This window comes from Cenococcum geophilum (genome assembly GCF_001692895.1).
Source record: "Cenococcum geophilum 1.58 unplaced genomic scaffold K441scaffold_32, whole genome shotgun sequence".
NCBI classification, from domain to species: Eukaryota; Fungi; Ascomycota; class Dothideomycetes; order Gloniales; family Gloniaceae; genus Cenococcum; species Cenococcum geophilum.
The window spans coordinates 46,876-110,642 of NW_027137590.1; the positions used below are offsets into that span (position 1 = coordinate 46,876).

The 63,767-nt window shown below is 44.1% G+C and overlaps 22 protein-coding genes across 22 annotated transcripts; 10 read left to right on the top strand and 12 right to left on the bottom strand.

Moving 5' to 3' along the window:
- Positions 1-5,704: 5,704 nt before the first annotated feature.
- Positions 5,705-8,376, top strand: K441DRAFT_639828 (uncharacterized protein). Its single transcript, XM_067646591.1, has 2 exons — positions 5,705-6,080; positions 6,133-8,376. The coding sequence occupies exons 1-2, from the start codon at positions 6,011-6,013 to the stop codon at positions 8,025-8,027; spliced, it is 1,965 nt and encodes a 654-aa protein (XP_067501814.1). The 5' UTR covers positions 5,705-6,010; the 3' UTR covers positions 8,028-8,376.
- A 555-nt stretch (positions 8,377-8,931) lies between these two features.
- K441DRAFT_688300 (Profilin/allergen) lies at positions 8,932-9,646 on the bottom strand (the record flags this gene model as incomplete). The annotated part of the gene is made up of 4 exons (XM_067652172.1): positions 8,932-9,066; positions 9,154-9,297; positions 9,425-9,509; positions 9,630-9,646. 4 exons carry the CDS (start codon positions 9,644-9,646, stop codon positions 8,932-8,934), a joined length of 381 nt encoding a protein of 126 aa, XP_067501815.1.
- A 1,177-nt stretch (positions 9,647-10,823) lies between these two features.
- On the top strand, positions 10,824-12,319 carry K441DRAFT_179063 (RNA-binding domain-containing protein). Its single transcript, XM_067640360.1, has 4 exons — positions 10,824-10,870; positions 10,924-11,105; positions 11,246-11,351; positions 11,409-12,319. The coding sequence occupies exons 2-4, from the start codon at positions 10,977-10,979 to the stop codon at positions 11,963-11,965; spliced, it is 792 nt and encodes a 263-aa protein (XP_067501816.1). The 5' UTR covers positions 10,824-10,870; positions 10,924-10,976; the 3' UTR covers positions 11,966-12,319.
- Positions 12,320-12,446: 127 nt separating this feature from the next.
- Positions 12,447-14,261, bottom strand: K441DRAFT_662922 (kinase-like protein). Its single transcript, XM_067649114.1, has 5 exons — positions 13,684-14,261; positions 13,486-13,633; positions 13,415-13,435; positions 13,114-13,362; positions 12,447-13,064 (listed from the first exon to the last, which is right to left on the bottom strand). Exons 1-5 carry the CDS (start codon positions 14,205-14,207, stop codon positions 12,627-12,629), a joined length of 1,380 nt encoding a protein of 459 aa, XP_067501817.1. The 5' UTR covers positions 14,208-14,261; the 3' UTR covers positions 12,447-12,626.
- A 314-nt stretch (positions 14,262-14,575) lies between these two features.
- Positions 14,576-16,189, bottom strand: K441DRAFT_662923 (uncharacterized protein). Its single transcript, XM_067649115.1, has one exon. The coding sequence runs from the start codon at positions 16,047-16,049 to the stop codon at positions 15,048-15,050; it is 1,002 nt and encodes a 333-aa protein (XP_067501818.1). The 5' UTR covers positions 16,050-16,189; the 3' UTR covers positions 14,576-15,047.
- Positions 16,190-16,474: 285 nt separating this feature from the next.
- Positions 16,475-18,329, top strand: K441DRAFT_639842 (DUF185-domain-containing protein). Its single transcript, XM_067646592.1, has 4 exons — positions 16,475-16,698; positions 16,751-17,017; positions 17,073-17,277; positions 17,324-18,329. The coding sequence occupies exons 1-4, from the start codon at positions 16,543-16,545 to the stop codon at positions 18,241-18,243; spliced, it is 1,548 nt and encodes a 515-aa protein (XP_067501819.1). The 5' UTR covers positions 16,475-16,542; the 3' UTR covers positions 18,244-18,329.
- Positions 18,330-18,726: 397 nt separating this feature from the next.
- On the bottom strand, positions 18,727-21,598 carry K441DRAFT_614507 (uncharacterized protein). The gene is made up of 2 exons (XM_067645683.1): positions 21,170-21,598; positions 18,727-21,115 (listed from the first exon to the last, which is right to left on the bottom strand). The coding sequence occupies exons 1-2, from the start codon at positions 21,508-21,510 to the stop codon at positions 19,159-19,161; spliced, it is 2,298 nt and encodes a 765-aa protein (XP_067501820.1). The 5' UTR covers positions 21,511-21,598; the 3' UTR covers positions 18,727-19,158.
- Positions 21,599-21,696: 98 nt separating this feature from the next.
- On the top strand, positions 21,697-24,400 carry K441DRAFT_614511 (autophagy related lipase Atg15). The gene is made up of 6 exons (XM_067645684.1): positions 21,697-22,008; positions 22,067-22,435; positions 22,488-22,602; positions 22,656-23,536; positions 23,588-24,310; positions 24,389-24,400. Exons 1-5 carry the CDS (start codon positions 21,790-21,792, stop codon positions 23,906-23,908), a joined length of 1,905 nt encoding a protein of 634 aa, XP_067501821.1. The 5' UTR covers positions 21,697-21,789; the 3' UTR covers positions 23,909-24,310; positions 24,389-24,400.
- K441DRAFT_570542 (uncharacterized protein) lies at positions 24,263-25,821 on the bottom strand (the record flags this gene model as incomplete). Its single annotated transcript, XM_067643924.1, has 9 exons — positions 24,263-24,310; positions 24,389-24,534; positions 24,629-24,793; positions 24,881-25,063; positions 25,113-25,198; positions 25,259-25,280; positions 25,331-25,473; positions 25,614-25,703; positions 25,751-25,821. The coding sequence occupies 9 exons, from the start codon at positions 25,819-25,821 to the stop codon at positions 24,263-24,265; spliced, it is 954 nt and encodes a 317-aa protein (XP_067501822.1).
- K441DRAFT_614516 (glutamyl-tRNA amidotransferase) lies at positions 25,751-27,708 on the top strand (the record flags this gene model as incomplete). The annotated part of the gene is made up of 4 exons (XM_067645685.1): positions 25,751-26,159; positions 26,235-26,541; positions 26,593-26,768; positions 26,834-27,708. Exons 1-4 carry the CDS (start codon positions 26,024-26,026, stop codon positions 27,706-27,708), a joined length of 1,494 nt encoding a protein of 497 aa, XP_067501823.1. The 5' UTR covers positions 25,751-26,023.
- Positions 27,709-27,969: 261 nt separating this feature from the next.
- Positions 27,970-30,427, bottom strand: K441DRAFT_678887 (DUF590-domain-containing protein; the record flags this gene model as incomplete). Its single annotated transcript, XM_067651201.1, has 6 exons — positions 27,970-28,611; positions 28,667-29,248; positions 29,295-29,726; positions 29,780-30,080; positions 30,135-30,291; positions 30,343-30,427. The coding sequence occupies 6 exons, from the start codon at positions 30,425-30,427 to the stop codon at positions 27,970-27,972; spliced, it is 2,199 nt and encodes a 732-aa protein (XP_067501824.1).
- Positions 30,428-30,652: 225 nt separating this feature from the next.
- Positions 30,653-31,607, bottom strand: K441DRAFT_726643 (uncharacterized protein; the record flags this gene model as incomplete). Its single annotated transcript, XM_067654148.1, has 3 exons — positions 30,653-30,990; positions 31,040-31,322; positions 31,411-31,607. The coding sequence occupies 3 exons, from the start codon at positions 31,605-31,607 to the stop codon at positions 30,913-30,915; spliced, it is 558 nt and encodes a 185-aa protein (XP_067501825.1). The 3' UTR covers positions 30,653-30,912.
- Positions 31,608-32,884: 1,277 nt separating this feature from the next.
- On the bottom strand, positions 32,885-35,883 carry K441DRAFT_697780 (uncharacterized protein; the record flags this gene model as incomplete). The annotated part of the gene is made up of 4 exons (XM_067653008.1): positions 34,322-35,883; positions 33,545-34,250; positions 33,227-33,498; positions 32,885-33,197 (listed from the first exon to the last, which is right to left on the bottom strand). The coding sequence occupies exons 1-4, from the start codon at positions 35,665-35,667 to the stop codon at positions 32,885-32,887; spliced, it is 2,637 nt and encodes an 878-aa protein (XP_067501826.1). The 5' UTR covers positions 35,668-35,883.
- A 402-nt stretch (positions 35,884-36,285) lies between these two features.
- K441DRAFT_662933 (uncharacterized protein) lies at positions 36,286-36,645 on the top strand. The gene has a single exon (XM_067649116.1). It carries the CDS (start codon positions 36,410-36,412, stop codon positions 36,638-36,640), a length of 231 nt encoding a protein of 76 aa, XP_067501827.1. The 5' UTR covers positions 36,286-36,409; the 3' UTR covers positions 36,641-36,645.
- Positions 36,646-36,765: 120 nt separating this feature from the next.
- On the bottom strand, positions 36,766-38,077 carry K441DRAFT_639864 (uncharacterized protein). The gene is made up of 2 exons (XM_067646593.1): positions 37,804-38,077; positions 36,766-37,752 (listed from the first exon to the last, which is right to left on the bottom strand). Exons 1-2 carry the CDS (start codon positions 37,876-37,878, stop codon positions 37,042-37,044), a joined length of 786 nt encoding a protein of 261 aa, XP_067501828.1. The 5' UTR covers positions 37,879-38,077; the 3' UTR covers positions 36,766-37,041.
- K441DRAFT_179514 (3-deoxy-7-phosphoheptulonate synthase) lies at positions 37,986-39,779 on the top strand. The gene is made up of 4 exons (XM_067640361.1): positions 37,986-38,128; positions 38,195-38,437; positions 38,493-39,272; positions 39,330-39,779. Exons 2-4 carry the CDS (start codon positions 38,392-38,394, stop codon positions 39,608-39,610), a joined length of 1,107 nt encoding a protein of 368 aa, XP_067501829.1. The 5' UTR covers positions 37,986-38,128; positions 38,195-38,391; the 3' UTR covers positions 39,611-39,779.
- On the bottom strand, positions 39,428-40,422 carry K441DRAFT_662936 (Got1-like protein). The gene is made up of 3 exons (XM_067649117.1): positions 40,373-40,422; positions 40,281-40,296; positions 39,428-40,211 (listed from the first exon to the last, which is right to left on the bottom strand). The coding sequence occupies exons 2-3, from the start codon at positions 40,287-40,289 to the stop codon at positions 39,915-39,917; spliced, it is 306 nt and encodes a 101-aa protein (XP_067501830.1). The 5' UTR covers positions 40,290-40,296; positions 40,373-40,422; the 3' UTR covers positions 39,428-39,914.
- Positions 40,423-40,952: 530 nt separating this feature from the next.
- On the bottom strand, positions 40,953-42,132 carry K441DRAFT_639872 (uncharacterized protein). The gene has a single exon (XM_067646594.1). It carries the CDS (start codon positions 41,919-41,921, stop codon positions 41,349-41,351), a length of 573 nt encoding a protein of 190 aa, XP_067501831.1. The 5' UTR covers positions 41,922-42,132; the 3' UTR covers positions 40,953-41,348.
- On the top strand, positions 42,060-42,741 carry K441DRAFT_179535 (DASH complex subunit dad4). The gene is made up of 4 exons (XM_067640362.1): positions 42,060-42,200; positions 42,261-42,317; positions 42,374-42,418; positions 42,474-42,741. The coding sequence occupies exons 1-4, from the start codon at positions 42,198-42,200 to the stop codon at positions 42,561-42,563; spliced, it is 195 nt and encodes a 64-aa protein (XP_067501832.1). The 5' UTR covers positions 42,060-42,197; the 3' UTR covers positions 42,564-42,741.
- A 177-nt stretch (positions 42,742-42,918) lies between these two features.
- K441DRAFT_570255 (actin-like ATPase domain-containing protein) lies at positions 42,919-45,342 on the top strand (the record flags this gene model as incomplete). The annotated part of the gene is made up of 4 exons (XM_067643908.1): positions 42,919-43,090; positions 43,165-43,485; positions 43,544-44,481; positions 44,533-45,342. 4 exons carry the CDS (start codon positions 42,919-42,921, stop codon positions 45,340-45,342), a joined length of 2,241 nt encoding a protein of 746 aa, XP_067501833.1.
- A 1,136-nt stretch (positions 45,343-46,478) lies between these two features.
- On the bottom strand, positions 46,479-47,886 carry K441DRAFT_639881 (uncharacterized protein). The gene has a single exon (XM_067646596.1). The coding sequence runs from the start codon at positions 47,667-47,669 to the stop codon at positions 46,608-46,610; it is 1,062 nt and encodes a 353-aa protein (XP_067501834.1). The 5' UTR covers positions 47,670-47,886; the 3' UTR covers positions 46,479-46,607.
- Positions 47,887-49,542: 1,656 nt separating this feature from the next.
- On the top strand, positions 49,543-50,288 carry K441DRAFT_179635 (uncharacterized protein). Its single transcript, XM_067640363.1, has 2 exons — positions 49,543-49,912; positions 49,965-50,288. The coding sequence occupies exons 1-2, from the start codon at positions 49,701-49,703 to the stop codon at positions 50,098-50,100; spliced, it is 348 nt and encodes a 115-aa protein (XP_067501835.1). The 5' UTR covers positions 49,543-49,700; the 3' UTR covers positions 50,101-50,288.
- Positions 50,289-63,767: the final 13,479 nt, after the last annotated feature.

Here is a 63,767-nt window from a genome sequence, read left to right on the forward strand (position 1 = left end):
GGGTTAAGGTGCTCTAGTTATAGTAGCGTCTAAGTCCGTAATAAGATCTTTGCGGCCATCTGGTCATTTAGGTCCTATTTACGTCTTATAAGAGTATCCGCACGGTTAGTGGCGCCTAGCCTATATATAATTAGGAAGTTAAATTAAGATAGGATATCCGCCTAGCGCGCCTGCCGGGCTATAAGGGCTTTTGTTATTATAAAATATTCTAAGGCCTTATGATCTAAAACCACTTAAATAGGTTTAGGGGTCCCTTCTAGCTGTGCTCGCCAGTGCTAAAAGCTATAGATAATAGCCAATATTTCTTTATCATAAATTGGGTAGTTTAGCTCAGCATCTACTATAGTCTTTAAATAGTAAGCAATAGGGTACTATTCTCTGTTTATCTGCTTTTAGGAGTAAACGCCAGCTATAACACTATCTAAGGTATTGGTTTCTAGCATTAAGGGCCGTTTTGGGTTAAAGTGGGCGAGTAAGGGAGCAGAGATTAGTCGTTTCTTAAGCTCGTTAAAGGCCTGCCTATATACGGTGTTAAAGTAAAAGGGCCGGTCCTTATAGGTAAGTAGGCTTAGTGGCCGAGTAATTCTACTGTAGTTCTTAATAAAGCGTCGGTAGAAGTTACAGAACCCTAAAAATAACTGCACCCCCTTTACGGTCCTTGGGGGTACCTATTAGTTAATTATAGCCGTCTTTTCTAGGTCTACCTTAATCCCGTTTATACTAATAATAAACCCTAGATACTTTATACGCTTAACACTAAATTCTAACTTCTTAATATTGGCTTAAAGGCCAGCTTCCCGAAGCCGTTATAGGACTTTACAGATATGCTCTTTATATTCCAGTTTATTTTTAGAGTAGATTATAATATTATCCAGGTATGCTATATAGAAGTTATTGAGGTAGTTAAATAGTACGTTATTTATGTATCGTTAGTATATGGCCGGTCCGTTAGTCAGCCCAAAAGGCAGTACTTTACATTTGTACGTTCTGTAACGGGTCTAAAATATAGTAAGGTCTTTTAATTTAGGGTCCATCTTAATCTGGTAAAAAGCCTAGCGGATATTAAGCTTTATAAAGATCTTAGCTCTACTTATTTGGGCCAAAGTCTCATTAAGTAAAGGCAGTAGGTAGCGGTCTTTAAGGGTCAAATTATTAAGCTTATAGTAGTCAATATAGAAACAAAGTCCTCTATTTAACTTTTTGGCAAAGAGAATAGGTAAGTTAAAAGGGGCTTAACTAGGCTTAATAAAGCCCTTATCCAGGTTATTAATAAGATACTACTTTATGGCCTATAATTCGGCAGTAGATTGCTGTCAGAGGGGGCTATAGCTAAGGGTAACTACCTTGTCCGGCTCAATTTTAATCTTATAGTCGTACGGTCGGTAAGGCGGGAGTACATTAGACGCTGCTTTAGAGAAGGTGTCTTTAAATTTCTAGTATTAACGGGGTAGTTTCTGTTCTACTAGCTCCTTATCTATAAGCTCGCCTTTCTCTTAGGCTAGGGCTTCTTTCTCTTTAATTATTTAATCAATTTCGTATAAGCTAGTTGTAAAGGTAATAGTATTAGGCTAAACTAGGTTTCGGTAGAATCCTATAGCGCCAATATAGCAGATATTAACTAGCGGGAGGTCTATAGGTTTCTTTACAGATGTTTATTGGGCCGTATTTTACGGTATAGGGTTTATAGTCTTCCTTAGCTCACGTTCCATTTTCCGCAAGTTATCCTTCTAGTCTATTAGTTCGGTATATCGTCTAAAGTCCCTAGCCTTTCTTTATGGCTACGTAGGGCCTAAGTTCTCCATTAGGGACTTAGCTAGGCCACTACTGACTTCCTAAGTCTCTAGTGCGGGTGGTATAACATAGGCAGTCTAGGGGCGGCGTAGTATATAGATCCGTTGCGGATCAAGCTGTATATCCTTCTTAAAAGCCTAGTCCCTACGCATCGCATCGGCCTGGTAAACGGTGTTTATCTACGGCTATATAAGGTTTTCCATTATAATACTAATCTCTTTTATAAAGGAAGGCGTTAGGGGCATAATTTCGGGCCAGATAAGCTGCCTATTCTATATGTTAAGCTATAAGCCTAAATAGGCTAGCTATTTTCTCCCTAAGATTATATTATGGCTTCTAAGGTCTGTAATAAGGAAGGGGACATTATACTGCCTTCGTCCGTTAACGCGGAGGTAGATCCGCAAGATAGTTATAATAGGTAGTCCTATCCGTCCATTATAACCGCAAATAGGGACTAGTTTAGGCAGTTCTTTAAGGGGTACATTTAAAAAGTCAGCTAGTTTTATAGCGTACTTTATATTAATTAAGGTAAAAGCATTTACTCCTAAGTTAGCTAAAGTAAAGGTTAAAACTTAATATCTATTACAAAATAAAGTATAAGGGATAGTGTAGCTTCTTCTACTAACTAGCTAACCTAGATCGATATGTAACATATTAATCCCTTTTAACCCTAAAGAGGAGTCTTCCTCTAGGGTTCCTCTTTTTCCGGCTCTGTACTATCCTCCTAAATTAATAAAACCTTATTTATCTTTACCTTTATCGGGCAGTTCCTTATAGGGTGGCCTATTTAACTATATAAGAAGCAAGCTCCTTAATCGCTAAGGGCCTATATATGGGGGTCGCTGTATATAGGCTGGGTGTACACCAGGCCTATAGTAGGGGTAGCTACGCGGCTAGCTGCTAGGTTAACTATAGGAGTTGCTAATCGTGCCGGGGTACTACGGGCCGTACTTACAGTACTTATGGCCTGGTTTGTAAGATTTCTAGTTTTTAGCCGGTTAGCGCGTGCCTTAATTTAACGGAGGCCTTAGTTAATAGCTAGGCAATAGTCTATAAGTTCTTTTAACGTTTATACCATAGTATAAGCTAGCAATACGGCCCGCTGTAGGTCTAGAGTAAGCTTATTAAAGAGGTCTGGTAGTAGGTCTTCCTAGGGAATTTAGGCCTATCCGGCCAGGTATAGAAAGTGGGTTTAAAAGGCTAAAAAGGTCTCCGTTGTTTTTATATTTAGGCTTTTATAGCTAAGGCGGGCGTTCTATACTTTAAAAGGGTCTTTATAAATAGAAGATAAGTATTTAATTATTTCTTCTTTAGAGATAAAGGGGTCTGCTAAGTCTTTAGTGTATCGCGGGCGTAAATACATCTAGGCGTCTCCGCTAGTATAGCCGAAAACATAAGCCATTCTAGCTTAGGCGTTAGGGAAGTGGTCTATATTAACTTTAAGCTTATCCCACAATTAAAGCTTCTAATTGTTAAATGTAGGGTCGGTTCCATCTATAAGTAGCGGGGGATCTACAACCTTTGCCGACCGCCTTAGTGCTATATAGGCCTCGGTGGGTCCATTAAGGCACTAGGATAGGGCCTAAAGGACTATAGCAAGTCTTTAGTTGTCTAATAATAACTCATTATTAGATATAGGGGTATCTCTAGCTTCGAGCAGCTCTCGCAGTCGTTTAATTTCGGCATTAGCAGCCGCAAGCTCCGCCTAGGGGGTTAAAACGTTAATTATTTCTTCGTCTGAAGTATTTAAGGGTCCTACAGCTACTTTACCTGCTGCTATAGTTCGTGGCATGGTAGTAGGGGTATTAGGTAATTCTGGGTAATTTCTTTAGGGGTTCTAGTCTATGTGTGTCTTATAGGTTCTTTCCTTAGGGTTCTATCCTTTTCTTTTAGGTCCTGTCCTTATGGTCCTATTAATGTCCTTAGGGTCCTGTTCTGTGTTCTTGTAGATATATTTAAGTTCCTTCTTAGGAAGAAAGAGTAGAGTAAGCTTTAGATAATGTTAGCGACTTAGTTAATCGAGACATAAGCACGGCAAAAGGGTCGCGCAAGCCTATATAATTGGATTGTCCATAAACGAGAATCTAAAGCTAGAGAAAAGGAAAGGAAAGGATAAGTAGCAACGCGAGGAGTTATATACAATCCCTAGTCACGTAAGAGTCACGTAAGCCCTGCGTCTACTATAACGTCTACTATAGCTACCGCTTTCTGCTAGTGCCATAATAGATAGGATATATCTTTAAGGTTAAAGATAAAGAAGAGGGGGATAGTATTATAGACCTTATATTAGCAGTAGTACGACTATTAAAAAAAGATATAAATAGGTTAATTAAGATAATATAGGAGGCACTAAAACCGATTAAGCTATAGGATAAGGGGTAACTAAGTTACGTAGCTAGTTATATTATAAGTTTAAAATATAAAAATATAGGAATATAGAAATATAGGATATATTAACGTATTAACGTACTAATATACTTAGTATATTTCTTAGGCGTAATATTGTATATTTAAAGGACCATAGTCCCTACTTAGATAGTTCTCTTCTTTATAGTAAATCTTAGAATATAATTAGAGTTAATCTATTAAGCAACTACTCTACTAGTTATTATTATATTATTAACTTCTTATTTACCTACACACCTAGCCTATTAATAAGTTTACCGTAGTTCCTACTACAAGGCTTTATTATACTAAAACTTATATTATATTAACTGTGGATAAAAAAAAGGTTTGCTAGAAAAAGGCTAAAAAGCCTTAATAGCGTCGCTATTAAGCTTATTATTAAGGTAGTCTATATCGTTGTTAAAATACCTATTAGGGCATCCGTTAAGGTATCTATTAGAAGGTAAAAGAGGGCTAAAAGGGGTACTAGATAAAGAACTTTGTAAGTTATTAGATAGGGGTATATAGATTTCACTAGCAGCATTTATTACTTCTTAATTAGATAAAGGAAGTAAATAGCGTTTAATTAGATCTAGTTATAAGTATTTTAGAGTTAATTTAGGGTATAAAATACAGCGTTATAATAGAAGAGTTATTGCCTAAGAAGAAACATTAATTTCGCATATAAAGGGCGCCTATAAGCTCTTAGACCCTTAGGGAGAAATTCCTTTTAGTGTAATATAATTAGTTTAGGAGTTTGCAGGACTTTATAGGACTAGGGTAAGGTAATCTAATTGGCTTAGGACTTCGCAGGACTGCACAAGCGTAGCGCTAGCCCTTAGCGCCACGCCGTGGCGCAATTTCTCCCCGGGGGTCTGATTTATGAGATAAGGTTAAAGAGGCTGGGGTTGTTAGTGTTACGTGCTCAGCGACTCAGCGGGCGCTCGGCCGAGCCGTGAACACCACTGTAGTAGATAAGAAGAGTATTAAAGAAACTATATTTAAGTTACTATAAAAAGGCTATACTATATAAAAAAGATATTTATTATTGAAATACTAAAAAATTAGTATATAAACTTTAATTACTGTTAGGTGACGGAATATATTATTCCGCTCGTGGTGGCCAAGTGGTGCGGGGCTTCCTATCTCGCATTTACATATTAAATTTAAATATAAATAGTTAAAATCTTAAGATTTTTAGTATGGGAATATGAATATGCGAACTTTCGTGTTAGTGCATATGGCCCACGGTGGCGCAATCATGTTCACCGCAGTGTGGTGCCAACTAATCGTGCGTGAGAGCTGAGAGACCAGTTACCGCAGCAGGTCTGTGTAAAGGCACAAACACTGTGGCTGAGGAGGTAGCCTTGATAGTGGTAATGCGGGCTGTGCACCGCATTCTTACCGGCGCGTGCGACACTCTTCTCAAGATGTATCACCAACACAAAGAATTATAATCTGAATATGCTACCGGAACACCCAATCAATCAAGCCGAGTCGAGAAAGCCATTGTGCGGATACCTTCAATGCCGCTGCAACACCCAGTTGGCCTTAGCACCCATGTTGGGCAGCCTCAGGCCTGCATGGCGATCCAAACAGTATGAGGCTGAGTTCTGCCTCGCCACGGCGTCTCCTGTGACATGGCTGTAAGCGTAGCTCCCCTCAAGGCTTTCTGTCAGCCTTCCGCGTTCCTGCTCGAACGCTTTACGCTGCAGACCTTGACCAAACATATATAACTCTTGCGCTCAGCTCTAGGGCTTTCTCTCTTTCTATTTTATTGAGTTTTTGCTTCTTCTACTTGTCATTTCCTTAGTTACGGCCTAGCCTTGTAACTATGGCGGAGTTAGGCTTGCTGTTAAGTGTTGCATCATTGACTTTCCAGGTCTTCTCAGGATGTGTCCAAGGTATATTTACCTTCCTTTCTTATTCCTGTGGCAGCGCGTAACGAGACATTAGGCTATCAATTGATAACGGATGCCAAGAACATGCCGCCTGAGTTTCAATACCTCAGAGTCCGATTAAAGACAGAACAATACCGTCTACTCGATTGGGCGCATGTAGTCCAGCTTGACGAGCAAGATGATCATTTGCTTATCAGTAATGCAAGCAAAGGCCTTCTCTTGGACGTGCTGGACCAGCAAAATAAGCTGCTTCAACAGTTTGGGAGAGTTGATGAGAAGTACAAAAGACTTCGACGTCCTCTTCTTACAGACATCGAAGAGCCCAATGGCGTCCTTCCAGACCCTCCGGCATATTCACCAGCGGAGCCGATTTCTCCTGGGATCAGCAGAGTCGATTCCGAATTCCAAAGTCGCTTCCCACAGTCAGAAGCACTCTTGAGGAAGTCGCTAGACTGGGCCAAAAAGACTCGAACATTTCCAAAACGGCTGGCTTGGGCAAGTTGGGATAAAACCAAAGTCGAGACTCTTATCTTAAAACTATCGGCTTTCAATGATTTCATGCGTGAGATGCTTAATGCTAGTCAACTCCAGACGCTTGCCAGTAAGCAAACGCGAACAGAGTTCCAGATTATGCAGCTTAACGGCAGGATTGAGCAGCTGGTGCAAATTTTTGAGTCTGCACTCACGTTAAAGAGCTCCAGGAGTCGCATACCAACAGACCCTCTGCGGGCCTTCCTTCAGGCCCGCGGATTCGCTGATAAGGAAGAAGAGGTTGGAGCTGAGAAGCCTAGCATGCACAATCTTGCTGCACTAGCGCAGATTAAGGCTCTTAATTCAGCTATTGATTCCGACGAGCTGACGGACGAGTTTACCAAAGATCTTGCTCTGGGCCACACTGCATCTGAGATCAAATCAGTAGAGTTGAATAAGAACGACATCACCGTAATCGACAAGGAGACAGAAGATACTAGTGAAAGCCAGCGTGTAGAAGCTTACTACCAACCGCCATCACAGCGCAAACAACAGGTCTGGATCGAATGGAAGTCCTATGATCCGCTAACGTTCAACTCGGGGCCGGACGACAAAGTACATGAACGTGTCAAAGCACTCGCTGCTCTTCTGAAAGAGAATAACCGCACAGACCAATTCCGCGCCCCTCACTGCATAGGATACTTCCGCGACATCGACCCAGTGGGCGAAGACCGCTGCCGTTTTGGACTCGTCTTTGAGAAGCCCTCTGGCGTACACCCATCCACGAGGCCGATCTCTCTTCTTGAGCTTCTCCGCGACCCCTCCCAGAAAGCTGAGATCCCTTCGTTGACGGACCGCATCACGCTCGCATGCCGCATTTCTGAATGCATTGAGCGCCTGCATGCAGTGAACTGGTTACACAAGGGGCTACGCAGTAGCAACATCTTGTTTTTTAGTGATACGGGTGCACGCGACCTTGATTTTGGCTCGCCTTATATTTCCGGCTTTGACTACTCTCGGCCCGCCCAGAATGAGGACATGACAGAGAAGCCTCCTGAGAATGCAGCATCAGACCTGTATCGGCATCCGCGTGTCCAGGGCACTGGGAATCGTGAGACGGCATCTGCAGGTGGTTTTAAGAAGAGCTACGACCTGTACAGCCTTGGCGTGGTCCTGCTTGAAATAGCCTATTGGAAACCCATTGACCAAGTGCTTGGAATTCCAAATTTGCACGAAGCGCGGCCAAGCACAACGATTAAAGTTCGCAGTCGCCTGTTAGATGAAAAGGAAGGTTACTTGAAACATGTGCGAAGTCACTTAGGTAACACGGTGCAAGGGGTTGTGAAGGCTTGCTTGGAAGGCCCACCAGCATTTGGGCTAGTAGAGGGTGCAGACGAAAGACGGGAAGAAATTGGGGCGGAACTCCAGAGGCAATTTTATGAGAAGGTGGTTAAGCAGTTGGGAGATATGAGAGTCTGATCGGTGTTGCTTGGAAAACTGGATGGAATACCTGCGAGTTAGGAAAGCAGCGTATCCAGGAAATTGCCCTGTTATGGTACGATAGTTGGAAGTTTATGGCTTAGTTGGTTTGTTGGCCTGATTGGTTTGCCTAATTTATCACTTATGCAAATGGCGTCTTTCTTAGTGTATATGATTACTCGTTTGTTTTGGTGTGTAAATGATGAAAGGTTCCAAATTCTCTCCTCAATAAGTAAATTTCGTTGCGTCGAACACACTAGAACTCCTTTTGTAAGGAAAAAGAGTGTAAACCTTAGCAGGCTAGTGTCATAATTTCAAGTAGAAGGAAGAGAATCATGCCAGTGAAATTATTTGCACCTATTTGCACGGGAATGTCTTAAAAGCAAGCTACTAGCGCCCATGACCCTGTTTGTTCCAAGTGGTTGAGGTATCGGCGCTTGAGGGAATTTTGAGGCTGGTTTTAGGAGTGCTGCAACCGCTGAGCGCGATCCTTGTGAGGCGGGAGCTTGGAAAGGAGGTCTGACATCTGGATCCAATAATTCAAATATGATCCTCTCGCTTGGCATCGGTTGTGGTTTCAAATAAAAGATACCTGAGAGGGCAATCGAGGTTGAGTCCAGGACTGGAAGAAGGGGCAGTAAGACTAACGAGAAGCCTGCTACTAAACCTCTCATGTTCGATGCTAAGATGTTCCTAGTGCGATAACCAAGACAAGTTGATGGTTAGAGAGCCAAATGTTTCCTTGAATTGATAAGATAAAAGTGAGGTGCCTCCAATTTCACTCCACTCCGCTTCTATGAGCCAAATCCCAAGCCCTTCTTAAGGGTATGCAATTAAAATACAACATCAACAACGCACACAGAGAAATGGACGGCACGCAGAGTGTTGTCTGAAATGAGTGTCGCTAATAACCAACTTTGATCAGGTATTCCGCAAGTTCTGCTACGGAACTGTAGGCTACAGTTGTCTGGATCTCGGCGGGATGGTGGCCTATAAGGAGAGCTTGGGTCGTTTTGATGGCAACGATGCCTTCCTTACCCTGTATAAAGATGTACATTAATATATGAATTCTATCGGAGCGTGAAGACGTGAAAAGGCCAACTCGATGAACAGTCTAGTTACCAACCTTCTTCGCTTTCAGGGAGTCATCGGTTGAATCCAAGGTGACATATTTCTCGCCGTTTATGTGGACACCCTGAGCGACGACTTGCTTGACGCTACCACTGTCCTTGAATGAATCGACGATTGTCTGCCTCTCGTCGGTTGGGATCTGGACTGTTATTAGCCATGCCCTGTATCATCTGCTACTACCGCCCAGTATTATGTAGTAGCCAAAAAGTGCAGTAATAGCCCACGGTACATGGCATATGGGCTGAAGGCGGAAAGGTGTAGCATACGGAGAAACCCGGGGTTGCGGCCCAGATGGTTTTGCCTGTCGCGTCGCAAATGATAGCTTTATCAATGTTGCCAGTGCCAACAAGGCTGCCGGCAAGGCAAGTTGTTAGCAAGTACGCTGCTGGGAGGAAAAAGGCAAAAATACCTTTGGTCGACGTAGGCTGAGGCCTTGTCAGCATCGTGTCATTGTAAACAAGGGTTTATTACTCACCTTGCCAGGACATGGTTTTGAAAGCGGCTCGAACTGGACAATAGGAGCAGAGTGGGTGCACCTAAGGGATGGATTGATTTGGGGTTGGAATGGATGATCGAAGGCGGCTTCAGCTCTGGAAGTAGATGGCCGGGCTAAGCAATCAATAGGTTGTGGATGAGGCGATGGGGGCGGAGGATGATTGTTGTCAAGGCTGAGGCGTTGGGCTTCGAATTCGCTCCTGTGGTGGGGCAGGCTTTTGTTCCCCGCAGCCCTCGCAGGCACCTTAATCTGCGGGCATCCTTCACCAAAAAGCAAAACAGCGAAACAGGCAGCTGGCAGGCCAGAGCCGTGCAGGTGGACATAAGGCGCCTCACCCCTCGATTTCCGCTGCTTGCGCCATCATGCATCTTCTATGGGGTCGTGCATGAAACCGTTTGGACGACAGGTACCTATTCCTGCCTAGGGCGTCAGGTTGAAAGCTTCGAATCACTATGGTGAAACCTCGACCATGGCGCCAGCAGCGACATCTCACCATTTCTTGCGGCTATGGGCTGTAACGTTACCCGTGGGGCTGCTTGTGACCAGCATGGGCAGATGAGCATCAGTATGCTTTTGCGCGAGAAGCGCTTGCTCAACATGGTCATTCTGCATGCTTTGGCTTCCCCGTGACAGTCTGGTCAAACATCTATAGTAGAATAGCACTCGACTCTGGGCTTCCATCAATCGGGGAAGGTTGAAGAAAGATTGGGCATTGCAGATAGGAGAGGAGTTCGACCGAGTTTGAAAGTTCCTATCAGAATCAAGAAAATGATTTTAGTCCCTTAGCCTTCATAGTCTTCCCCATTAGACTTGCGTTGCAAATAGCCGTTACCAAATAAATAACTCTTTGACATATCCTTAACCACACCTTCCCATGCAAGGTGTGGTAAGCGGAGTTGGAACTGCTCTGTATAACCGATGGCTCCGTATAACTGATGGCTCCGGAGCAGGATCGGTAGCACCCGTTCACCTCTTTAGTATGTTTTTCGTGAAGCTCAAGCAGAACGCATCCGACAGGAGAAACACAAAGACGCGCGGTTTAGCACATTGCATGCTTACACTCTTTTAGCTTTATAGATTCTGCTCTATAGCCCTTTCATCTCGCGACCACAACGTGAACCACAATGTCGTCGGATTCCGTCTCATCTCGCCGCAGCCCTTCTCGAGGTCGCTCGCGAACTCGATCACAAACACCCGTATCACAAGCTCAGTCCAGGTCCCCACGCCGTTCAATTTCCCCTCGGTCTGCGTCGCGCTCACGATCACCAGGTCGCTCGCCCACGCCTGCCGGGGAACGTTTCGGGAGACGGAATGGTGGTAGGATGAGCTTGAGTCGTAGTCCATCAAGGAGCATCTCAAGGAGCCTAAGTCGCGAACGGGGGGCAAGAGGAAGAAGTCGTAGCTACAGCCGTAGTCCAAGTCGAGGAAGCCCTCCACCGAGAAGTTCTAAGGTAGGGAGTCCTATTCACATTAGCCCTAACCCTAGCTATGTTCATCTCAGCCTCCTGAATTGTAATAACCGTTAGCTACTTTACGCCTCAGCTCACCCGTGTAACCTTGTCAACTGGGACTGGTCACTAACGTAGCGTAGATAGTTGTCGAGAAACTCTCAAAAAATGTTGACGAAGGTCATCTCCGGGAAATTTTTGGTTCTTACGGTCCGATACAAGACCTGGATTTGCCGATAAACCGACAGTGTAAGCTGTGGGATACTTGCATGTCTAGTTAAGTGCTAATGCCTATATCCTACATAGTTATGACAAACCGTGGCACTGCGTATATCATGTACTACGAAACGGCCGATGCTGAACGAGCAATCGCACACATGCACGAGGCTCAACTAGATGGGGTGGTAATCAATGTTTCAATAGTCCTTCCACGGCGCCGCTTCTCCCGATCTCCACCACCTCGCCGAGGTGCGCCTCCTTTCGATAGATTCGATAATCGTGGTGGGCCTCCGGGTGGATACCGAGGACCTCCGCCTGGTGTTGGAGCTGGACGATATAGATCTCCACCAAGGCGACGTTCGCCTCCACGCGGATATGGCAGAGGGAGTAGAGGGGATAATTGGTACCCGCGACGCTCAGTTTCGAGATCTAGATCACCACGGCGAAGCCGTTCAAGATCATATTCATCGAGATCACCTTCTCGAACTCCTCCACCTCGCAGAAGAGGGGGTTATGGGCGTCGTGATACGCCTCCGAGGGGTGGGGGGAGGAGACGGAGAAGTCCTAGCTATAGCAGCTACAGCAGCTATAGCGATCGGAGCCGTAGTAGAAGTCGGGATAGGGGTGGAAGGAACAGGAGGTAGTCGTGGGGAGTCTAAAGTCTTGAATTGTAGTCATCTTCGTAAAGGCTTTGGGGCACACTGTATGGCCGGTACTCGAGAATATTTTCACTACGTCCAGGATTTCTTGCCAAAAGAAGATGGCTTAGGGCAACTGGTGTTCAGAACAAGTAATAGTTTTGAGGTGATTTTCTAGGGCGATAGGGCGGGGAAACAGTCAAATATCACTTTATAGGTAAAGGCTTGTTTGCCATGGTGATGATCAGCCTAAAACGCCAAACGCCATAACGGGATCGTAGAGAGTGGTAAACTGAGCCCATTTGCATAGTACTCTCACCAAACTATAGACCGCGCACCTAGTCCCAAGTTATTCAAGAGGTTTCGGTTCACAGAATCTGAATTATCAATCATAGAGCAATAATCATAGCTTCAGAACGAAGCTTCAAAAGCGCTCCGCGGCAGCGCAGCCCTACAAAACCACAAGCAGCTAATATCAGATTCATATTGCCAGTCATTGTGCATTATGCTACCTACCCGAAAATGGTAATCAATACTCAAGATTTAGACTACCAAAATACAATAGGCATATATGTTTAAGTTTTACGATTTATCATACCCACTATACGAAAATCGAGCAATGCTATCAGCTGGACTGGCCGTTTATGGGCATTCAGCAAGGGTATCTCTATACAAGCTTTAACTGAAAACCCGCACCACTCTCCTCCATATCCCTCCCCGCAAAAATACCACTGAAGTCCAACCCTTGCGCGTCAATTTTCGGAGCATCCCCTCTCTTCGGTGCACTTGGGCTCGCCATTCTCCTCCTCCTCTCCTGTCCGGCTTTGCTGGGGAACGTTGGGAACATGGCTGTTGATTTAGGCCGGGGATCTTCTTTGAAATAGGAATGTGCGAGCATTTCTGTTGCGGTAGGACGTTGGGCCGGATTTAACGATAGGAGGGAAATCAAGAGTTGGGATCCAGCAGAGGTAAGGAAGGGGAATTTGGAGCGAATTATAGACCCTGCAGTTTGATGGGTACGGGGGAGACGGAGGGATCTGGCGTTGGGGAGACGTTTAAAGCCTGGCCAGGTTTCTTCTGTGGGAATGCCACAGAGTTCGAATATCTTGAGCCGATTTAGTTGTGATTTGTTTGTTGGCAATTATATAATTTACCTTGGATAACTCATCAACTTCATTCTTGCCTTGAAGTAAGGGCTCTTTGGTGAGAAGCTCACCGAAGATGCAACCTATGCTCCAGATATCGATAGGTTTGCCATAATTTTCCGTTCCTAGAAGTAATTCGGGTGCTCGGTACCATAGTGTGACGACTAGCTGGGTCATTTTTGGGGGGGGAGGGTCACCGAAATAGCGCGCCATTCCGAAGTCTGCTATTTTGATCTCACCGCGATTATTCATTAAGATCTGTATGCGGTTAGGAGGTATTTTAAGAACAGCACTCGAAAACAAATCTGACATTGGAGGTTTTGAGATCTCTCTGTTCACTTGTTAGATATGGTGCTTAAAAATTGTGGCGAAGGTACATGCATGAAGGATCCAGTGGTCATGAAGATACTCAACCGCAGAACCGAGCTGTAGAAGCAACGTCTTGACCTCTGACGGTAAGAAAGGTTCGGTCATATCTTCCTGTAGAGTCTTTAGGTCATGCTCCAGAAACTCCATAACCAGAAACACACTACGACGACTTAGCAGCTTGTCTTAAGCTCATAATATGGACAGACGTACTCGTCGAGAGCATTCCCAACAACAACCTCCCTAAGATCCACAATATGGCGGTGTTTTGACTCCTTTAAAGTCTGGATTTCTCGCAATGCTGTCACCGGAAAGCCATCATTTAGGTTATCCATCTTTAGTTTCTTCAGGGCCACCACTTCGCCCGTTGCAATTTCTCTAGCTCTTGAAACCCAACCATATGACCCTTCTTCTATGTGATTTAATCGCTCAAAGTTGTCAATAAATCTGCAAGGTCCCCATTCCCGCGCGGAAAAGCGCAGCAGCGCCGTTTGCTGAATTGTTATGGTTATCTCGTCTTTCCCCGCAGATAATCTTCTTCTCTTTGCCGGTCGGTCTGAGCTTTTGTCGGTCCCATTCTTTGTGGCTGTGGATTCGGCGCGCCGAAGGGCTTCTTCCTCGAGTTTTCGTCGCTTCTCGAGTTTTGCCCTCTTTTTCTCCTCCTTTTCCCGCTTGCGCTGTGCCTCAACCTCTGCATCTCCCTCCTCATTTGTCCACCTGGACTTCCCGCCGGCCATGGTCGTGTTACGGCGTTGACCGAGGGTCACGAAAAGGTTTGTGTTCAGTACGAGTTCGGGCCAGCTCGTGCACGCAGACGGCTCGTGCACACTTTTTGTCAGGTGCCTTGGCACCTCTTCGGTTGCTACTAGTATGTATTTTGTCCTACGCAGCGTATCTGGCAATTGAGCTAGTTACTCGCTACCTTTTTGGGGTTGTTCTGTGGCCAAGTAGCACAGAGCTTGTCACCTTACACTTTTCTACCTTATTAAAATTCAAATAACGTATAAGTTTATATAACTATTATATTTTTTAATATTAAAATATAAAAATAATTAAAAGGTTTTTATTAATATATTTATATATATAGTTAAATAGTATTATGTTCCTGCGTACCGGCGACTCCAAGTAGCACATAAGTCCTATCTACCCCCATAGTTCGCTCTCTATTCGAATACAATCTCAGTCAACTGGTATCAGCATCTTTGCGCAGCCCATCACAGGGAGAGGTTTAGGGGCGAAAGAAGTTAAGTGGGAAGAACTTTGAATCGCAGATGAAAATAAAGTGTACGGAACGCTGAGTAAAGATACGATAAACCTTTGGTATCTAGAAAATTGCACCCTTAGAAGAAGCTTTGGAGCAAGAAACAAGCCTCTGGGCAAATTTATGTTGTTATTATGTCGCCAGTCGACGCAGAGGAACAAAGGTTAGGCGCTTTCCTTAGAGCCACAGTTGAAAATCGTGAAAGTTAAAGACGCCTGAGCCTACTTCATACTGCTCACCATTGCATTTCTGGTCTAAGCTATCCATCTAACTGTTTATAACATTGGTAGTCGCAGCTCAAACCGTCCATTCTCACTCATTCTGAATATGGTGGTGAATCAGTTCCCCTTATCAAGGGAATACGGTAAGTAAGAAGCTTTGGGATGGCATTAACGACTACGGGGTTGAAGGGTCCGATTTTGCCTTCCTCTAGCTGAAAGGCATTCAGAAGAGTCCCTAGAATGACGGCGATCTGGACTGCTTCCGGGTCGGCATGGCTGCGGACATCCTTAGGGATCCCATCCCAAACCTCCTGCCAGAATCCCCTCTCCGCGTCTTCAAACTCGGGCGGCATGTAGAACTTCTTCTCGGAAAACTCGCCAGCAAGCGTGTGGATGCGGCCAAAACCCATGCCAAAGGGAAGAGGGGTCGATAATTCCCAGTCAATAATGCCAGACACCTCGCAGTTATCGTCGACCATAATGTTGACACCGTTTAGGTCAAAGTGAGCGACAAAAAGTGGCAGATTCTTGAGCTGGTCTAATTTACCGAGCAAATCACTCGCTACGGCGTGGAATGGACGGATCTGAGGGTCCTCGGAGGCTAGGAGTAACTTAAGATGCGGGCGAAGGTTGCGGTCAACCACTAACGCACTGCTATCGCCGACATGGCCTTTTGACAAAATGCGGCCCAAAGATCGGACGGTGGTGACCCTGGTTTGCGAGACTCTCCCTCTTGCGCCATCGAGCCATGTCTTCCCAGGAATACACTCCATCCAGTAAACCCATATGCCCTCGCGTTCCATATCTTCGTCCTCAATTACTTTGACGTCAGGGACTATTGCGCCAAGCGCTCTCCGGGCAACCTGGAAGGACTCCAGGTCAAGGGGTTCGGGTCGGAACTGGATGACGACGTCTTCGCCATTCTGCAGCGTTACGATCATCGTCCTACTGAAAAAGCCTTGGGGTCGAGGTCCTCGAGCCTTCTTGGCGGGGATACCGGAGTGCAAGTGGGCCAGTTGCCGCGCCTTTGTAGCCTGCTTCGATGGCGTGTTCAAACACTTCGGCAGGTCGGCATCGGAGGTAATCTCGATGGTCATAGTGTGTTCTTCGACGTGGGACTCAATCTAAATAGTAAGACAGCTTATGGGTAAAGAAAGTGGAAGAGTGCGGTCGTGATAAAGGCAGCGGATTCGATTGTGGCGAGATTTGTTAAAAACGTAAAAACTCTTTATAATAATATAAGATATAATAATATTGTTATATCGAGAGTCTTTTTAGTCTATAAGTTACCTTTTTAGAATATGCGACGCGTATCATTTAGGGTGTATAATTATCGTGTAATATTATATCTTTATTTATAACTTAACGTGGTTAACGGGGTTTTGACCACCAAATTAGCATTTCGGCTAGTTTTGATTTTCCAATCGGTCATAACTAGGGGAGCGGTCAAAACCCCGTTAACCACGTTACATTTAATAAATTAAGAAAAGCGTGCACAAGGTTATGTCATGGAAGTCAGAGCTTCTACACCAACCGTCCCTCACAACTTTTTCCTTCGACGATGGAACTTCCGCGCTCTGATGCCTCGTTATGAGAGCCGATTCTCGCAAGATAGCTGGCGCTATATCTCAGCTCTCGCATCGACCTTCTGTTGTGCGCCCGTCTGCCTGTGGTATAAGATGGTCGGCTTCTCACGCCCGGCAATGGTCAACACCATTGGCTAAAAGCCTGGCTGAGGCTGTAGCTGTGTGTACTTCTTGATTAACCTACCTGCCACAGTTACTAACCACAATTCAAGACAACAGGCCCTATTCCCGTCGCTGCGTACATGCGTCAATGCCTCACTTCTGCAAGCGGAGGATATTACACAAGACGTCCAGACGGTCATGATCAATTTGGCCAAAAAGGAGACTTCATCACATCCCCCGAAATTTCCCAGGTATTCGGAGAGCTAATAGGAGTATGGGTTGTTGCAGAATGGATGTCTCAAGGTAAAAGGAGCTCCGGAGTTCATCTAATGGAGGTAGGGCCAGGGAGAGGAACACTGATGGATGATGTGTTACGAGTACGCCCCTATATCCAAAGTTCATTATGCATGCAATACTGATGCGTAAGGGTAGACTGTCCGAAATTTCAAAGATATGGCTGCAAGTATCGAGGCTATTTATATGATTGAAGCCAGCCCTTCCCTCCGAGACGCGCAAAAAAAGCTACTCTGTGGAGACACGCCAATGGAAGAGATCGATATTGGTTTCCGCAGCTCCTGTAAATACCTAAAACAGCTCAAGATAATATGGTGTGAGGATATTAGACTTGTGCCTAAAGGTAAATTCGCGCCATTTATGCGTCAATCCCATCCTAATTTTTCTAGATAGCAGCAAGTCCCCTTTCATAATTGCTCATGAATTTTTCGATGCCCTCCCTATTCACATATTCCAGAATGTCCCACGGAAATCTACAGAAGCCTCAATCGCTACATCTACAACCGTCACTCCCCGGTCTAGAGTACTCAATCCGTGCCAATGGCGCGAACTCGTTATTTCTCCGACACCACCTTCCTCTATAGACTCCATTCTCCCCATTCAGACTTCTTTGCATGCCGCAAACCGGTCTCCGGAATTCCAACTCACAGTCTCGAGTACAGAAACGCCGCATAGCATGTATCTCCCCAAAATTTCCGCTCGCTACAAGGCCCTCGCTTCTACCCCGGGATCCATCATTGAGATCTCCCCTGAATCCCTCTCATACGCTTCTGAATTTGCCATACGAATTGGCGGAGCACCCGCCTCTGCTTCTGCTTCCAGCATCCCGTTATCGACTAAGCCTACCCCATCTGGTGCAGCCCTCATCCTAGACTATGGCCCAAGCGCCACGATTCCCACCAACTCCCTCCGAGGTATCCAGGCTCACCGCATCGTCTCACCTTTCAGTTCGCCCGGTCAGGTCGATCTATCCGCAGACGTAGATTTTATGGCGTTGGCCGAAGCAGCTATAAATGCCTCACCGGCCGTTGAGGTCCACGGGCCTGTAGAGCAAGGAGTCTGGCTTAGCGCTATGGGAATCAAAGAGCGAGCTGAGATGCTATTGGAGAAGGCGAAGCTAGATATAGACGCTCAAGTGAATGGGGAAAGAGAGCAAAGGCTGAAACGTATAGAGAGTGGCTGGAAGAGACTAGTTGATCGGGGTCCGACGGGAATGGGAAGAATTTATAAGGCTATGGCTATCGTACCATGTTATGATAGTAAGAGAGGGAGGAGACCGGTTGGGTTTGGGGGAGACGTAACAATATGAAGCTATATTTGTAGAGTTATTAGAGCAAGTATATACCAACACAGAAGTCTCTTGAGGTCCTACCCCCGATTCAAATGACAAAATGCTTCAATTACACGACATGGCATGAGGCTTGGTGCGTTAAAGTTATGGTGGTGGCACCACAATCAAATGCCCAATACTTCTACCACCAATAGTATTATTACTTAGAACTCCTAAGGCGGTAAGCGAGAATCTGGTGAATCCGTTCAGTAGTGCTTTAGTAGTACGGCAGTAGGAGCTATATAAGTCTAGAAAAGATAATAATTTAATTAAGAAGTGCGTTCTACTCCCCTAGTGTATATGATAAGATTTATTTAGTTGATGTGGTTGATGCATACAAATCCAAGCTATCTTGGTAATATGGCACGTGATTGATCGCTATATGGTATTTGGCAAAAACATTTACCGGTCATTACCAAATGCTCAAGGCATATTCTAGGTCTTGACTACAAATTAAAAATGCTCGTCTATTCTGACTTTCAGGTGAAGCTATGACAGCTTTGAAATTTGATATGATTATAAAGCCGGGCCATAGATCTAGTAGGACGAATAATGCTCGTCACTAAAGACTGACGAGGATAGGATTGTGAACGGTGGCGATGTCTTTGCTACGAAAATACCTAAAAATCTTCTCATTGGGTTATTCAGTCCGAACATCATATCAAGTCTAGGGCTCGAAAATGTGGAGACCATGCCTTAGTCCATCATCAAAGAGAAGACAAGGACATTCAGAATATTTCGAGGAACAACTGTTCCGTACGCCATTCCCATCCATCCCGTGCTGTGAACTCAAACGCCCACTTCCCCATTACTCTGCCATGTCGTGCACGTACATATAACTGCCAAGAGAACGCCATGTCTATACACTGAGAATACCCGCATTTATATCCAAGATTAAGAGTTGATCGCTTGCTTCAGTGCTGCAGCTAGCCGCTGGTAGTCTCTTAACAATTCATCAACCTCGCCAACTCGAATATCCTTTGCGTCCTTCAATTCCAAGAAACGTTTGACCGGTGGAGTTGTCTTCCGAAGCGTATCAAGTGCTGCGATGGCTCTTGTCTCTTTCGCAAGATTTGCGGATGAAGTAGTAGCTTCAGTGTCAGAACCTAGGGCTTTGGTTTTGTCTGTGACTGTAGGAATAGTGGAGGGAGTGTTGGTTGAAGAAGTGCGGCCAAATCGTGGAATCATGCCAATGTTCGCAAAACGGTTGAGAGGGTTCAGCGTATTACCTAGATTTCGCATGGATTCCACTGCAGCGTTGCCTGCCGGGACAGGCGGCGCAGTTGATGGGGTAGGCTCGCTTTTCATCGCACTGGGTCCTTTACCCTCGGTGAAGGCGACACGCTTTCCGCTGTTACTTTCGCCACTCTTCGTGCTGTCGACGCTCCGGTCACGGATAGGGCTCCGGCCACCGACAAGATCCGTCATCTTAGAGTTATGACCTTGCCTAGAACTTGACTCGTCTAGAAGTTCGTCGGTTTGCTCGGCGATAGAGCTAGCGACGCTCACGCTGCCGTTTTCATCATCGGCGGGCGGCGGTGTACCGACAAGTTTGCGAGCGTCTTCAAGCGTCTTGGGCAAGACGGGTTCTGGATGACCGTCGCCACCAGGATGCTGTTCTTTCAGTCGTCCAAAAAGAAAACGAAAACTGTGCTCTAGTGTGCTGTTGATGCTATCAAGGGCCTGATCAGCGCTATCTAGAATGCTTTCACGAACCGCATCGCTAGCTGCTTCAATTCGGTTCGTCTGAGATTGAATTAAATTGCTAAGACGGCGCTGGGAACGTGTTGTTGGTGATGCTGGTGGCTTGGGATTTCCTCCTGGACTCGCATCTTTAGATGTAGTGGAAATAGGAGGGATAATGGGCGCTATCGAGTTGGGAGTTGGAGAGAGGCCTAATTTATTGGGTGTTATATCACTCTTCGGCGTTGCGGGTCGACTGGTGGATTTTTCTGGCCCCCTTGGGAATTCATCTGCTCTGAGGGAGGAAAGATCGACAGTTTCTAGGAAGGATATAGCTGCCTCAAGATTGACTAGGCAGTAAGCGGCCTCCCCGTCCACCCTGCTAGAGCCACGAAATCTTTGGATAAAATTTAGGTTGCTGATAACATTTATAGTCTCAGGAGGTGAAGTTATAAGGGTGTAGATAAGAGTGGGTAGTATCTCATCGGCAGATGAGGAAGCGGGGAAGATCTTAGAAAGTGTTTCGACGACACTCTTGTGAGTAGCCGTGAGGTGTTGAAGTTTACCAAGTGGGTACTTTTCGTGGTCCATTTTTTCAAGATTGCTTCTAGCTTCAGATAACCACTCGCGAATCTCACCCTCTTTGTCTACCGTTGTTTGGCGGATGCTCTCGGAAATCTCATCGGTACTGACAAGAAGTTCTTTAAGCCCAATACCGACTAGAGACAAAGCGGCTGTTCGAGATCGTAATTTCTGGTCTCGCTCTTCATCATCCGTACTTCGGTGCCTCCAGATCCTCTCGTATACTTTTTCGCATACGGCTCGTTCTACAGCCTCTTCTAGAGCAATACGCTTCAGCTCCAGTAACCGACGTGCCTTTTTCCGATCAAATATCTCAGAGGCGGTGAGCATCTGCTGCTCACTTCCTAAGATGTCGCTACCTTTACGGGAAGTAGAGGATCCAGGTTTACTTATAGGTTTTGATGTTGTGGTACCTTTAGACGATGGCGGAGGCGTGGCATTCTCTCGGGATATTCGGGAAGATAATGTCGCAATGTGGGTTGAAATATGCGAGGCCGCACGGGTGTAGAAGTCTTGGAAGAGTTCGGAGAGTGCATCAATAGATAAAGGAGTGGGGTGAACTTTGGCTGACAAAGATTCAAGGAACCTGGATGATAGTTAGATAATAACGAGGAAATCAAGCGGGACTTTGCAAGCTCACCTTTCTGTGAGACTCCTTATTTCAATTGGGAGCTCCTCAAAGGTGTCTGGTAGTTTGATACTAGGTGCATCGGCCTCATCGAGGGCTCCATCAACGGACTCCTCATCATCCTCGGTGGTGAATATATCTCCTTTCTGCTCTTTCTCATCGCTTTCTAGCGATGAGGAGGCATTTTGGGGATAGAGTATTTCTGGGATAGAAGGGCCCTGTATTGTGCTTGCTCGACTTCGAGAGAGGGGACTCTGGCTGGCCGGTTCCAGACGGCTGAATGATTTCGAGGCATGGAGGGCTTTGGGTCGCCGAGCATCATCCCCTTTCCTAGGTGTACGACTGCTTTGCATTGTGGATGAATTTCTTGGTCATGATATTGTCGTGACTGTGGACATAATTTCGATATGGAGCGCGCCTAGTAATACGGCCACTCTGGATGGATGCAGCCCTGGAGCAATTCAGCCTTGTTGGGTCTGTGCTTCCTGTGAACGTCACAGGTCCCTGAGCTGCGAAGTCACACTTGGCGTCTTTTGAATGCATGACCACTCCACCTCAATTCACACCAACGCATCAACTTATCCTACGACTCATGTCCCCCTCCTTGCTATGACTTCTGTTCATTCCAAATCATGGTCGCTAACATGCCTCCTCGACCTTTCTGCAACTCCGCTGGCAAGGTGACTGCTACTCTTTTGTTTTCCTTCCTAGTGGTCTCCTCAACCATTCCACCCACAACCGCGGCCGTAGATGTCCAATATGCGCCTGAGCTTCCCATTCTCCCCCCTAGCCCACCCCCCGGGAGCAGTGATATTCCAACAGCTGGGGACAAGACGAAAGAGCTCGATTTTGTGAGTACGCCGGCACCTCGCATCCTCAACTGACGCCTGACGATCGGATGTCTGGTAGAAACTGAGACAAATTTTCCACCACGGGACCTATCGGCATCCGCATCTACATAGAAAGCTTGACGTACCTTCTGAAGCCCCATTATGGATGACGGAAGAGGATTCTCAGGATCGGGAACCGGTTCCACTCCTCCGCGTTCGATCGGAACCTCTAAGCATCGAACGACTGGTAGACCGCAGCGCATCGAATATCAATTCCATCCTAGATTTTGGACGTATGACCGGCAGGGCAATGTCTCTACCTGCATCTGATTGGACTATCGATGAGATTTCGGGTCCGAATGTTTCCGATAAAGAGACTGTATTAAGCTTTGCGCGTATGGCAGCAAACGCGTATGTTCTCGAGCCCAATACTGGAGAATGGGAAGACGTATGATCGTTTGTGATTGTATGCTGTTTACTCGCGCTAATTAGATATACAGGTTGGTAGTGGGTTTAACTACACCGAAGACTTTGGCTGGGAGAGTGATGGTTTACGTGGACACATATTTGCGGACACAACTAATTCCACAATCGTTATTGGGCTTAAAGGGACTTGTGAGAAGGTCTTCTATCCTCCGTCAAGAATCAAATAGACTAAAATGAGCTAGCTCCAGCTGTGTTCGACGGTTCTGAGACCACGACGAACGATAAAATCAATGACAACTTGTTTTTCAGTTGTTGCTGTGGTCAGGGTGGGCAATATTTATGGAAGCAAGTTTGCGAGTGTCAAACAAGCGCATATACTTGCAACTCGACCTGTCTAGTTCAAGCATTGAGGGACAAAAACCGATATTATTACGCCGCTCAGGATCTATACCATAACGTCACGGCATTATACCCAGATGCGGATGTCTGGGTAGCAGGCCATTCACTTGGCGGTGCAGTCAGCAGCTTCCTAGGCCTGACATACGGCCTTCCTGTTGTTACCTTCGAAGCTGTTCCAGAGGCCATGCCGGCTGCTCGGCTTGGACTCCCAGTGCCCCCAGGACACCAAATCGGCGCTCTCCAGCAAAGAAAAATGACCGGCGGCTTTCACTTCGGACACACTGCAGACCCAGTTTTTATGGGTGAATGTAACAAAGCCAGTTCCTCCTGCACTTTTGGTGGATATGCCATGCAAAGTGTCTGTCACACTGGTTTTAAGTGTGTCTATAATACCGTTGACGACTTCGGCTGGCGCGTAGGGATTGGAACTCATAAGATCCATAATGTTATCAAAGACGTCATCGAAAAATATGATCAACCGGCTCAATGTGAGCAGTATATCAACTGCACTGACTGCTATCCTTGGGAATTTTTCGAAAGCAATGGCACGGATTCGTCGACAACTACAACCATCATGACTTCGACTTCGACTTCGACTTCAACACGCACACGGACAGAGACCTGCAAGACTCCAGGATGGTGGGGTTGTTTAGATGAGACCACAACAAGTGGATCTACGATGACGACGACGACATCCTCTACTTCTACATCAACGTGCAAAACAGTATGGCACATTCGATTTCTTTTCGCGTAAAACATGCTAACGAGTTAAAAGCCCGGCTGGTTCGGCTGCAAGGACCCAACCACCACCACGACGTTAACTTCAATATCTACAGGTGGGAAAGCTGCGCCTGCTCCGACAATATCTACACCATCTTCGACTTTAACTTCAACTTGTGCTCAGCCCGGTTGGTTTGGAAGATGCAAAGACCCAGCATCAACGTCTTTAGGGACGTCCTCGTCGACACACCGGTCTTCCACCGCGAGCTCAACAACTTGCACGTCAAAGGAGTGGTTCGGACTTATCTGCGTCGATCCCTCACCAGATATAAAGTCTTCACTCTTACCAACTCCACGCATGAAGATGGAGATGTGACCTTGAACAAGCATAGAAAGGGGCGGGCACAGCAATGTGCTAGTAACGAAGCATATCTTTAACGGCGAATTTGTATGTCATGGTAACAGGCGTTTTGGTTTGCTCAAAGGAGTTTATACGCAATATCATGGGACTGAGGATGACTTGGAAGCACGATGGGAGACCTGGGGTTTACTAAACGTTGTGAATATGAGTAACAGCCCTATTTTAACCGGAAGTGTCGTATATAAATAGCTGATGTGTGAGGTTGCATTTAAGGACGATCTATTAGGCTAGGATTATTTAGTGATGTGCAAATCCTCGCATGCAGATTCTTTCTCCTCTTACGGTGTCTAGTCATTCTTCAGTACAAAATTAGAATATTGCAAGGATATTAGGCGGACTAGCAACACCACCCGGAACCTGATCAAGATCAATTCAATTAGCGAAACTGCTTAAACAGAAAGGCAAGCGGCTACATATTCTATATATGGTACTCACATTGCACACTTCACTCGTAACAAAAAATGAATATCGACCCAGCTTCTTGCACTGTCCAGCCAACGCTTCTAAATCAAAGAGCTCGCCAATCGGGCAGCCCCACCCTGCGAGAAGAACCTCGTGCAGAAGGTATGGTTGCTGAGATGCTATGGGTCAGAAAGCCAGGTATTAGCATAAAAATTGCCAAATGAGTCGGATGTACAGGATAGCCAAAGGTTTTAAACGAGAGGAAGGCCCTACGCCAGCATTCAAACGATGGTTGATCGCCTGCCACGGCAGAGAAATTGTTCCAAATCCATTCGAGCACTTCTTCGCTTTGCTCAACACCAGATAAGGTAGGCGGAAGGACTTTAGAGAGGGGTTCGAGCTCCGCTCGTTGGAGGGTAGAGTAGGCAGCCATGTAGCCTAGTATACGTCAGATGAGATGTCTAGGAGATCTCGTGGTACAGGGCCATGGCTTTCATGGATGCTCAAATGAAACATTTTTCTGACCAGAACGAATGATAAGAATGTCTCCGAACTTAAACTCAGCCCTCTGAGATTCTGCCACTGCTTTGAGATGGGTTAATGGTATAGAATCAGTCTTGAAAGGCTCATAAGATATTTCATTAGCAAGGCGCCAGCTATGATAGTCAAGCAAGACACCTCGGCCTACGATGCCCCTCTCGGACCAGACTGTGACTATTAGAAGGTTGGAGGACTAGAAGTAAAATAGCAGGTATACCGTGAATTCCGTTTACATTGGAGCAGGTTTTGCCGTGAATGTCGTCCATAGTTACACCATTGTAAAACTTCGCTTCCTTCTGGTAGCTTTGCATGTGCATTAGCTGGGTATTCACTGTTGCGGAGAGAAAAGGACAATTCAGATACCCAAAATGACGGAGGCCATCCCCTAGCAGTCATTAGAAAATAATGGAGGCTTAAGCGGGACGGATCACGGACATTGACTGCTACTCTGCGTGTTGAACGTCCAGGTATCGTCATTTACGGTTCTGGGAGGCTTCGCGTAAACGTTTTTGTGGAATTCTTGGCGGCCAAAGAAGGGAATGTCACCCTGTGCGTCCATAGGCCAGTTGAGAGAGATTCTTTTGGAGACATTAAAATCTCATACTTGAAATGGAGGGCTAATAAAGAGTTTGAGAGCGTAAGAAGCACGCCATAAAACTCTTTTTGTCGGCTGTATAGAAAAGCTACCAGGAATGGAAACCTTGAGATCATTTAATACCTTGTGCCGGTCTTGATTTCTTTGGCCGCTTCTAGCACGACTTCATCCGTGAGACGGTTCAAGAAGCCCAATTGGTCGTATTTACCATATCTAAGTGCATCAGCATACAGAGTAGCCACAGCCAGCAAGCAGCTTACAGTCCCCATGCTGAACGAAAGGGATCTCCCTCGTTCAGCGGCAGGTCAGAGTATTTTGGAAGATCAAACATTCTGAAAAGAATATTTCTCAATAGTCGTACCTAGTAGATAAAGTGTGCAAGGAGTCATGGTGGCGGAGAGGTTTATATAACGATTCGAACAGAGACGAAGTGAGGGGTCGGGGTATGGTTACTTCATAAGAGGGTCTCGGCGACGGTAGATTTCCGCGCGAAGCTCTCCTCTCAATAATTCAATGAGCTCTCTTCGAGCCCTATGTCTCTCTTGCGTCAAGCACAAAAATTTATAGCTAACCAGACAGCTCGCAAGAACTTCAATGCTTTTATCTCTCTAGCCGAGAAGTCTGCGCTTCTCCGCACTATTGAAGATGCAGAGGCTAAACATGGTGGAGGTACAAAAATCTTACATCCCCATCCAGCTATTTATCGCGGCTCAAATGGCCTTGAATCAACTGACGATGCATCAGGTCCAATCAATGGCAAACTTATAGCCGTTAAAGATAACATCTGTACCTCCGACCTCCCTACGACTGCTGCATCTAGTATCCTAAAATCCTTCACCAGCCCTTACGATGCCACCGTTATCAAGCAGCTCCGTGACGCCGGCAGTATCGTTGTTGGCAAGACGAATTTAGACGAGTTTGGGATGGGATCACACTCGACACATTCATTCTTTGGCCCAGTTCAGCAGAGTGGAGACAATGGCCGTGCATTAACCGCGGGAGGGAGCTCTGGAGGGAGTGCTGTGGCTGTAGCTACCGAACAGAGTTGGGCGTACGTTTGGAACCGATCATGCCATAGTTATTGACATCTCATCAAGCATAGGGCTCTTGGAACAGATACTGGTGGCTCAGTCAGGCTACCGGCAGCATATACCGGCATTGTGGGATATAAGCCGTCGTACGGACTGATATCAAGATGGGGAGTGATTGCATATGCTAATTCACTCGATACCGTCGGGATACTTGCTCGAGATTCGCAATCTGCGCGGAAGTTGTTTAGTAGGTACCCACACTAGGAACGCCATTTATATCTCAGTGAATCAGCATTATTAACCAAAGCGTAGACGCAATAAATAGTTATGACCCGAAGGATCCCACCAGCCTCCCACCAAGCACACGCTCTCAAATCGCTGAACTTCTGTCTAAAAATAACCGCAAGACGCCCCTCCGCATCGGCGTTCCTCTCGAATATAATATCGAGGAGCTCCAGCCTATTGTCCGCCAAGCCTGGATTAGAATCGTGAACCTTCTTACTCAACTTGGGCACACCGTTCACCCCGTGTCTCTCCCAACAACCAAACACGCACTCTCCGCATATTATGTCCTCGCTCCCGCCGAGGCTTCATCCAATCTCGCCAAATACGATGGCATACGGTTCGGGAGTCGATCTGCAGGAGCTGACGGCTCTCCAGAGACCAACAGCGTTCTCTTTGCCAAGACTCGGGGACAAAACTTTGGCGGTGAGGTTAAGAGACGGATTCTGCTAGGCGCATATACGCTCAGCGCTGAAGCAATCGACAATTACTTTATCCAGGCACAGAAAGTTCGACGCCTTGTGCAACGGGATTTCAATAGCGTGTTTAGCTTCCCGAACCCACTGCTCGACCCAAAACCGGGCCCAGCGCCCCATGATACCATTCCTGACGTGATCGAGAGTGTAAAGGTGGATGTTCTTGTCTGCCCTACGGCTCCCACTCTCCCACCGACGCTAGAATTTCTTGATAGACAGGCTCCCGTAGACGCGTACATGAACGACGTCTTTACGGTGCCAGCCAGTCTAGCAGGACTTCCAGCTATAAGTGTACCTGTGAGTAGCAGCCTTGATCGAGCTTCTAAGGTCTTGAATGGAGAAGCGGTGGGGATTCAGGTCATAGCACAATATGGTGATGATGAACTCGTGCTCGAGGTTGCGAAGATGGTCGAAGAGCTTAGCCAATAGTTTCTTTATATATACTCCCACTGTAACTAAAGAGTTATAAATGCATTCTATGCAATAGCCTGCTGACCAAATTTTCGCATTCGCGGCAAATAGAGGAATTCAAATTGGTGCAATTCTCCATTAAAATGCTCGCTCATCTCTTTTTAGATCACGCATGATCTACGTTCCAAACACCAAAAGAATTCCAAGCTAAGCAATGCGTTGTCCTCGAGAAGTCATAATCGCGTCTAAAAATCATCCAATAGCACAAGCTGCTCGTCCTTATAGCTCTTTCTTGCCGTTGGTTCTGTTCTCAACTGTTGCTTTCTCGATTAGCCCTTTGCCAACCTGCACTGTCTCCTTCCATCCACTCTGGTGCGCCCAAAATCTATTTTCAACAGTGCTAGTTGTCAAACTCGCCTTCCTCGCATCCTCTCCTAAGCTCGCGCGGTCAACCTTTCCGCCCGCCTCCGTCATTTTGGGAATTTTCCTCAGATCACTCAGATTCTCCTCGAAGTACTGCTTCCTCACAAGGAACCGCTCACGACGCTCTTTTTGCCGGCCGGGAGAATCAAGCTTCGAGATCGCGAGACGTATTGACCAGCGGAGAAAGAGGAATACGTGCTCCGAGAAGAATATGGTGAGGAGCAATGCCCAGCCTTTAATCGTAGAAGGATTGCCATCTGGACCCAAGCCATCGTTACTGAAGAGGTAGACGAGCGCTGCAGTCGTAATACTGCCAAGCCATGTCAGGAAGCTGAGGCTATCGAGCCAGGGGCCAATTGTGTCCGCCCGCCAAGGAGTTGGACGCTGCATCTCGATGCAGATTTTGATTGCGTCGGCGCGGAGCTCAACCCAGTCATTCACAAGGAATGAAACAGCAGTGAGGGGCCAGATAACGCTGAAGAGGGATAAGTACCCGAACTGGACAAATTTTATTAGTATTGAACTAGATAGAGCTCCAAGATGACGGACTCACCTGAAGGACCATTTCTCGAAGGTCAGTTGTCACATCGTACACATCCAATTCGGCTTCGTCGCGGACTCGGGCCAAGAACGAGGCTTCTTCTGGTAGATCATTGGCCGACGCATCAGGAGCAGTACCGCCGCGTTTGGCAGCTCTATCACTCTGAAATTGCTTATACTTTGAAAACCCTCGACGCTTCAAGTAGGGCACAATAACTTCCATGCCTAAATTTACTATTTGAGCAGTCACTGTAAAGTATATTACTTGCTTTCGGAGCCGTGCCGGATTGATCGAGAAACCAGTCTGAGGAGCCTGCATCTGTTTTTCATTTTCTGCAAACGGCCTGACCGTGAGGCTGAATATGTCCAAATATGGAACGATTAGACTGCCAAAAGGCACATATACGAAGGCAGTAAGGAGGATAGGTAGATAGGATGTGATAAAATTCAGAACGAAGATTTTTTGCGTCAAAGCCGTTTCATACGCTCCGTGGGTTTCGTAGTTCTCAAACTTGGTCAACTCAGTAGCAAAGTTGGTAAAAATTGACGAGAGGACCGGCATGACGATAGTCAGTATGCCAGTTGGGAGGAATACCTGTTCAAAAATTAGGCTGAACTCACGCAAAGACTAGCATACTTACCAAGACACTCTTGAAGGGACCATCGTAGACCTCGGAGATAAAAATCTCAATACCAAAACAAGTAGCAATCAGACTTCCGAGAACACAAGCCGCTCCGAGAGCAAATGGGACTTGCAACAACTGTCGCTGCAACCTCTTCGTTGCGGGGAATATCTGAACTCTTTCCCCAGTGACAGGATCTATGATTTCTTTCTCATGTTGGAAATCTTTTCTTTTAGTGTCGATGCGGGATACGCCTCTAACACCCCAACGAACTCCCAAGTCGACCTCCTGATGCTTCCAGTATTCCGTAAAGACTGCGCACCATAGCGCATTAATTATAGCGTATACTGGAGAGAAATGGCCGAGCAACATCCAAGAAGAGAACCCAAATACCGCCGGGAATATGAGGAAGGTAAAGTATGACTGCGTAAAGGCGAAATAGAATGCAATCTGCGCGATTTTAGCGATTGTGAAAGCCCTGAAGTTTCAAAGGTGCTCGTTACTTTCTCGCCCAATCGGTTCCGGATGTCATCTAGATCCTCTGCCTTTAGGAAGTACGATGTACTCCACTTTTTGATCCAATCCTTATTGTACGCATGATCATGGAGAGCAAAGACTGATTCTACATTCTTCCACTCGCCCTCTTTCGGTGTAATTCCCGCCCCTCCTTCTGAAACTGGGTTGGTTATGAGCTGGTAGAGTATTCGAAGTCTCTCAGCTCCGTAAAGTGGCTCGGATTGTAAGGCTTCGCGGGTCTCCTTGGGCGGTGCTGCGGCTCTGACGCCGTAGATCCAGTCCCGAACTCTGTGCGGCTATTAGATACAGTGAGAAAAGAGCGTAGAATGGAGATATACCCACCTAGACCTGTAGACTTCCCCAAAAAGGTGCTCCTCTGAGGCGACTTTGACAAAGACCAGAACAGAGTGTTTGTCTCCATTCCTGACCTCTGTAGCCAAACCAACAGACGCTAGCGTTTGCACAAGCTGCTCAAATTTTGCAACAGCGGCAGCCTTGTCTTAATAAAGTCAGCTCAGCCTACTTCTACACTGTAGCTAAATTGGCATACCTGTAGTTGCAAATCTGTAGCTTATCACATAGTCGACGTCCATGTTCGTCTGTAGCACTTGGCTCTTAAGGCCAGAGGAAGCCATAGCAATAGCTATCTCTCAATGAGGCATCAATGCAGCACTTTGAAAGGGCCTATTCAAGATTACAGAAAGAGAGAATATGGGCAATTGAGGGGTTCCGAAGTTGGAAGTTGGTCGCTGCTCCTGGCAACCCACGTCATCGGACTAAGCGAATTGATCGCTGCCAGGTAAGTTAGCGGTTAGATGAGTAGAACTTCCCGTTCCTACGTATACCCAACCAGTGCCCCAGTCTATCTACTCCATCCCTTTATTAAGTAAAAAAGGGGTCAATACTCGTAGTTCTATAATAAGATTCCGATTAATTTTCTAAAAGCCAAAAAAAAAAATTTATACCTAAAAACTCTAAGATTTGGATACAGCGTTAATTAACTACAACTAGGAACTTAGAATATTACAGTATTGATATTGTCACGACTGCTATGTGTATCCAGCTGTTCGACCGTCTTCTCGAGTAATGTACCTTTTGGCCCTGGAGCCCCGCCCATCTCTTATCTCTCGCACCCGTCCAGCAGCTCGCCTTCGAATCCCAATCCCGTCAACGGTACGCCCATGCCAAAATATCTCAACTACTAGCCATTAGTACTTCGTGCCTTAGAGTTGAATGTTGTGACGTACACGAGAGAAAATGACAGCAATAAGCCGATTGAGGTTTGCCCATCGTGGATCCGCGTTAAGGAATTCCACACGCAGCTCTTTGAGACCTTGACGCTGACACCACGTATCGCTCAGCATCTCGAGGTATGGCATCCAAGCCTTTTCCCCATTGACGCTGAAATCAAGCTTCAATACAACCCACTCGACCCTCTGTAGAACACTTTGGCTGATGAACTCGGTAATATCAAAGAGCCTACCAGTAGCCGTACGATCTGGCGAGGGCGAATCTAGTACAAGAGTCTTCCTATACAATAAATCTAGAGCGTCCCTGCTGATCAACCCATTGACCAGGAGGATTGAAGGCGGAGCAAGACGCACACCACGACGTTTACGCCATTGGCCTCGGAGGACGTCGTTGGAGAACCTGTCTTCTTGTCTTCTTGTCACATTTTCTCATCTCTTCGAATGCAGGTTTGAGATCCGGGAAGTCCAGGATGTTATGGTAGATTTGGTCGCGGATCTCTGCAGGAAGAGCAAGAAACGGCGAGGGACTCTTTGGTGGCTGGTGATTGTGGGTCGCGCACGTCATGGTCCTGATGAAGAAGGCTGAACGCTATAGAAATTGAAGCAGCCCCGGGTCACACGTTCAGACAGCAAGAAGGATGCGGCGTAGAAGTGCGGCATGCCAGTGGGGCATGGGAGCGTGGTGTGGGAGTGAAAACGGGTCCGCCAGGGAGACGCGTGAGTGTTTGCTCGCATGGTGGGAGTTCGAGCTATACAAACTGGGGGAACACGTATGATACCTAGCTTCTTGATTCCATTCCATTTCAGTCGATGCCATGCTTACACACTTTTTGGGATTCACAGTGCGAAACCTTCAGAAGCTCCTGCATAGATGTCGACTTCATCCAAAACCGTCCGGAAGCGTAGCAGGATTGGTGGAACCTTCGGCCTACGCGTAAATCACCACTTTTGTAGTTAAAGTAAGGGCGCTATAAGTTTCTCACGTTGTACAAGGTTTTCACACGCTTTTAAGGCAGGTATATGTGTTGGAGAAAGTGAGGCTGGGCGTTTCGGTTTGTTGTCCGTTTGTAGTACGGTACATGAACTCGTGGTCGAGTAATAATTATCATCTACCGCGCACGATGTCGCAGTACCTCTCATGAAGAATGTTATATGTGATTAGGAATTCTGACCATTTACGGTCTAAGTCTCAATCTTGTACATGCGGCAGTACTAGTGAGAGTCGGTCGGGTTATTCGTGGTGGTTTGAGCCTCTCCCACAAATGTGCCAGTCAAGCCCTTCAGATAGAGAACGTGGTTGAGACCAAGAGCCATTAAATTACTCCACGATCGCCATCACCAACAGGATTCATCTAGCGCACAGCCAACGACGTGAACTGCTCCCTTCCATCGAGACCACCGCAGGCTCGATAACAAGCTTACAAAATACTAAACCTAAAAAAACCATCCGCAAGATCTGGAAGCTACGTGGTTGGTAAAATCTCCATCTGTTGCGTCTTTGGAGATAATTCCTCTTCAGAGGCACGCATAAAGCGAACGCAATGACGAGAAAAGTGCTCGCAACTGCCTCCGCAGCGAGATAGGCTATTGCCGAAACCGGTAGCTGTAATTTCGTCCTGACGAAATATTCCAAAGACAAAGTCTAGACTGTTAAATAGTAACTCGGCTATGACTCTGTGCACGATGGTCAGCTAGCAATGCCATCCTAGCAATTCTGCACGTCAAAAGCGTCGAGAAAGAAAAGAAAACAATCCATGGAATCATGAAAGGCTAATATACACGTAATTAGACTCATATATGAGCCTGCTATTCATTCCTCAGGAGACATGTAATCATGAAGCCTTACAAATAGCCATACGCAAGTTGGGCTAAAGTCTGATAATCCTCGTGCGAGAGGCTCTCAGGAACCACCAGAACCCCAGGATGTGTACGCTTGAAATGCTGCGCCCTGATCATATTGCTAGAAGGTCGATACCGGAGCGAATGCCGCCCAGCTTGCAACTTCGCAATCATTCCCTTCTCCTGTTGCAGTTGCTTCAGGTCTGCTAAATCCTCATCGTAATTCATATTAGGGTCGATCTCGGACAGGGCTTGTCTCTTTGTTGGCTCAATCGCACCACGGCAATTGTCAACACATACTAAAGACAACTTCATTCTTACAAGCCTGCAGCATTCCTAACCTACTTCCGATGGAGTGTGTGCAGGTGGTAGCGCTGGCGTTGGAAAGATGAGTAGTTGCCCGCAAATATAGTCTCTAAGATACTGGCATTCCTGGTACGTTCAGTTTGCAGCTTAGCCATGCGTTGTTGGAGCATCTTGTATGATTCGGAAAACAACTTGAATACGAGTTCTACTTGGTGAGAGCCTCGCGATATATCGTTGGTTTGTGCATTCGGATCGATGATGGAAAGGCGGTTAGGCTTCTCCCGTGCATTGCCGCCTAGACTGTAGGGTCCCTAAATATTTATTAGCTTCGAATTAGAAACGATAGCGCTAGACTACCTTCGGAACAAAGCCAGCTGGATCCATGCAGATTCTCGTAGTCGTGAGGTTGAACTTATTTCCGTACAAGTCCAAGAAATTCATGAAAAGATCTCCCAGGTTATGTGCTGGATCCATATTTTTACTTTGTACAGCAGGCATTTGTTGAATCATACTAACAACCAAGCAGGTCACTGAGAAACCCCCGAGACCGCCAGAGACCACTTCATTCAGCCCACGCATAAGAAGAAAGTGCTTGACGAGTGTGACAAGGGTAGGCATCACCGGATAGCGAGTCTTCCAGGCTTGGAAAGTCTTGTTGGTGGTTAAGCCATCCAGCTTTTCGAAAGACATGTCGACTTTCAGACCGGTTATACGGTCAACAAATTTGATGATAGGTACCTTAGCTCCTAAGATGAATTCCATTGAATCATATTGGGTGATGCCACTCTTCCTAAGGACCTCTCCGATTTTTCTAATATCTTTTCGACTTTGCCCAAACACCTTTACGCCACCAGAATGGTAACTATTGGAGACGAAGACAAGGTCAAGGTCTGCGGTCGGTAAATATAGCCCGGCAGCAAATGATCCAAAACAATGCACCTGGCCATTTGGATATTTAGATGTAAGACACTTAGAAACGCGGGTGATTAGTTCACTGCGAAGAGAGTGTTCATAGTCGTGAGGTTTAACAAATTCGTAGAAATCGCAGATCTCCTTATGAAGCCTAAACAAGAATTGGTTAGTGACAAAGCACTCTCGATATCTACAAGCAAAAAGCCCTACTATTTGACTTACCAGTAGCCCATTTTTTCGGTACGAGAGTGGTCTACAGTGCACCACGGTGTAGCTGTCTTGCGATCTTCGGGTAACCACTCTTGTACAATTCTCCCATCGATTCGTTCGCGTTTGCGCTTAGTACCCTGCTGCTGTGGGCGTGGTGGGAAGCTAGCATCATAAGGGCTCTTCTGGTAAGTATCTACTGTAGCTCGAATATCAGGTGGTGGCCACATGTCAACCGCTTCAGTTAAGCTGATTTGATTGGGTAAGCCGGTGAGAGAAGCATTTGTGGGAGGTGGAGGCGGAGGGGTCTTTGGAGGCGGAGGAACCGGATTGCCTATGTCCGACGGCGGCGGACCTAGCGAAGATGGGTTCGCAGAGGGTACAGTAGCGCCGGGAGCGCGAGAAGAGCGCTCTGGATGGAGGTGATTACGATGGCTGAAGTGTGCAGGGCCTGTAGGGGTGTTTCTAGGGAGGGCAAGCTCATCGTCACTTGACAACTCAATTGCTTCATCACCAAAGTTGAAGGAGATGAAATCATCATTGTCAGCAACAGGATTGGTTGACGCTGCCTTTTCGGTGTGAATGACTTTAGCCTTTCGGATGAGTTGAACGACATCCTTTTTCTTCGCCTGAGTCTCATCCGGAGGTGGAAGCACAGTATACGGGTCTGGATTCGACCACTTCGGGGCAGAATCACCGTCTGTTTGGCGTTGCGCATACACACGAGTCTTTTTTCGGCTTAGAAATTCGTCATCTTCTGTTGGCGTGTCATCGTTAGTTTCCACAATGGCAATGGATTCTTCCGTTTCAGACTCCATTTCCATATCAGCTTCGCTCTCTGATACATCTTCTAGAGTAAGGAATCGGGTAGAGCCATCAGCCATGCCCTGCATTTGTTCAGGAGTCCTATCTCTGCGGGATTGAAGAAGTGGACGTTCATGTGGGGCTATGGGGCGAAAGTAACCACCTCGACCTCTTCTTTCATTGTAGCCTTGGCCGGCGTTTTGTCGCGAACGCTTATGAGGCCTGGTTGAATCTGCATTGGTTATAGCAAAGCGGGGACCTTCCTGGGTGGACCGAAATGTAAATTCGTCACGCCGGTCGCCACGACGTGGATAGGGGTTATCTATACGATCGTCTAAGTGGCGGTCATTGGACGGGTAATATGAATCGCGGATGCCATGATTCGGCCTGTAGCTATCGCCTTCCTTAAAGCGATAAATGGGAGGGGAGTTGCGAGGCCTTGGGGGAGGATCCCGTTCACGCGGCAGAGGTGGAGGAGCATCTCGATCTTTGTATCTAGAGGTCCTGGAAGGGTAAGACTTGCCACCATGGTGGCGAGGCCGATATGAATCAGACATGATTGTTGAGAACTGACGTTAGTTGACGAAGGCGCACGGAAAAGAGACAAGATGAATTATCTCGATGTTGTATGGTACACTCCTTCAGACTGTATGGTCTACAAAACGAACACGTTCACAACAAAGCGATCGTGTCGGAACTGCAACAAGAACTGAAACGAGGATAGGGAGGGAGGGGGAAAGAAAAGGCGCGAGAGGCGCGGATGGAGGTTGATGAAGGGAAAAGTGATGTCGCGGCTTCCCTTGGCGTTCGCTGGGAAAGTTCGTCAAAAAGGGTCTGTGCGTCAAGCCAATCGCAACCGAGATCTTCCCGCTCCGGCCGACTTCATTCTCTCAATACTCGCGATATAAGCTCATCTCGAGCGGGTATTAATGCAGATACCCTATCATGTGCCTATCTACTTTCACTTGCCAATACCATAGAATCAACTTTTCGACCAAAAAGGTTAGCGATATCCGCTTGCGGATATACGTATGTCCGCTAATTGATTCTGTCTGAGCTTGCTGAGGTAATGAATTGAGTTCAGGGTAAGGCTGATTATCGCTCCTGACACGACTCACTCTCAATCAAGCTCTTCAAACTAAAAGATGAACGATAAAAGCGTATGTAGTATTGCGTCTATGCGGTCTGCAGAAGACCTCCCGGCAACAACAGCTCTTTTTACCGCCTACGCAGAGTCCTTAGATATAGATCTTACTTTCCAGAACTTCCAATCCGAAATAGCTTCCATCCCTTGGAAACATGCCTATTCAAAATGTGAACTCCTGCTGGCTCGGAACAGTGAGGGATCCCTGCGGGTTACGTGGCTCTCTGCCATTTGATCCTTCTGGATGCTGTGAGATGAACAGACTCTATGTCACCCCAGAAGATCGAGGACTCGGCCTTGGCAAAACGCTGGTTAATGCGATCGTTGATGTTGCGACGGCACCTGCGTATCGGGAGATTAGGTTGGACACACTGCCGTCCATGTAGAAAGCGGGGCACTTTATGAAAAGGCAGGATTTGTGGCAATTGAGTCTTATTATGAGACGCCTTTGGCCGGGACACATTTTCTGGCGAAGATCATCAAGAAGTAAAGAAGTGGGCATCGGAAAGCTCTACCGTCTGATTTTGATTTTGATTTCGGTACGCTGCGGTTCGTTTGGCAACAGGCGCTTTAGACCAATCTTCAGAAATCTTCAGACAGTGCAAAGTAAACATCACATACACATTTGTTCTAGCGAGCATAGGATCTAGCTTATAACTGCATAGGTTTCCTAATATCTACGCTGTGTACACTTCCATAATCCCTCCAACGGATAAAAATGTAGGCTTTTTATCGATATGCCAATGCATAGTCGGCCAAGCAGCATTCCGGGGTAAAAATTGACCCATCATCCCGGTAAGAAATGGCTGTAGTGTCCAGGAACCCTCGCCCTGCATTTATCGCAATCATCTCGATATCCCATAGAAAACTTCCTCTTATCAGTGATGGCGCCACTTCTTGCTCTTCCCTTCTTTGCCGTCGGACCGGCCGAACGCATCGTCTCATCCATCTCCATACCTTCCGTTCCGCGAACGCTCAAACGCGAGAGCTGACTCTCAGTCATGGTAGTACCGTCTGCTTCATCTTCACTAATAGGCGAGGGCATTCGACGATCCCTCTCGGGTTGCTTTCGACTAGTAGCTATTATTGCTACATCTTCAAGGTCCATGTTACTGACGTCGCTGGTCGACCGGGAAGGTAGTCTAGGATAAAAAGTTCCATGGATGGGTGTAGGAATGCGGCCTCCGCAGCTGGGCTCCTGAAACAGTTGGGCATTCAACCTTGCAGGGCGAAGGAAAGGGGCCAGTGGAGAATCAGGTGGCTGGGAGCAGGTGATATCGAGATCATCATCTTCCATGTCGACGTCAGCTTGGCCGTCGGGGAAGTGCATTTCGTCGAAAAGCGGAGCAGGTGAATTGTTGCTGGAATGGTCCGAATGAGCGGGTGTCATAGCATTCGGGAAGCCGAAGTTTCTGGGGGGTGTCTCAGAAGGACGTAGGGGAAGAATATGCGGTGATGCATACTGTTCAAGGTCCTGGAGAGAACGACTTCGCGATTTCTGTTCGAATAAGTCAACCGTCTTTTAGGCCGGACGAAGGACATTGCAGACCTTTTGGTATCTCTCGTCCCCTGAGTCGGAATCAGTATCATCTCTCCGACGTTTGGTCGGCTGAACAGACAACATGATGGACGTCAATTGCGGAGGCGTGGTCAACACGCTGAGCGGAAAAATGAAGACATAGACTGAAGAGGAAGAGGACGGAGTGAACGACCCAGAAATGACATGACCGTAGACAGCGCTCAGGAGAAGATGCTAGTGAAGTGGTGTTTCAGAGGTGTGAGGGCGCGAAGAGCAGGAGTGACCAGGGGCAGTCGCGGGATGAGGCAGGAACGGAGGGCGGTCGCCGGGCGGTCGCCGGGCGGTGAGGAACGAAGTAAGCAAACACCCCACCAACAAAAAAATTAAGTTAAAGAGTCATTCGTGTCATTGTTCCATCTAGGAGCTTGTATACGAAGTCCCTTCACTCCCTTCAATTGTGCCTGCTAGTGCATTCAGACGCTACCTGGCACACTCGCAATACCCCGGCAATATAATCCAAGCAACGTGGAGCTTGTTGTCTTATTACTGTTACTCCAGCTCTCCGATTACTCGCACCAAAAGCCTCATTTGCTCATTTGCTAGGCCGCATAAGACAAAATGGCAATCGGAGACGCCAATCAAGTTATCAGCGATGATGTGCGCGGTAAATAAGGAATTTGCATTCGTCCGCGCTTTTCACTTTCTACTGACACACGCAGTTCTTGGATACGATCCTCTGATCCCTCCAGCACTCCTGTCCTCCGAGATTCCCGCCCCAGAAACCACTCAGCACACAGTTATTCAAGGCCGTCGAGAAGCCGTCCGAATTATCACCCAGCAGGATGATCGTCTCCTCGTCATGGTTGGGCCCTGCTCGATCCATGACGCAGCTACCGCGCTTGAGTACTGCCAGCGGCTCAAGCAGCTCGCCGACAAGCTAAACAAAGACCTCCTCATCATTATGAGAGCATACCTAGAGAAACCACGAACGACTGTGGGTTGGAAAGGACTCATCAACGACCCCGACATTGATGAGAGCTTTCAAATCAACAAAGGTCTGCGTGTGAGTCGGAAGCTCTTCTGCGACTTGACCTCTCTGGGAATGCCAATCGCAAGCGAAATGCTTGATACAATTTCCCCTCAGTTCCTCGCAGATCTGATTTCGCTTGGTGCCATTGGTGCTCGCACAACCGAATCTCAGTTACACCGCGAACTAGCCTCTGGTCTCTCGTTCCCTATCGGATTCAAAAATGGCACGGATGGAAGCTTGACGGTGGCTGTGGATGCCATAGGAGCGGCTGCTGCTAAGCACCACTTCATGGGCGTAACTAAGCAGGGCCTTGCTGCTATTACTAAGACGAGTGGGAATGAGCATTGCTTTGTCGTATTGCGTGGTGGCACAAAGGGAACTAATTATGACAAAGAAAGCGTCAAGACTACAAGAGAAGCACTGAGAAAGAAAGGCCAGAGAGAGGTGATGATGATCGACTGCTCCCATGGTACATTGCGTGACCAGATCGATTTGGATAGAACGTTTTCTGACAAGATAAAACTAGGAAACTCGAATAAGAACCACCGCAATCAACCGCTCGTAGCCCAAACGATTTCTGAGCAACTTCGAAACGGTGAAACCGGTATTGTCGGCGTTATGATTGAGTCGAACATCAACGAGGGTAACCAGAAAGTGCCTCCAGAAGGCCCTAGCGGACTAAAGAAAGGTGTTAGCATTACGGATGCTTGTATAGACTGGGAGACGACAGTTCAAGTGCTGGAGGACCTGGCAGCGGCGGTCCGGGAACGCAGAGCGAAGAATGGTACTGTTAACGGCGCGGACTAAAAGTTGGCATTTGGAGCCTGGGATTTGCATACCATTCAGCATTTTGGGGATTTCCTTGGATATGAAAAAGGTGTTTGTGAATTGGATGTTAGACATTCATTGGTTGCTCTGATGCATTTACAAAGCCAACCGGCTATCTCTTCGCTTCAAGCTTCTTGTTGAGTCCTGAGATTTCCGATTTGGGCGTCTCGACCCTGTTGACTCGCGATATTGCGCGTGACGTTTGCTGCTTTGTCCTGTACCCGCTCTATAATGCATTCATAAGAGTAGAAGCCGTGATCTTACAAGTGGTTTGCTCTATAATTTAGACAGGCAGTTCAGCATTCCTCCTCCCACCGCTAATCTTCTCCAGAGCCTGCGCAATATATGGTCCTACAACCGGTATGTTTCCCACAAACCCTGCTATTGTAGCGAAAAAGTCGCCGAATAACACAAATATACCATACAATTCGACCAGGAAACCGACCAGGGGCCATTTGAACAGTATGAGAAGAATGCCGACAGTGAACGCAGCGGTGCCTTTGAGTTTTTGGCGACGCGCGAAAAATAGTGCGGTTTTTTGGAGGCCAATTATAAGAGTTAGACCGCAAAGAAATAGGATCTGAGATGCAGATAAGCGGAGGCCGTGGCGGAGTCAGAAATCCAATGATCACAAGTAGATAGTTCATACGTTTCCCATTGCTAACCTAGAAATGATCTACATGTCAGGATTCCGGAGAGTCTAAGGATATTGGAAGTATAAGATAGGGTGCATGATCTCACATTGCTCGGTCAAAAAACATCATGACGCCGCCGAGAAGGAAGAAGCCCCCTGGGTTAATGATTTAGAACTCAGGATTCTGACGCAGCAGAGTAACGTAAGTCATACCTACCCCCAGAACAAAAGGCGACGCCAATTTCTGTATTCAGGCTTGGTTAGTAAAGTTCGGGGGTGAGCTAAAGGCCCTAGGACTAACTTTGGGAATCTGATAACCACATTGTCGGCATCTTGAAGGGTTGAACTAGTAGAAAGCTAGTATTTCAGAAAGAAAGTAATGAGGGGTAGCAATGATGGTGATAATACACTCGTGTTGATGTTACCTGAGCATCTGTCCTCTTGACACTGCACAAGGCCGTTGGAGCCGCAACACTAGTCCGGCGTTTTGCCGAAGTGCGCGAGCCATTGTCGAATGTCCGTTCTGTCCGTCCTATCGGTCATGCCCTTGACTCTTACCAACTGTTACGACAGAGCTTCGAGAGCAGCTGTTGCGTTAATTAAATTACTGATAAGAGTTGTATTTCCAACTGCTAGCTTGACTTCAACACTTTTCATCCACGCCATTGTAGCAATTGGAATGAGATTCGCATTTTCTTTGTCAGACCTGCTAGTTCATTCATTTTTACTGAATTGTAACCGTATCAGAGGTCTACCATACATGAGCGCCTTGACGGCAGTGGCTTCTGTCTGCTGTAACTGGGATCCGCCTTTCCATGTGATCCCGGTAATCTGTCATTTGGGCGAAGACTGATGATCAAGATCATGATTAAGCCGGAGCATCCTCTTGAGCCTTGTTTCGAAAGGAGCAAGGCGGGTGGAAGACGCTTGACTTTGTTGGTCCTACATTCAGCTGCTGGGCAGGATCCTTTCATAAGACTGGTGTCCCTTAATACATTTTGCAGTCTGCCCGAAAACCTTTGGTGACCCTTGTCCAGCTTGCATATTCCCTAATCCAGGGCTGCCCAAATTTGCAGTTATCTATCACTTTAGCACCGTATGCGCCCCCCTCGCTGCCAGGTAGCCCTCTGTGACCCCTGGGCCAAGACTTCGAATGACCCCAAAAACCTCCACGTTGTGATATCTTAGCCTAGTCTTTGGGTCGGTATATGGTGCGGGGAGTCCGGTGATGTCGCAGTAATGGCGCTGACTGGATGGATGGAGGGATGGAGCAGACTCTATGTTGGTGTATGTTGCGGCCGGCCCACTGGTCAAAGCGGCTTTGCTATTTCTCTCCAAAACTAGGGTTGAAAGACTTTGTGCTGCTTGCGCTATGTTTGGGTGTAAGTTAACCCCGTTGGTTGGTGTGGCAGCACCCCCAGTTGCCATAACAGAGTGTGGTATCATGGGAGTGGAGCTGCCGCTGTTGTTTTGCGTGGCCATGACAGACGCTTCTTTGCGGGATGCATCTGCAATGACCTGTTTGACATTTTTATTACGTCGCTGAGGAGGCTTCCAGTGCGCATTACGGAAGGGTTTGGAAATTGCATAGAGGTCGAGCTTGTCAAGTAAAGCTTGGTGATTGCTCTCGTCCGAAGCCTGAGTGATGGGAGCCATGGTGTAGTAACAGAATCAATTTAGACGGTGAAGTGAGTAGCTTGGCGGTAAATTTAAGGAACCCGAGGCGATATGCGAAAAGACGCTTGATGATAAAGATCAACACTAACTGTTGGATGATCTCCGACTACTGTTTTCGGTTAGTTGTTTTGCGGCCACAAACATCGTGTTGTTGCCGCGCATGGCGTTCAAGCTGTAATAAACAACACGCAGACCTCCAAGCAGAGGACTTCTCTGTAAAGTTTTCTTCTGTTTGGGCGATTTCAGTTGCTTACGATGGTACGTTGTAGGAATACATGTTACAGAGAGCAAATTTCTGATTTGACATCGTGCGTTTAGGAAAGCCCACACGAGCATCAGCAGAATCTTCTACTCTCAAGGATCATCACAAACGTTGTAAGTCACTAACTGGCGCGTCGTTTGATTTGACGATCACTAATATCTTGTCATAGGAGAAGCTCAATGAAGCAATCATGGTTTTGAATAAGAATCTACAGGTATGTTACCGTTCCAATCTTTATAACGAACTAGTCTGATCACACCGGCCCGCAGGAAATTAATATACAAAACATGAATGTAGAGCTGGTGGCACAGATGTTCAAGAACTATCAATCTAACGTTCTATTCCACCTTGAAGGCTAGTTTTATTTATCTTTTCAATATAGAATAACATCCCTGACCCGTATTGCAGCGACCGACAGCCTCAAAGATCCCTCGTAATCACCAAGCCACTAGTCTTGCTCTTAGTAGTAGTTCGATTTGTCTCTTCAATTTGGCACAGGCGTTAGGGATTAGCGGAGAGGTGTTATTTAAACGCGCGCTTATCGCGTACAGGCATTCCTGATATTCTGAGCATTTCCGAAGCTGAGCTTCACCAGTTAGCAACATGCTGTGTACAAACACTCAAATGAACGCCACCAATCCTCAAACTTTACACTACTTTGAACTTCTGAAATGATATAAAAACAACTATTCTCTCGTCCTTCCCTACTTCATCATGGGCCATTCAACCACTAATGAGAACTTATCCTCATCTGGAGGGAACTCTCCCAAACCGCCTCCCGCCAAACTGTGGAGTGTCAATGACCCACCTTTTGAAGGCTTCCGACTCATAGACACCGAAGGCTATCAAAGGAGCTCCCCCAATACGGCTATCGTCATCGATAATGGTATCCAGCCTCCCCTGTTCTCATCACCATTGAGGAAGCCCCCTTGCAGATTCACTAACTCGTGTACTCTACAGGATCTTCAGCTGTGCGCGCCGGCTGGTCTTTTGACGAGAAACCCCGATTCTCCATCCCCCCTCTCATGGCACGATACCGCGACCGCAAATTGAATCGGACCTTTACATTTGTCGGATCGGACGTGTATGCCGATGGGACTGCGCGAGGTCAGTCGAAGAACATATACGAGCCCGGAAGTAATATTGTGAACAACTGGGACGTGGTGGAAGGTGTGTTGGACTATGTGTTTATCAAGCTAGGAGTAGATGGGGCCAATGGCAGTATTGGCAGGCCTGTAGTCATGACTGAGCCCGTCGCTAACCTAGGCTATACACGAAAGAGTATGTCACAATTACTAAAATCTTGCAGGTTGAGTCTAACATAATTCTTAATGTGCAGCTATGTCCGAAATTCTTTTCGAGTGCTACGGAGCGCCTTCGGTAGCGTATGGTATCGATTCCCTATTTTCCTACAACTACAACGGTGGGAAGCATGGCTTGGTAGTCTCATCTTCCTACGCCGCCACCCATCTCATCCCAGTTGTTGGATCGAAGGCCTTGCTCTCACAGGCTACTCGATTGAACTGGGGGCGCTTTCAAAGCGCCGAATATCTTCTCAAACTCCTAAAACTCAAATATCCTACTTTCCCTGGAAAGATCAGCGACCCTCAAGCTGAGGACCTTGTACGCGAGCACTGCTATGTCTCTCAAAATTACGAACAAGAACTTTGTCGTTATCTGGACTGGACGGGGCTTGAGGAGCGCGATCATGTTATTCAATTCCCTTTTACGGAACAAATAGTCATTCAGAAGACCGAAGAAGAGTTAACCAGGGCAGCTGAAAAAAGGAAAGAGAGTGGAAGAAGACTACAGGAGCAAGCAGCGAAGATGAGGCTTGAGAAACTTATTCGCAAAGAGCAAGAGTTAGTATACTATAAGGACCTGCAACAAAGGGTTCAGGCGACGACGAAGAAAGAAGGAAAGCGCCTTCTTGAGTCAGATGATTTTGACGACGAGTCTCAGCTGGAAAAGAAGATCAGGGAGATGGAGAAGTCGATCCGGAAAGCTAGAAATAAGGACGTCGGAGATATGGAGAACGAAGAGGAGGACGAGCCAACCTTTCCTCTACTTGAGGTTCCTGATGATCAGCTTGATGAGGAAGGCCTCAAACAGAAGCGCCAGCAGCGGCTGATGAAATCGAATCATGAAGCCCGTGCCCGTGCCAAGGCAGAGAAGGAGCGCGAGAAGGCGAGACTAGCAGAAGAAGAGCAGCTGGACAATGAAAGACGCGAAAAGGACCTTGAGGGCTGGCTAGAAGAGCGCAGGCTTGCTCGTCAGGTTGGAAAGCCCTGATACTATTACGAACACTCGCTAACTTTTCACATTCAGACAATCATTCAAAAGATCAAAGATCGCGAACGCCTAAAAGCTGAGCTTGGTAATAGAAAATCCCTTGCAAATCAGATGCGCATGAAGTCTATCGCCAATCTGGCTTCCGATAACCCAACGAAGAAACGGCGACGAGGCGGCGACGAGGACACTTTTGGCGCAGATGATGCTGACTGGGGCGTCTACCGTACGATTGCGACAGGCGAGCAAAGCGATGATGAAGAAGAGGAGGATTTAAATGGAAGTCTCAAGACCATAGAAGCGCAGCTCCTCAAACACGATCCAAATTTCACAGAGCAGAGCACGCGTGAAGCGCAGTCCGATTGGACCAAAAGCATGATACATGCTTTCCTTCGTGGACCCTGGCCATTCGATCCAGAGAGTCAACGCGAAATGCACCAAATCCACCTCAACGTGGAACGGATCCGCGTACCGGAAGTAGTATTCCAGCCATCGATCGCCGGCCTCGACCAAGCTGGTCTTGTAGAGATTGCTGCGGGCATTCTCACAGAACGCCTAGTTGATTCCCCGTTACGCAATGACGTCCTGAAGGACATATTCCTCACTGGTGGGAACACCCTTTTCGAAGGCTTCGAAGACCGTTTAAGGAAAGAGCTTCGCGCCGTTTTACCAGCAGACGCAACATTGAGAGTGCGCAAAGCGAAGGATTCAATTCTAGATGCGTGGAGGGGCGCTGCCAAGTGGTCTAACCAAGCAGACTCGAAACACGCTTTCGTGACAAGAGCAGAGTTTCATGAAAAGGGGGGCGATTATTTGAAGGAGCATAATCTAGGGAACGCATATTTATGATCGGATGAGCTGGCATTGCTCGGGCGTTTATTGGACAGCAGCACCAAAAGGCATCGGCTACGTTGGTCGGGTCTTGGTGGAAATCAACCCTTTTGATAACAACGCGTTTCTCTCACCTACCTCATCTGCGTGACCATTGCTCCCGCTTTGCTCTGCACAGGCATCTACCTGTGCCTCACACGCATAGTGACCATTTACGGCACGAGCCTCTCGTTTCAAACCTCGCACATCACCATTATTTTTTGCAGCCGTGATCTTTTCAGTCTCGTGTTATGAGGGTTGGGAGGGGGTATTGCGATCACAGCCGTACCGCTGTCTGGGAAAAATACCGGTAAGAATATCATGATTGTCGGTTTGGTTTTCCAAGTCTTCTCTTTGGTTCCCCTCGCGCTTTGCTGCTCCGGGTTTGCCTTACAGGTGGGGTCGAATAAGGGCGGTGGGGGCCGTAGGTTTGTGGGTATCGCGAGTTCGCTGCCCCTCAAGGGCCTTTTGTATGGTATGTTGTCTCTGCGGCTTGCTGTTTCTCAGGATCACCTGAAATAAAGAACTACCGAAAGTAGGTCTCGTACTCGCCGTCCTGACTATTTCCATTCGAAGTGCGTTTCGTGTCGTAGAACTAAGTGGAGGGTTCAATGGTAAGCTCTTCAATGAGCAGATTCCATTCATGGTCCTCAAGGGCCCAATGGTGATCATTGATATTATGGCGTTGACGATTCTGCATCCGGGATTTAGCTTCCAGGGATCTTGGCATGAGGCCGACTTTATATTCCGAGACTTCAAATATTGGCACAAAAAGGGACTGGCTGAAAAGAATGATGGAGCTTTAGCGAGAGGTCAGGAGTACACTATCCCTTCTCATCACGAAGGCTCAAACGAGAGCTTCTTATTGGCTGGATCCCTATCGATAACGTAGTGCCAGAAGCAACGGGTTAAGGGATAGAGTCGGCACCGACAGTCTGATGTTTCTACGTGGTTCATACTGCCCGATAGAAGTAGGAGGGAATCGATAATTAGAATTTTCAGTCACTGTAGAGTAGATCTTTCTATTCGATTATTGCCCGCTTACTATGGGCAGCCAATATATACCAATTTGGGTAATCCACTGGCTTCGCGAACGCGCGATACAAGGTGATATGCTTCCTATGGAGCCAATCCAAGGACGAATTTATTAATCCTGAAACCTTCCCGCAAGTGAAAAAGGACTAAAGACCCCAACTTGCACAACATAGAAGGTCAGTAGCATACAATTTCTCCGAGCTGGCCTTCTACCTATAAGCCTTCAGTCCCTCCTCCAGCCCTGTTATAAGTTCCCTATTCCTAGCAAACTCAGTGAAACTTACCCTACCCTGATGGTAATGAAGCCACTCCTCCGCCCTGGTCCCGCTCTCTGCGTCTAGTAGGCCGAGCGCCACATCTACCAAACTCGGCCGCTCATCACCATCCCAGAACACCGTACAACCGCACCGCGAGCAGAACGTCCGCGTACAGTGAGGCGAGCTCCTATGCGTTTTCTGGGTGCCGAAATAGCGCCGGAAGGGCTCGCCGTTCTCGAGCGTGATGTCGCTGACGGGAACAAAGGCCCACCAGGTTATATCGAAGCCGCTAGACTCACGGCACGATATGCACGCGCATGTGCCGGCCAGAAAACAGTCTTCTCGCGGAAGCCACCAGGGTTCGTTAGAAGGATTTGCGGGCGAGTTAGTATGATAGGGAATTAGCAGGTCTGGGAAGGGCGATTCGGCTTTCTTGGATTGTTCCCCCGGCCGCGATATCCAGAACTTGACGCCCCCGCAGTGGCAATGAGCGTACAACTTGTCTGTTTTCGATGGAGGTTTCGGCGTTGATGAGGCGCTCTTCCACCTCGCTGGGGCTTCTTCACCCTGGTCCGGCTCGGTGAGCCAGCGTTTCAGCTTCTCACCTCTTATTGTTGGAATGAAGTCACTCGCACCGCCGTCTTTCGTATCCTGTATCCACATGTGGCCTAGGAACTGGATGATACCATCGGACCTATCTAGAGTGCCGGTGGACACGGAGATGTGGTCATCTGAAGAATACTTGAGATACATTTGCGTGCCGCATGTTGAGCAGAAATAGCGCGTTAGAATGTCAGAAGACTGGTAGGGTGTGAGAGATGTAAGGTCGGGCTTAGGGTCGTCTGGGCCAGGTGGGATGTCTACGTAACTGGTGCACAATGCGCCAGAAATGCGGCGGGAGATGTTGCAGTGGCAAAGATAAGCGGGAAGGGGCAGGTTTGACGTTGGAATAGAAAAAGTTAATATCGAAGAGCGGCAATTGCACGAAGCTCTGATGATTGTATTTTCTGCCATGATCACTGGATGGTTGGAGATGGATATTCTGGTCTTGGCTATCGCGATTGTCTGAAAGTAGAGAAACAGGAGGAGTTCTAGGACAGCTGAAATATCGAATAAATTGTCAAACTCACACAGTTGAAGCTCCTCTTGAGCATCTGAACCACTTGCTGAACCCCAGTGCTAACTTATGAGTTAAGGCTAGGGAAATACGAAGCCACGAAGCCATGAAGTGGCTTCCCCGTGAAGAATGGCCCGCATCCCGCCCAGCGGATATACTGTGGTTTTCTTATCTTCTGCAAATTCGCTTGATAAGAGCCGCCCACATCACAAATGCGCATCAAAAAATACACCCCCTATCGCCCTACTAAATATAGCTCTATATTTTATATATAGAGGCCTATTTTATAGCTCTATTCTAGGGCTATAAAATAAGCCCTTATTTATATAATTTAGGGCTGTTTTTGTAGAGTTGCGGGGGGTGGCTTATTGATAGGAATGGATGAGGGTCGCGATCGGCGTAGAGCCTCAATTCAAGTTTTACAGCTACCCCCTATAGCCCCCACTAATATAGCTCTATATATTAGTATATATAGAGGCCTATTTTATTAGCTCTATTTCTAGGGCTATAAAATAAGCCCTTATTTATATATAATTTTGGGGCTGTTTTTGTAGAGTTATGGGGGGTGCTTATTAATAAGAATGGAGGTCGCGATCGCGCAGAGCCTCAATTCAAGTTTTACAGCTACCCCCTATAGCCCCACTAATACAGCTCTATATTTTATAAATAGAAGCCCATTTTATAGCTCTATTCTAGGGCTATAAAATAAGCCATTATTTATATAAATTAGAGAAATATTAGTGGAATTATATGGGGTGCTTTACAACAGCCAAAAAACTTAAATTGAGGCTCTGCGCTGACTAATCTAGGAACCACTTTGCCCCCAAAACAAGCACCCCCTATAGCCCCACTAATACAGCTCTATATTTTATAAACAGAGGCATATTTTATAGCTCTATTCTAGAGCTATAAAACAAGCCCTTATTTATATAAGTTAGAGCTATTTTAGTAGAGTTGTGGGGGGTAGCTGTAAGACTTAAATTGAGGCTCTGCGCGATCGCGACCCTCCCCCCGCAACTCCACAAAAACGGCCCTAAATTATATAAATTGACGATGGTTCTGGAGGAGTCCTCCACATTCGTCGCCTGCTTACATAAGCAGATTCCCTTTGTTTCCATTTTGGTCTGTATCCTTAGCAATCACTTTGCCACCGTAGACATAGGCCTATATAAGAGCCTATGTTCGTCGTAGATAGATCTAGATATTCTCATATATTCACATTCATTCCTTCCAATATCATCCAGTTCATCATAAATAATGGCTTATTTTATAGCCCTAGAATAGAGCTATAAAATAGGCCTCTATACATAAAATATAGAGCTATATTTAGTGGGGCGATAGGGGGTGTATTTTTTAATGCGCATTATGATGTAGGCGGCTCTTATCAAGCGAATTTGCAGAAGATAAGAAAACCACAGTACTCCGGACAAGGAATGCGAGATGTACTCAGAGCGAGCTTATCCAATTCGCATATCTTTCTTTTTGAAAGGAATCCAAACGTTGTGTTACTTCGCATCCCCCATCATCCCCTCATTACATCATCCCATCACCTCATCATCAGGCGTTAGCAAAGACCAGACGTGTCCAGATCAACGCAGCCTAGAAGCCTAAGATACGCAAAAAGGCCGCAACAAGCTTGTGACCCCCAAAGCCCTTGGTATGCTTTTTGACGACCCGCCGCTCAAAGGCCGCAAGCGGAGAAAGACCAACCGAATGACGCAGCAGCACAAGTAGCTCCGCAGATCATACGACGCGAGACGACTGCTTGATTGGGCCATAGTACCCGAGCCCAGACTGCTGTGTGCCTGTTAGCTGCTTTCCCTGCTTTTTCCCAGGTGCAGGTGTGCCAGGCATGCCGGGCGCTAGTGCTGCAGGGAATACGGCGAAAGGCAGCGAAAGGCACCGCAGAAACCTCGCAAGCCTTGGCGATGGAGGGGTACATAAGTGGGCTGCCCCTCCACCACAGAACAAGCACAAGCAACAAACACAGAACACCAGCTCAATTATCACACCTGAACAAAGCACACTTTATCAAGCATAACTTCCAAGTCAACCAACATCACATCAGCTATCATGGCCGGAGACGGATGCTCATGCGGCGAGAGCTGCGCCTGCGGCGAGACCTGCAACTGCGGCGTGAGTTTCTCTCCATAACATTTATTAGTTTCATATCCTACTGACACATGAAATAGAAATAAATACCACCACCTACTCCATTCGCCCTCTGACCTTTCCTTTCAATATTTCGCAATTTGCTTCCTTATAAAATCAACCCTTTTATCTATGGCATCTTCCCTTCACTTCGGTTTCACTCGTTTCATCGTGTAGCCTTGGGCAGCATCAACATCAATATACAAACCAACCTTGACGGCTCTGTTAGCCCCCTTTGCGATATGATTGGGTGACTATCCGATAAATGGCTATCTATCGGTGGAGAGCAGGATTGGTGATATGTCAATGGCTAAATTGCTTTCATAAACTTAGTCACATTGTAGCTTGAAAATAAACTGTGCATGTTTCAATTATGGCAATAATTTCAATTGGCATTTTCAAATTATCCATGTGACAAGATGAAGAGCTGAAGCTGAAATGAGTGTATTTGTGCCGACTACCCGCCTTGACCATCACAACCCCTCAAACCTCCCCTTCATCTAGATAAGAAACCAATGCATCCACCATCCAATCTGGAGGCCCAATCACCACATGATGAGTAACTTAATGCTGCAGTACCGTCATGTTAGCCTGCAGGAACTTCCATGGCCTCCTCCACACAGCATCCTTAATCAAGGAAGACATTGCAGAACAGAAGTGAAACTTACGCCGCAATCGGCACAGCCGCAGCTAGAGCAGTCACCACTGCAGGAGGAGCAGGATGGGCAAGAGCTGTTACCGAGCCAGTTAGTTTTACAACTAGCTTCAAGGAGGGGACGCCCCTCACCAATCAGCCATTGTTTGGAAGAGTAGTGCGTAGAAAATTGGGTTGAAGTTTTTTGTTTTGTGGTGACTGAATCTGATACTGAGGTCCTTGAGTCTGATATTGAAATTGAGATTCAGAGAGCTGGGCCATCCTACCGGTTTAAATAAATCTCCATTCCCCTCCATCTCCGGCGCCCACGCGCAAAAGAAAAACAGCCGAGATATCCAAGATTGCTGCAGGCTGGGGAAACACCCGGTGACAATAACGTGGCTCCATGAAAGGCAGTCCGATTATTAGGCAGTCCGATTGTTAGGCAGTCCGATTGTTATCGTCCGGACGACACTGGATACCGAAACATTGGTAGCAGAGTAATGGAGAGGGTAGCGGGGGGTGGGGTTTGTGTCACCTGCAAAGCCATCTCCACCTATTGCTCGCAAAAAGAATGGAGAAGGATCACAGATGATAAGCAAACAATTGGTAGTGATTGACCAAGTCTCCCGGAAACATTTCCCAAGGTTAATTCCATGGCTACACAAGTCATCGCATTACCACTTTAGTTTAGAATCTCACGTGAAGTTAACTTATATGCATTTATATCGCAAAAATTAAGCTATTTAAATATAACTTTTAAAACTATAACGCTATAACTAAGTTTTAATTTTAACTATTGTTAAGATTTGTTGAGAATCGACCTTCTGGTGTCGTAGGGAGGCTGGGTACCCAGCCTCCCCAATATTATATTATATAGCCACTAGCTCTCCAAGATTGGAGGGAGATAACATAAATCACTTTTCAACAGGTTATGAGCCCGGATTATGTAAATAAGCTAAGTCTTATAGTACCTTATAATTAAATATATAATCCACTAAAAATATATTCCAGAGGAACTTTACAGTCTTACAGCTATCTTCCGCTACGTACCTCTGTAATATATATATACACTACTAAAAACCTAACATTATAAGAAATACGGTAAAAAGGAGGCCTAAAAGAACTCCTTATAAGAAGGCTGGGCGCCAAAACGCTAAAACCTAACCTCTTAAATTCTTTAAAAATTGTTAAACCCCTATACCAGCCTTCCAGTTATAGGACAACCGTACTTCTAAACCTAAGATAACTATATAATCCAGTTAAAAACCATTATAATAGTAAAGAAACTAACTCCTTAATATTTACGCCAAAGACCTAGAAGACCGGTTTTATACCAATTAAGACCTTAACCCTTATAACTAGCACGGTTCCACCGCTTCCTTAATACCTTTCTTTACCCCTATATAGTTAAGGATATTAGTAAAGACAACACCTATATCTTTATAGAAGACTTTAAGAATTAAGACTTTAACCCTAGTACTATACCCGTCTACTCCAGTAATTTAGATAACTCTTTAATATCTAATAGTATACTCTCTATAGCTAGTTTAAACGAACTTTTTAGCCTTAAGGTTTAAACTCCTCCTTAATCACCTTTTAAGACCTCTACTATATCTATCCCACTAGATACGCTAGAGGATTCCGAAACTATATACGAATCTATTAAATTTAAAGGGTTGGAAATACTAAACCCCTCTAGCTTTACTACTAAGGACTCTAACCCTCTACCTAAAGCTTTAGCGGAACTACCTAAACCTCCTAAACCTACTGTTGCTTACACCTTACCTCTACCTTTACTATTACCTTTACCTATCTCCCCTAAATATCCTAAACCTCCTCCTAGGCCTTAATAACTAAACCTATCCCTAATAAGCCTAAGAGACCTCTACTAGTCTTACTAAAGATACCTATAGTTAAGGTAAAGATAAATTTCACTGCTAAAAAAGGGACTAGAGGGCTAGATAAGATAAAGAAGCTGGAATCTACTACAGAATAGATAGAGTTTATTAAACAGATACGCCTCTACTTATCAATAAATGGGTATAGGGACCTACTTAAACGGAACGCAAAAAGACTAGAATAAGGGGCCCTATTAAAGACAGTATATAAAACTAAGTTAGACACCTAGCTTAATAAACAGGAACGAGTATATAGTATTATCCGAAGCAGACTCGGTTATAACGCTATAAGGGAAGTTAAAGAAATTAAAAATATAGATAAAATCCTTACTAAGCTATAAAAACGCTTTCGTCTAATAGGAAGTGCAGTCTACTAATATCTTAAAAAATGGTACCAGGAAGTTACCCTAGATACCTATAAGGGGGTAATAAGCTATACGGAAAAGCTATAAAAAGCACAAATAGAGATTATGGAGCTTAACCCCAACTGCATAATTAATAAAATCTCCCTAGTTAATAAATTCCTAATAGGACTCGGCCTAGACTATAACATATTCCTAACCTCCTTCTACTAAAAATACTCCCTTCTACTAGAACAAAATAAAAAAAATAAGATTATAAAAGCAGCTATAATATTTAATAAAGCTATATAAGCGGCAGAAAGGGAAGAATAGAATATAAGAGGACGGGAAGATAACAAGACTACCCTACTAGCAATCCCTTAAAATACCTAAAATATAAAAAGTTGTATATACTGCTATAAGCTCTATTATATAAAGGATGAGTATTAAAGACTACACCTAAACTTTAAAAGAAAATACCATAAGGAAAAGTATTAGGAAAGGAAAAGGAAATAAAGTAACTCCTATAATAAGGAGAACAAGAGACCTAAGGGTAGGAATAATAAACCTATAGAAGAAAACGAAAACGAACTAATAGTAGGTCTAAGCTACGCCATATTAGATAGCATAGAAGCCGTTTACCTTATAGCAGCTAATATAGATATAAACCTTACGGCGACCTTCTTCCTTAACTCCAGCTGCTCCCACCACTCCAGCTGCTGGAAAGAAGACTTTATGGAACTATAAAGCTATGCCGGCAGACCACTAAGGGGCTTTATAGGAGCGCGGGCAATACTAGAAGCGATTAGGATAATAAAACTGTCCTACCTTATTAATAACAAAAACGTAGACCTCTACCTATATAATACTCTCTATGTTCTAAAAGGGGGTATTAATCTAATCTCTATGTCAAAGCTGCGGGTAAAAGAAGTAAAAATAGGTTTTAATAATAACGATATAATTATTACTATAAAGAAAACAAAATTTAAAGCATCCTTACTTTATAGCCTATACGCATTTAATATCTAACAATTAAAACCACCCCTAGGACTAACTGCCTATATAATTACTACCGTATGGTATAAAATCTGGTATAAAAGAATAGGCCACCTAGGGGAGCAAAATCTACAAAGACTTAAAACAATATTAACCGGAATAGACCCCCCTCCAGATAACTACGTATGTATCCTATGCGTCTAAGGACGAATAAAAGAAAAACTATATAAAAGGAAGTTTAAACCAGGAACTTACCCACTTAAATTTATCCACACTAATATTACTAGCTTTTTCCCCGTTACAGGCTACGACCAAAGCCGATACTGGGTTATGTTTCTTAATAACTATACGTAAATAGCCGAAGCTTACCCCATTACTAAGAAAAGCGAGTTCTTCTACTGTTTCTAACATTTTATAGAAAAGTACTCCCGACCGGAACGCCGTTGTTAACGCGTTAGACTTAACTGGGGAGAAGAAAACCGTTTGGATAAATTCCACATCTTCTACGCAGATAGAGGAATTAATGTTAAAGTTATAGCTATAGAGCAGCACCAATAGAATGGAGCCGCTGAACGCTTAAATAGAATCCTTATGGATAAACTTTACCCTACGCTGCTAAAAGCAAATCTATATAAGAAATAGTGGCCAGAAATACTTATCTCTATTATAAAAATCCGTAACCGCAGCCCTAGCGCTCGCATTGGTAAAACACCTTACGAAGCCTAGTACGGTAAGGAGCCAGACTTATCCTTTATCTAAGTACTAGGATATAACTACTTAGTACTAAAACCCGAAAAGAAACGGCGAAAACTTACTAATATAAAAACAATGCCATGTAAACTCCTTAGCTTTGAAGAAAGTTAGAACTACTATATCCTAACCGAAAATAGCACAATTACTTGCTCCGTAAATGTTATATTTATAGAAAACAGACCTTATCTAGGCGCCCTAAGTACTAAAGGGGAGATATAAAAACGGTTAAATAAGCAACTAGTTAAAGACCCTATAGGTCCTAGCAGGGCTCCTAAATAACTAAGAGTGTCTTATATGGAAGATTTATACCCTACTAGTAGGGAAGATGGAAATCTAGTAGATAATAAGTTACTAGCCTAGCTATAGAACCTCGAATCCTCCAAAACCTTTAAAGGGGAAAATACTAGCAAGACATTACCTAAAAGGGAGACATTACCTAAAAGGGAGGGCGGCGCAAGCCCCTTAAATAGCAATAAAACGCTGGAAAGAAATAACGAAATGGACCTATAAAATATAGGTAAATCGTCAAACCAAACTAACACCGACCCTAATAGTAGGGAACCACCGTCTAAAACAGAGAACGTACACTTAGTACCTAGCGAGACACTTTAAAGCCACCCTAAGCTATAAATATTAACAAGAGTAACTAAAGGCCAATACTTAAAGGACTTAATAAGGAGGTATATGTTTGTTATAGCGCTCCTAGGAGCGGCAAAAGCCGTAACGGAACCTTTTAAACCAAAAACACTGCTATAAGCTAGGGCTGATATATCTTAGAAACAATGGCTTGTAGCTATAAAGGACGAATATAAGTCCCTACTTGATAATATTATATAAATCCTAGTTAACCCCCCTCTAAACAGATGGGTCTTATAAGGGAAATGGGTCTATAAACTTAAAAGAGGACTAAATGGTAAAATACTACGGTATAAAGCCCGCTGGGTTGTACGCGGATTTAAATAATAAGAAGGCGTCAATTATAACGAGACATTTATATTAGTAGTTAAACCAATAAGCTATAAGATGATCTTCGCTATTGCCGCTGCCCTTAACCTTGAAATTAAATAAATGGACGTTAAGACAGCCTTCCTGTATAGAGCAATTAACGAAGAAATATATATTAAGCAACTAACGGGGCTAGAAGATAGGATAAAAAGAGTCTGCTAACTAAATAAGGCACTTTATAGACTTAAACAATCACCACAAATCTGGTATTATACTCTTACCCTTTTCCTAAAAGGCCTAGGCTTTTCACCCCTCTTATCCAACCTTGGCGTATTCGCAAAAGGTTATATTTACCTAGTAGTCTACGTAAATAACCTACTAATAGTAGGCCCTAATAAAAGCGAAATATAAAAGATTAAAGACGTCCTTAATAAACGCTTCTAGATAATTAACCTAGGGCCTTATATGTAACGGAACCTTATAGTAAGAACTACAATGGGTTCGTTAATGGGCTAGGTGTATAGGAAATGCAAGTACAAAAGTTAACAACGTAATAATAACTGGTGGAGTGGTTGCCCAACAGATTAACTCTAATTATATTCTAAGAATTACTACGAGGAAGAAACTATCTAGGTAGGGACTAAGGGTCCTTAAATACACAACCGTACTCCTAAGAAAGTTATTACTCTATCTGCTCTATCTGCTCTATTCGCTCTATAATAGATCTTATAGATTATATAGATTATACAAATTACATTATATAACTCTGCTTACTATTCCTTATTATATAGTTCTACGGGTTCTATCCTAGACCGTACTTATATTAACTAACTAGCTTCTTCTAACTCCTTTCCAAGTAGTTATAATATTGTACTTAAAGCGTCCATAATACTATCTCCCTCCTCTTTATCTTCGTCCTTAAAGATACCTAGCATCTCTAGGTTGTTTACTAAAGGTATAATATCTATCTAATTAATTTAGTTAATATTATTACTTATAATGCCTAAAGCACCTTCTTCTTCCTCTATAGCCCGTTAGTCTCGTACCGTTGCTATAATATTATCTCTTAATGAGATAATACTATCTCCGTGTTTTTGTTATATAAAAGAGGGACTAGTTTATATTACGTTAGCAAGTCCTTTATCTTAGCAACCTTCCTCTTATTTAGAGTGTACTAAAGCAAATATTCGGTTATTCTATAACGTTCGCTCTATCTCTAATATTAAATATACGCGACCTATTACTCTTAATAGTTATCTAGTTCCCTAATTAATTTATTTTAGGGTCTTATATTTAATCTAAGGCAGAAAAACTTAAGGGTGATCTTGCTATAGCGCTAGTGGAAGCCTATTGTCGATCTAAAGAATCTGCTCGTGCCCTTAAGGCTTAGCAGTCTACCTTTATAAAAGTTTAGCGTCTTTAACGCGTTTATAAGAAGGTTTACTTTAAGGAGTAGAAGCTTATAGAATAAGGTCTATAGGAACTAAGTAATAAAAGAATGGATTCTCTTTTAATAGAGAAGGAAATAGATCTAAGTAGTTCGGCAACTGCTCTTCTTAGGTCCCCCTTAGGTAACTTATTCTTTAGCGATCCTTTTTTATTAATACTGCCTAACCTAATTTCCTCTAATACTCCTATACCTTTCCTATAGCGTTCTTTAAATTCTTTAGTGGCTCCTAGGTAGTCTTAGTGTAGCCTATCCACTTAACCTTATACTATATTTCGTTGTCGATGTCCTTATAATTAACGATCTTTAATACTTACTATTCGTCTTCTTTTTGTCCTCTATATATATCTGCTTTATAAACTAGTGACTTAATATTCCTATATACTGGCTCTAGTATTGCGATATACTGTATAGGGTAGATCTTTATTTTAGCTAGTAGGTTTAACTTAAATATAACCAGTGAAATCCTCTATATAAATTTAAAAGATCCTAGTTTAATATAGTCCAATTTCTTACTTAGTTGTTAACTCTTAAAATTTTTATATAGTAGCTATACTTTATCTCCCTCCTTAAGATCTAGTCCCTTAGATCTCTTAGTATTATAGTACTTTTTTATTCTTTCTTGTACTTTCTTTACTAATTCCATAAGGTCTGCATAAAGATTTATTAATATCTTTATTCTCTCTTTAGCTATACTACTTATTTTCTTTGCTTACTGTAGTAATAATAATATTCTTAGCTTATATCTATAATTTACCTTAAATAGTAATATGCCTATTCCTTCTTAAGGTGTTATATTATATGCGAATTATATAACTAGTAATAGCAATACCCAATTGTTTTATGCATAATTAATATAATGCCTTAGGTACTGCTCTAGCGTCTAATTTAACCTTTCCGTTTAACTGTCTATCTGCGGATAATATATAGTAGAAGTTACTGCTTAAACTCCTTGCTCCGCTAAGAACACTTCCTAAAATGCTATTATAAATCTTAGGTCTCTATCTAATATAATCTTGTTTAGTGCTCTATATCTTACAAACACTTCTTTAACATAGATTTTGGCGACATCTTCTGCTAAGATTTCTTCTGTATATGCTATAAAGTATCCCCACTTTATAAGCTTATCTACTATTACTAAGATCGCGTCATAATCTTGTCTAGTAATAGGGTCTTTTAATTTTAGCAACTTAATAATAAAGTCCTATAATATAACCTCCTATAGTCTCTCTGGTATCTTAATAGGTTATAGCCCTCTATATAGCTTATACCTTGTTAGTTTATTCCTTTAGTAATCTAGATATTCCTTTATAACCTTTCTAGCTATCCTTTAGATTCTATTAATAATATACTCCTCCTAGAGTCTTAACACTAAGCTTATAGCTCCATTATATCCTTAGATTAGTCCCTTATAGAAGTTCTCTATAAACTACTCTACTATGCTTCTTAGGATATACTTTACTTCTTAATTCTTATATATATTCATCTGTGGATCTTCTAGCTATACTTTTAAAATTCTTTATACCTAAAAGCTTTTTAGTGTCTCGTAGACTTTCTCTAGTTTATTATCTTCTTAAGTTGCTATAATTTTCGGATAATTATACCTAATTAATCTATCTATATCTTTTTGCAATAAAGCCCCTAATGGCTTTTCCTTATTCTATAGTTTAGCTTTACGGCTTAGAGTATCTACCCGCGTATTATCTGTACCCTTAGTATACTAAATTTTAAAATGGTATTCCGTAAGTATCTCTGCCTATCTAACCTATCTTTAGTTAAGTTCCTTCGTTATTAGGAATCCTATTAGGTTTTTATAATCCATCTTAACTATAAATAGTTTTTCTGTGCCTTATAAGAATGCTCTCTATTTCTTTAATACTGCAACTATACCTAATAACTTCTTATTATAGATGTTATAGTTTAACTCCAGTAGTGTTATCTTCCGACTATAATATGCCACTAGGTGCCATTTATCTTAATGCCTTTATATAAAGCACGCCCCTAGTATATAGTCTAATACATCTATTTCTATAACTATCTCTAGTCCTAGTTAATAGATCTTAAGAACTAGCTCCTAGGTAAACAATTCTTTAACTCTCTTAAAGAGTTCTCTTTACTTCTCCCCCCATGCCCATAGTTCTTCTTTCTTTATTAGCCGTATAAATAGCTTAATATCCTTTAACCACTGCGCTATAAACCTTCTACAGTAATTGTAAAACCCTAGGAAAAATCTTAACTGTATAACGTTCTCTAGTTCTTGCCAATTCACTATAGCCTTAATCTTTTTTAGATCTATGCTAAGTTGGCCTAGTTTAATAATAAATCTAATAAAATTGGTCTTCCTAGTAAAGAACTCGCATTTCTTAATTACTACTAGTATCTATTCTTCTTATAGTCTCTTTAAAACCCATTTAACGTATTCCCCATATTCTTCCTTAGTTATTAAGTAGATAATAATATTATTAAGATATACTATAACAAATTTATCTAAGTGTTTTCCTAATATATTGTTAATATGCTTCTAAAACGTTACTAGTGCGTTTATAAGCCCGAATTATATAACTAATAGTTTATATAGTCCTTCCTTTAACCTAAAAGCTGCCTTTTATTTATTACCTTCCTTAATCCTAATCTAATAGTATGCCTATCTTAGATCTATCTTCGTGAAGATTTGCGCATTACCTATCCTATTTTAGATTTCGCTAATTAAGGGTAAAGGATACCTATCCTTCCTAGTAATGCTATTTAACTGTCTATAGTTAATATATAGCCTTAGTTTGCCATTTTTCTTTAGTACGAATAGTACTAGATAACCTGCTAATAACTGCGATGGTCTGATATATCCCTTCTATAGATTTTCCTAGATAAACTCTTTTAACGCTCTACCTTCTTCTTTGGTAAGCTTATAGATTAGAAAAAACTTTAGACTTATTCTTAGTTCTAACTCTATTTTATAATCCCATACTGTATATTCTAACAGCTTTTTACTTTCTGGTAACTATAGTTTCTTACCATACTTATAGTATCTCTTTAGTATATAGTTTAGTCCTTTTTCTATTTCTTTATAGGTTGCTCCTACTTAGTACTATACCAACTTGGCTTATTATCGCATTTTGCGGCGTTAAGTATCTCTAATATTAACCTAACCTGTAATCCAATCAATCCTTAAATTATATTTCTATAACTAAGGCATACCTAATACTACCTTATCCCGTCCCAATGGTAGGATATTAAAAGACATCTCGATTTATCTTTCTTTAATAGTTATCTAAATAGGTCCTGTTTTAAGATTAATAATCCCTCCTCTATAGGTTATTGGATCTCCTAAAATTGTAACTAATAGGTAAGGTTACTCCTTTTATCTATAAGGTAATCCTATTCTCTTAACTACTGCTAGTAAGATATGGTTTTGTATCGCTCTACTATCTATTAGCGCTTTAAACTGCTAATCTTACTAATTAACTTATAAATTTAGGTGTTATCCTTAAATTCCTTTAAGGGTCTAAGGCTCTACCACTGGCTCCCTCTAGTCCTATGGGCCTCTACTTTTCCTAACTGTTAGCTACTTAATCCTAGTATATTTAGCTCGCTCTTTAGCCAATACCTAGTTCGCTTTTTATCTTTAATATACTATAGATACGTGTTTTCTAAGCATTCCTATTACTATTGTCCGTCTAAGCATTCTTCCATAAGGAATCTTCCTGGTTAAAGTACTAAACTTCCTTCCTCTTAAATCTCTATTGGATGCCATCTATGTATATATTTAGCATTCCTATACTATTGCTTATCCGTCATCCAGTATATCCTTATAGGGTATTTCCAATTCTTTTCTTTTAGATTTTTATGCATTTTGTATATATTATTTACGCACGCAATCTATAATATCGTATAGTGTGCTAGGTGCTTTGGGTTAACTCTTAGCTTATCTTTATCCCTAAGTTTAAACCTTTATTATGCTAATCTAAATATTATAACTTTATTTATAGGTACTAAGATACACCTCTTACTTTTCTAGTCCTCTAAACATTCCTTTAGATCCTTTAATATTATAATTAAGGCTCCTTTAATATACGTTATAGCCTTCTCTATAATTAGGTGGTCCTAAATAACTTTTTTATCTAACCATATATAGAAATCTTCCCACTTATTATTACGTCGTTACCTATACCACTTTTAGTATAGCTGCTAGAGTATATATAGTCTGTCCGTAAGGAAATATCTCTTTATTACTATATTATAATAGCCTTTAGTATATTATTTCTTAAACCTAGTAAGAATCCCTAAATCCTCTTCTTATTCTAGTTTAGTAAGCTACTTAGCTCTTAGTATACCTACTCTCAGCCTATTAGTAATTCTTTATACTAGCGCTCTATCCTTTATATATCCTAATATGCTAGATCTTTTATCTAGTTTCTATTCTTACTATGCGATAATTCTTTACCTAAACTCTTCTATAGTTTCTTTTAGTTTACGCCTTACGCTTTAATCCTTAAAGTTATCTTACTTCTTAATCCTAATATCGACTTTTTAATCTTTAGTCCGAACACTTTATTTAACTAGTAAATCTTCTAGGTCTATATATTCGTCTCCTAGTCTAATTACTATTTATATTACAGATTCTCTAATCTATAAAGAAGCTCCTAGCCTCTTATCTATAGGTGTCCTAATTCATACCCCAAATTCTTAACCCCTTAGGTTCTTTAATCCCGAGCTTGCTTTTAACTTAAGCTTAGCCCCTACCTTAGTCTAACTAGGCTTAACTAGTGTCCTTGTCTCTTCTTAAGAGTTCTAGATCTCACTTATCTCGTCTTAAGAATCTTATGCCGTTAGGAATTCTTATCCCGAGCTTATTTGTATATCTTTAAACTAAGCCGCTGCTCTACTCCATCGGTTTCTGTCTATTATAGGTCCTTAAGCTTACCTTATCTCATCTTAAGAATCTTAGTTATCTCTTATCTTATCTTAAGAATCTTAAGCCTTTGGCCTTTTGCCTTTATTAAGTGCCAAAGTGGTTTACTATCCTACTTCTCTTACATCTTACGAAGCAATAGACATTATATCTAGTGGGGTTTTGATCCCTACTAATATTCCTTATTTTATAATGGAATTATCCTCTACCTCTAGTATAATATCTCCGAGGTCTACTCGCTCCTAGTAAGCGGCCCTTATTACCTTATTATTACAAAATGTTTCGCCTAAGTTAAATTTATTATCCTTAATATCCAATCTACGAACTAGTTTATTAGTTCCTCTATATCTTATAGGTGCTAGCTCTTATAGCTAATAGCTTACACCATACTTAGCGTCCTTATAAATTTGGTATGCGTTATTATAATAAAACGCAAACTTCTAATTAAATACTCTTTTGTCCCTTATAGTATATTATTATCCCTTTATATATATATATCGTTTGCTAATCTTATACCTTTTACTATATAGTAACTCTACCTACTTCTATAGTCTCTAATATAATAACCCTGTTTTCCGTAATTTATATAAGCTCTTTCTTTAAACTATTTCTCTTATTATAGAGTCCGCCTAAATATCTTCTGCTATTAAGATCCCTAATTTGGCCTTTACTCCTTAGACCTTTAATCACTTAATTCTTATCCTCTGGGTTTCTATAGTTTACTCCATCTCTTATAGGCTTCTTTAGTATTACTTAGGTCTATTAACTCTACGCCATACTATAGTTTTTAACTTAGCTTTTATTGTTGCGTACTTTACGCCTTATATAACTATAGAACTCTGTCCTAGCCTCTTTTAGCCTATTCCCTTTAGTAGATCTAATTATTAATCTTAATCGCCTAATCTATTAGTTCTTTTAGGGTGTCCGTATCTTCTATTAGGATAATTACGTCCTAAACTTTAGCCTTAAGTCCCTATTTATACTATGCTATAAGCGCCCTATTATTCCACTCTACTTATATTGCTAGTGTCTAGAACTATATTATATACTTAATTACTAAAGTTCATTACACGAGGTTCTAGAGTTTTCTTTCCGCTATAGTTGTTTCTTCCGGGTCTCCAAATATCTGCGTTAGTTATTCTATAAATCCTTCCCAACTTAAGAACATAAATCGCACGTCTTAGTTAGTGGTTATTATTTTATTTGCCTGTATCTCTATAAGGTAAGATTTAAACTACTTAAGTGCTTTTCCTAATAAGAATAGTCCTATATAGGCTATCCGATCCACAGGTATAGGTAACTTTACTCCCTCCTATAAGACCTTAAAATGTATCTATATAAGGAATCCTTTAAGCTTTAACCTCTCTTCTATAAATCTCTTAATTAATAATAGCTTAATCTTTACTGCTCCTATCCCATTAAGTCTTTCTTCTAACACTATATTATTAGCTATTAGCTAGTTAACTATTTCCTATAGCTGTCTAACCATTATAGGTTGCTATAAGTTAATATCTGCTATACTAGTGTCACCTCCTATCCTTAAAGTAGTTGCTGCCGTTAATGGCGTCGTAGTAGCTGCTTTTAGTAGTATATTATTTAACTTCTTATATTAATACTATAACTAGGTAGTAATTATATAACGGAACCTTATAGCAAAAACTACAATAGGTTTGTTAATAGGCTAGGTGTATAGGAAATGTAAGTATAAAAGTCAACAACGTAATAACAACTGGTGGAGTGGTTGCCTAATAGATTAACTCTAATTATATTCTGAGAATTACTACAAGGAAGGAACTATCTAGGTAGGGACTAAGGGTCCTTAAATACACAACCATACTCCTAAGAAAGTTGTTGCTCTGTCTGCTCTATCTACTCTATTCGCTCTATAACAGATCTTATAAATCATACAGATTATATA

Excerpts from the sequence above, each read along its gene's own strand:
- K441DRAFT_662922 (XM_067649114.1), bottom strand. The coding sequence starts at position 14,207 with ATGGCCGGCGGGAAGTCCAGGTGGACAAATGAGGAGGGAGATGCAGAG. Across the intron at positions 13,634-13,683 it reads GTTGGGAATGCTCTCGACGA|TGTGTTTCTGGTTATGGAGT; the intron begins GTACGTCTGTCC and ends AAGTCGTCGTAG. Across the intron at positions 13,363-13,414 it reads GAGATCTCAAAACCTCCAAT|ATCTTAATGAATAATCGCGG; the intron begins GTCAGATTTGTT and ends AACCGCATACAG.
- K441DRAFT_639872 (XM_067646594.1), bottom strand. The coding sequence starts at position 41,921 with ATGGCTCCCATCACTCAGGCTTCGGACGAGAGCAATCACCAAGCTTTA.
- K441DRAFT_639842 (XM_067646592.1), top strand. The coding sequence starts at position 16,543 with ATGAGAGCCGATTCTCGCAAGATAGCTGGCGCTATATCTCAGCTCTCG. Across the intron at positions 16,699-16,750 it reads GCCTGGCTGAGGCTGTAGCT|ACAACAGGCCCTATTCCCGT; the intron begins GTGTGTACTTCT and ends CCACAATTCAAG. Across the intron at positions 17,278-17,323 it reads TATTAGACTTGTGCCTAAAG|ATAGCAGCAAGTCCCCTTTC; the intron begins GTAAATTCGCGC and ends TAATTTTTCTAG.
- K441DRAFT_639864 (XM_067646593.1), bottom strand. The coding sequence starts at position 37,878 with ATGTTGTCTGTTCAGCCGACCAAACGTCGGAGAGATGATACTGATTCC. Across the intron at positions 37,753-37,803 it reads GGGACGAGAGATACCAAAAG|AAATCGCGAAGTCGTTCTCT; the intron begins GTCTGCAATGTC and ends TTATTCGAACAG.
- K441DRAFT_179514 (XM_067640361.1), top strand. The coding sequence starts at position 38,392 with ATGGCAATCGGAGACGCCAATCAAGTTATCAGCGATGATGTGCGCG. Across the intron at positions 38,438-38,492 it reads TATCAGCGATGATGTGCGCG|TTCTTGGATACGATCCTCTG; the intron begins GTAAATAAGGAA and ends TGACACACGCAG. Across the intron at positions 39,273-39,329 it reads GATGATCGACTGCTCCCATG|GAAACTCGAATAAGAACCAC; the intron begins GTACATTGCGTG and ends AGATAAAACTAG.
- K441DRAFT_639881 (XM_067646596.1), bottom strand. The coding sequence starts at position 47,669 with ATGGCAGAAAATACAATCATCAGAGCTTCGTGCAATTGCCGCTCTTCG.
- K441DRAFT_614511 (XM_067645684.1), top strand. The coding sequence starts at position 21,790 with ATGGTCGCTAACATGCCTCCTCGACCTTTCTGCAACTCCGCTGGCAAG. Across the intron at positions 22,009-22,066 it reads AGACGAAAGAGCTCGATTTT|AAACTGAGACAAATTTTCCA; the intron begins GTGAGTACGCCG and ends GATGTCTGGTAG. Across the intron at positions 23,537-23,587 it reads CTACATCAACGTGCAAAACA|CCCGGCTGGTTCGGCTGCAA; the intron begins GTATGGCACATT and ends ACGAGTTAAAAG.
- K441DRAFT_614507 (XM_067645683.1), bottom strand. The coding sequence starts at position 21,510 with ATGCAAAGCAGTCGTACACCTAGGAAAGGGGATGATGCTCGGCGACCC. Across the intron at positions 21,116-21,169 it reads ATAAGGAGTCTCACAGAAAG|GTTCCTTGAATCTTTGTCAG; the intron begins GTGAGCTTGCAA and ends ACTATCATCCAG.
- K441DRAFT_179635 (XM_067640363.1), top strand. The coding sequence starts at position 49,701 with ATGGAGGGGTACATAAGTGGGCTGCCCCTCCACCACAGAACAAGCACA. Across the intron at positions 49,913-49,964 it reads GACCTGCAACTGCGGCGTGA|AAATAAATACCACCACCTAC; the intron begins GTTTCTCTCCAT and ends CACATGAAATAG.
- K441DRAFT_179063 (XM_067640360.1), top strand. The coding sequence starts at position 10,977 with ATGAGCTTGAGTCGTAGTCCATCAAGGAGCATCTCAAGGAGCCTAAGT. Across the intron at positions 11,106-11,245 it reads CTCCACCGAGAAGTTCTAAG|ATAGTTGTCGAGAAACTCTC; the intron begins GTAGGGAGTCCT and ends AACGTAGCGTAG. Across the intron at positions 11,352-11,408 it reads TTTGCCGATAAACCGACAGT|TTATGACAAACCGTGGCACT; the intron begins GTAAGCTGTGGG and ends TATCCTACATAG.
- K441DRAFT_639828 (XM_067646591.1), top strand. The coding sequence starts at position 6,011 with ATGGCGGAGTTAGGCTTGCTGTTAAGTGTTGCATCATTGACTTTCCAG. Across the intron at positions 6,081-6,132 it reads CTTCTCAGGATGTGTCCAAG|GCTATCAATTGATAACGGAT; the intron begins GTATATTTACCT and ends ACGAGACATTAG.
- K441DRAFT_662923 (XM_067649115.1), bottom strand. The coding sequence starts at position 16,049 with ATGACCATCGAGATTACCTCCGATGCCGACCTGCCGAAGTGTTTGAAC.
- K441DRAFT_662933 (XM_067649116.1), top strand. The coding sequence starts at position 36,410 with ATGCCTATTCAAAATGTGAACTCCTGCTGGCTCGGAACAGTGAGGGAT.
- K441DRAFT_179535 (XM_067640362.1), top strand. Across the intron at positions 42,318-42,373 it reads CAAGGATCATCACAAACGTT|GAGAAGCTCAATGAAGCAAT; the intron begins GTAAGTCACTAA and ends ATCTTGTCATAG. Across the intron at positions 42,419-42,473 it reads TTTTGAATAAGAATCTACAG|GAAATTAATATACAAAACAT; the intron begins GTATGTTACCGT and ends ACCGGCCCGCAG.